This window comes from Malaya genurostris, chromosome 2 (assembly GCF_030247185.1).
Source record: "Malaya genurostris strain Urasoe2022 chromosome 2, Malgen_1.1, whole genome shotgun sequence".
NCBI lineage: Eukaryota > Metazoa > Arthropoda > Insecta > Diptera > Culicidae > Malaya > Malaya genurostris.
This window is the reverse complement of record NC_080571.1, coordinates 59,226,391-59,298,479: the sequence shown is the minus strand read 5'-3', so window position 1 is coordinate 59,298,479 and position 72,089 is coordinate 59,226,391. Positions and strand designations below refer to the sequence as shown.

Genomic DNA, 72,089 nt, shown 5'->3' with positions numbered 1-72,089 from the left:
ATATCGAACCGATGGTAAGTGTTCCCCGGGGATGTTTTCTAGCGATTTTCATTTCGGTCGAACAACTACAACAACTGCACTTGAAGCCAGATTGCCGGGACGGATTGAGTAGTCAGCCGCTGGAGACTGCCGGAGCTTAGCAAGACGATGGAAATGAAGACAAGCTATCGAATCATTTGGATGGTTGGCGCGTAAGCTGCCAGCATTAGGAAATCGTTGTCCGGTGCTATCTGCCAGCTCTGTCCGATCTCTCCCAAAAGCATCGGGTCCTGCAGATAGCTACTGGCCAAGCGAACGCGACGACACATTTCGATGGGTGGTGTGCCATGCTCTGTCGATGGCTCCCTTATGAAAACTTAATTGTCTCACTCGATGAGCTTCGGCTTACAATTCGCTGCTCCTCCTGGTGCGCTACTGTTGTTGATGGAATATGCCGTATGCAGTTGAACATGCTAACATAACAGCGTGACAAATAGTGTAACGTTTCGTGGCTACAAGCATTCCCCCTCGGGGGAGGGCCGCCGGTGGTCCATGCCGATGGCCACAGATGGAAAAGCGTTACCCATATCTATGCGTATGCACTGAACTAACTGATGGCGCGTGATGGCTGAAAGGTGGCGGCCATTCTCCGGGGCCCTACTCCTGCTCGCACTACTGAAACGACACGGTGACTTGTTCTGGTTCGGTTGCAAAACCTACCCATTCAAGTAAGGAACCGACCGACCACCGACCAGCACCGATGCAGTGAAGTAAACCTCATAGTCGTAATTATCATTTAATCGTCTTGTTGAGTTTAAATAGACAAATATATACTGCTGTTTTCGAATACGTACGGAATGGACATTGTCCACTGAGCCAACTTCGGAGGTCTGCAGGATACACTGGAACACAACGAAGGATTTATGCGGGTATACTGTATGTCGTCCATCGATTTATTGAATGTAAAAAGTGCTCCAGAAATGATTTGAAAAAGAATTCAGTCATTTCAGGCTTCATTTACATTTAGTATCTACCATTAGAGACTGTCTGTGAGTCGCTTAGGGGCTGTCCATAAAAGACGTCACGTTTTTTTTACAATTTTTGACTCACCACCCCCTCCCCCCCCTTTGTCACAAATTGTCACAGCAGCAAAGACCTTCCACCCTCCCTAAGTCACATGTCACGAATTCAAAATAAATAAAATTCATCTCAATACATACTCAAAAATCGGATACTAATTTTGACACCAATTGATTCAGATTGATTCGAGTAGTTCACAAAAGCATGCTTTAGTGTTTATGTCACACAGTCAGCATAATTTTTAGAAACAAGTGCTTGACATTTGCGTTGCCTATTTGTATGAGAACAGTGATGCTATTCAAAAAAAAAGCCTTCTCAGTCCACTTAGTGGAATTTTCATATATCTTGAAAAATCACCATAGGGGGGAGTACATGAAATTTTCGAAATCCAAAAAAAAAAATATTTCGATGCCAAAAGGCTTAGAATTGCATGAAACGACGAGATTAAGTGTCATCTCGAAAAAAATTTTTTTGAAAAAATCGACTTTTTGGGACTCCATCAAAATTTATTTTTTCAAAAAATTTTTTTTGAGATAACACTAAATCTCGACGTTTCGTGCAATTTTAAGAGTTTCGGCATCAAAAAAAATTTTCGATTTTCGAAATTTCATGTACTCCCCCCTATGGTGCTTTTTAAAGATCGAAAATTGTCAAACCATTACCACCGGGCAGCACCCCTTACGCATGTCCGATTTAACTCAAATTTTGCATGAAGGCTTCTTTTTCAAACGAGCCCAAGTTTGTTGAAATCGGTTCAGCCATCTCTGAGAAAATTGAACGCGTTAAAATACAACGCTTTTTGTCGGTTACGTCACTTATACAATTATATCTCAGGAACCAAAAGTCTCAGCCATTTGATCTTCGAACGTGATCAATGGCCCGACAGTAGCTTTCAAACGAGCCTAAGTTTGTTAAAACCGGTTCAGCCATCTCTGAAAAAATTGAACGCGTTCAAATATCTTCGAAAAGTGCACACACACTCATACACACACGAACACACACACGAACACACACACATACACACACACACACACACACACACACACACACACACACACACACACACACACACACACACACACACACACACACACACACACACACACACACACACACACACACAGAGAGACATTTTCCGATGTCGTCGACCTGAGTCGAATGGTATATAATACTATGGGTCTCCGAGGCTCCGTTCGAAAGTCGGTTTTTCTAGCAATTCTAATACCTTTCTATAGAGAAAGGCAATATTTCACACCTCATAGTGATTAGAGCGACCGAAGAATTTGTTTTACTTTCAGTTGGTTGATGCTGATGATGATGTTTATGATGATGCACTATTTTGATTGATCTCAATAAAACGCTATTTGGCATGAATTTAATTTATGGAAGTAACAGGAGCGCAGGGTTTTAGCACACAGCAGGCGCTGCGTTTGAAAGACGCGTTTGAATTTCTGTAGTAAAACCTGCATTCCTGCCGAGTAGATGTGAATAGTAAACAAAAATCAAAATAATAACAAATTTTACCATCATATCTTGGCTTGATGTTCCTGTGCTGTCATAGCAATACTTCATATTTCATCGAAGGAATCTTCTTGATAGATTAGACAAAATCTATTTAGCATCAAGATTTGTTATTATAACTTATTTCGTTATTTGTTTGTTTGTTTATTTGTTTATTTTATAGTTCATCTGACAATGTATGTCTTAATGAATAAAAAATTTTAATGTACAAGTAAAACTTAAAGTACAATTTTACGGTAGACAACACGAAAACGATCAAGTAATCTAAGATAAAAAACATTAGACGACACGTTGAATTAAAATATTCGGCAAATTCATTGAATCGTAGGCAAACGGATCTGAATGGTTCATTTTGACCATATAGTGTGTTACGAGTTTCCAATAGCAGAAAAGGTCGTTGTCGAAGAGGCCTCTCAGGAGTATACAAATTTAGTCGCTTGAGTAAAGCAGGGCAGTCTACACTACCCAAAAGCAGTTTCGCAGCAAATGATGCTTGAGCATATGCTCTTCTCAATTCCAAAGGTTCAAGATTTAGTAAACGGCAACGGTCCTCGTATGACGGTAGCTGCGTTGGACCAGACCAAGGTAAAAACCGCAATGCGTATCTCACGAATTTTCGTTGAATTGCCTCAATCCTGGTAATCCAATTAGAGTGGAACGGGCACCATACAATCGCATTAGATTCGAGCAATGACCGAACCAGCGAGCAATATAGGGATCTCAAACATAACGGATCACGGAACTCGGACGAAATCTTAAAGATGAAGCCCAGTTGTCGGTTTGCTTTACGAATGATGTTGTCATAGTGTAACTTGAAAGTAACTTCACGATCCAGAATCACGCCAAGATCTTTAATGTGCTCTGTTCGGGCGAGGGAGCGTCCTAAGATTTTGTAATCGAAAGCAACTGGAGCTTTTTTACGGTGGAAGGAAATAATCCTGCATTTTTCGACGCTTAAGTCCAAAAGGTTGTTAGAGCACCAATTTTGGAACACATTCAGCATTTTTTGTAATTCGATGCAGTCCGAAAGGCACTTGATGATTTGAAAAATTTTTGTATCGTCTGCGTAAAATAATCGACAATCCAGTGGCAAAAGCAGAGACACATCGTTTATGTAGATCGAGAACAGCAGCGGGCCGAGTATGCTACCTTGTGGAACACCAGAAAGGTTCGAAACATATTGATGAGGCATACCAATTTCATTAAGTACAATTGATCCAGGGGTTCCTTTTCCAAATGGAATACAATTGAATATACTGCGTCAGAATAAGATAAGAGAAATTCTTATGATATACTATTCTCAATGTTAGAAAATCAAATTACTGAAAAATTCGTATTCTATAAATGTTTTGCTCTTGCTTTGATGTTACAATGGCAGAATTTTATATTTTGTTGCTATTTTCTCATATCTTAAAAGCCTTGGTATTACATTTCTGTAGTGGAACAGAAGGTTACTGTTCCAACAGACTTCGCAGCCGATTCAGTGTGTACAGAACCATAGCATGGCTGGTGCTACGATTCTACTGACACTACAAATCCTTACAGGTCGGGGCTCGAACATACAACAACTGGTTTGTAACACCAGTGCCCTACACATTGAACCCCCAACCCGGGACATGCAGACTTTGCAATGATTATTGATATTTTACATTGTATTTCAAACTAAATAATGTTATTTTCTACCATTGAGATGTTTGGTTTTAATAATTGGTTTGCAAATTATTTCTACTTGGGCAGTTACTTCTGTGTATGATATTCAAGCTAAACAGGGTAAATTAATCAGCTGCATGACATCCTTTATGATTGAAAATGTTTTTCTTATCATTTTAATTGTTGATAATCACATATAATATATGTTAATGTTATTTGCTGGTTTTATTGATATTATTTCGCCAACATGGTATTGCTGAATGAATTTTAAATAAATCAACAATCTTTTTGAAATTCTTTCATTTCTTGTGTGGTTTATAATCCACATCTGCTTACTACCTATCATTAGATTTCCGAAAGTTAAAAAATTCATAATTCCAAGCGATTGGTGCACCCAAACTCATATACATTGACTAAAATTTTTTCATATTAGGCAAATTTATTAATTTTGCTAATTTACTCCCCTCTCCGTGCACTTTTGCTCACCACAACAGAAATAATTTTCTGCATCATTCATTTTCAAATTTACAAGAAGAAGCTTTTACATCAACAAATACACGTTTTCCTATAGAATGTAAACGTTTATTGGGGCGTTTTTTTCAGGAAATAGAGCAAAGCAGTAATATAATAAGGTATTTCAAAAATGCGCTCATTGGAAATATTGGACGTCACATTCCAACAACCCTCCCCCCTTCCCCCTGTCACAAAAGGTCACGTTTTGTGAAACACCCCCCTCCCCCTTGCGGCGTGACGTCTTTTATGGACAGCCCCTTATCTGATATTAAGTAGTCTAAGCAATTTCACTTCTAAGATCGATATTTCCTAACTCTATGAAAAGGTAATAAAATTGCTGGAAAACAGACATTTGATCGGAGCACCGGAAACCCTTACTGTTGGATCAGAGTCATTTCGCCGAAAACTGTTTCACCGAAAGCCGTTTCGCCGAAAGGTTCATTGCGCCGAAACCCATTTCGCCGAAAGGGTCATTCTGCCGAATGCCATTTCGCCAGATGCCATTTCGCCGAAAGTTTAATTTTACCGAATCTTACATACATACAGAAAAATTATGGATGGCACACCCGCTACCTAAAATCGTACATTAAAATGAGTTTAAATTGAAAAAAAATTCGTTTTTATGCGTATTTTCATATACATACCATAGCTGGGTCGAGAAAATTGGTGGGCCTCATTTTACTGATTTTCCAAACTTCTTTCGACCCAGAACGTATGTTTCCTCGGCATATTTCATCAACGGCTCCTAGGACGAATGCTCGAGGAATCAAGTCAAATGGCACAAAAGATAAAGCTCGCAGCCATTTTAAAAAAAAGTGCAGAATTTTTGTTCGCAGAAATAAACGGAACTAAAGCAAGTTTTGTACATTCTTCCAGATATTTTGAGATGAAAAGCGTTAAGCATACCTTTTTCATAGTCTGTCTATATCGTTAGTGGCGTTAGATCTACTTATATATCATTTGCAACTTTTGAGAGTTCATCACGCACAGCTTTATAAAGATCTTTGGATTTATTTGTCATTAAAACATACACCGCTGGGATTGTATGTATATGATCTGGTGCAACAACGGTAGTCTCCGGAAACAGTATCAAACGTTGCATCCGCAATCCAAAACTATGCTTGTCCAAGCCTTTTTATGTCCTCATTGGCCACAAATAAAAGAGCATGTCCATCCTTAATGCTAATCTTTCCGCGAAAAAACGAATCTCCGTCGATATTGTACGGTGATATTCTTCGGGAAAAGCAGTTATATCCTCGTCTGTCTGTCGTCTAACTAATCGTGCACGTTGAATAACCTTTTTTAGGGCACGGCAAAAAATGTCACACACAAACACACACACACGCGCGCGCGCGCGCACACACTTACTGGCATTTTGTGTACTCGAGGAACTGAGTCGAATGGTATATAAAACTAGGCCCTCCAGGCCTCGGTTCAAAAGTCGGTTTTCACAGTGATTGCATAACCTTTCTATATGAAAAAAGGCAAAAATGGAAAATTTTCGTAGATTTTAAATTTAAATATACTTACGTGATTGTTAATACAATACAAATAACCTTTCCACAATAGTACATCGCCACCTCGACAACATTTTAATATTTCTGGAGCATAATCAAACAAAAAATTACAAACTGATTTATTTCAAACGTAAGACTAGAATGATTTTCTTTTAAAAAAATTGTCAATGTTTGCTAACCATAAAATTTATCATTACCATGGAAAACACAAGTTTTGTTACTGTAGCTAAACAAACATGTAACTATGGCATTCCGAAGAAAATGCACCGTAATGGCACATAAAACAGACAACCAAGTAGTGAATCCAATGTGTGTAAGATATTTAACGGTTGTTTTGCAGAGTGATTAACAAACAATTTTATTATCAAGTAAAATTCTTAGCGATACACTCCCGTTACACGGATACATGCGAAAAGTTGACATATATGGCTGCCAGCGTTTGGTGTCAACAAGACGACTTATGATTTTAATACTCTGAATCATTAAACTCATGAGGGTATATGTTGATCAAACAATTGGACACAATATTTTCAGTAAATACATGCATTCGGCGAAACGGCATTCGGCGAAATGACCCATTCGGAGAAATGGCTTTCGGCGAAATGACCCGCTCCTCTTAGTGTTATATACCACTTGCCTCAGCTCGACAGGATCGGAAAATGTATGTATGTGTGCACATTGCAAAGATTATTTTTTCAGCTGAATTTTATCGAAGCTCAACAAGCTTAAACCCATTTGACTACTACTCTTGGGCTGTCAGTCAAGTTTGTATTCTCTCCGTTCAATACTCTCAGAGATGACCACACCGGTTTCAACAAACTTTGATTCTTTTTAAAGTGACTTTTAATTTGTATAATAAGTTTGAACAATAAATGACTGTTACTTTTATCTTCAGTAACATAATGGTATAAATGGCGTAACCGAAAAAATGCAACTTTTCCTCCGCTCAATTTTTTCGAGCTCGTTAATTCTTTTCTTTTTACCATTTTTTATAAATATAAAAAATAGGTTAGAATTCGCTCAAGCTTTAGAAAAATTTTCCGAGGCTGAATGTCATATATCATTCGATTCAGCTCGACGAACTGAACAAATGTCCGTGTGTGTGTGCGTATGTGTGTGTGTCTGTATGTGTGTTGTCAACTAAGAGGTCGAGATCTCAGAGATGGCTGGACCAATTTTGATCAAACTAGTCGCAAATGAAAGGTCTCCCCGTCAGCCTGAACGCTATTGAATAGTTTTGAGATCGGATGTTTACTTTTTAGGTTATACGAAATATTATATAAAAATTTTCAATTTTTTTGACAGTATCTGTCACAATTGACCTTTAAAGCAGAATATATTTTCAGGCATAGATTTCGCACGGTAATACCCATCAAACAAGCCATAGATTGTTAAAATCCGTCCATTTTTAACGGAGATATCGAATTTTTTGTGAAAGCGACTTCTTCCCCTATTTCAGCAGTAGAAGTTTTGAGCGCTGTCTGGAAAAGAAATGCTTGAAAGCAGCATAAAACACGATTTTTTATACTGTTACATACATTTGTTTCTAAGTACGCAAAAGACTGTGTACAGCATGAAATTTTGCCTCGGACCGATTTTAGCACGGTTCGTTTTTGGCAACATGATTGTTCGAATATGCCATATGTGAACCAGTTGATGGAAGAATTTTCGAGTTGAAAGCAATTCCATAAATATATTGATTTAAACTTCTTACAGCAATAAATGCGGGAAGAACATAACAGCCATTTACCATTCGAATCAGTTCGACGAGATCAGCAAATGCGTGTGTGACAAATTATTTCACTCAATTTTTTTTCGGAGAGGACTCAACCGTTTTCTACAAACTCAGATTCATATGAAAAGTCGTATGCTCCCAAACAAGGTTCCTGAATTATGTTTGGTTCCGACCTCTGGTTCCGGAACTACAGGATGATATGTTAAACGAAATTAAAACTGTGTAACTCATTTTTCTCGTAGATGGCTGAACCGATCTAAGATTCAAATGAAATCTAAGAATCATCTAAGATTCAAATGAAAAGTTTTAAGATTCTATAAAACATCTTGTTTTTCAGTCAAATCCAACTTCCGGTTTCGGAGATACAGGGTGATTAGTATAAAAATGTCTATTTCACATAAATTAATCAGGTTTATCGGGTTAGCAGATTTAGATAGTCGATAACCAAATAAACTTATTTCATTTTTTGTTGTATTCAGTTTTCGTTTCGGAAGGCACCCAAAATTTAATTCGCTCTACCTTTCCTCAAAGATATCTACATTGATTTTCAAACATTTTGAAACAAATGTAAACTATACAGCTTTTCAGGAGAATTTGTCTGACTTCGGCAACACCGAATTTCGAATTCCGGTTCCAGTATCGAATCGTTTCTCAAAGCTCAATGGTTTTCTCAAAAAAAACCAAATCGAATTTCAGGAACAAAAGTTCAAATTAAAATAAATCCAATTTTATCCATTTCTGACTTCCGATTCTGGAATTGTAGGATGATGAATTTTTAAAATTCAAGGCGATATAGAAGATGACAATCCCGAAAAGCTTTAAAGTTGGACTCAAATGCAATTTATTCGTCATATGGCCATACGAATCGGTTTGGGTTATGCTGGTTCCTGAATACCAGCTCTGAAAGTACTCTAAATTACCCTAAACTCTAAAGTGGAAATTACTTCGACATATTATGGAATGTTTAATCGATTGTTACACTTTTAGATTCAAATTCGATCCGATTCGCAGTTTCGACATTACAGAGTAATGAGTGATTAAAATCTCAAATTGCCACTTAAAACGACGGTCATTAAAATAATGTCATGAGAACTGAAACACCGAAGAATATTCATGCAAAAAACACATGCGAATGATAAAAAAGGTATCATCTCATTGCTAAGTGGATTAAGTACGTTTTTATAAAACAATTGTTTCAGACCAATTTACGTACAAGCCTTATGTGGCCGATTGAGTCATGCTTTTGTTAGATAAAATATTATTTTTTACTATTGGATCTCGTTGTCACACTTTTTCTAGGGGGAGAAGATTTCTATTTTGCGATGATTGAGGGGCACTTTGTTCGTGGCTCGTCTCGTCATTCATTGCCGCATCGGTGGTATCGTTGTTGGTTTCCGTTACCGAAATTCCGAAAATATTACGATAATCCCTTTTCGAGGAAATTGTAACTGAATTAATATTTTCCAGTTTAAGAATTTAAAGATTAACCAAAGTATCGTCAATCGCTAGTTACTACTATTTCCTACCTCTCAAGCAATTTTCGAAATCCATCTCGAAAAAATGTCTCGTCCTTTAAGGTGATCCAAGTTGGAAGCAAAATTTCGATTTCTGCAAAAGAAGTAAACCGATGACCTGCCAGATCGTGCTGCATCCGTCGGAACAACCAATAATCAAAAGGAATCATGTGAGGAGAACATGAAGGGTGTGGCAAAATGTCCCAATATTGCTTTCGAATCATTGTCTAGAAGCATCGTTTCTCGTCGAATAAATTTTGTATTGAACTCCTCGTTTTTTAGTGAACCTACAACAGCTCTCCTCCATGATTACCCTTATGAACACTATAAATCATGTATAATGAACGTCACATCACATATACGTATTTCGAATACAATTTATATTCTTCTTCAGTGTGTTAAGTTTTTTTAATTATTGAAAGAATGCTGCAATGTTGTTCCTTTTATATGAAACGGAAGTAGGTAGATTCCTACAACAGGTATAAATACCTCGAAAAAATTATCTAATTTGTTTATGTCTATGTATTATCTAAAGATTTTTATGTCATTTGTGGTGAAATCATGGTTTTCGGAAAAGGCATGCTCAGCTACTTTCGACTTGAAATGGTGTGATAATCCCTGGTGTCTTCCTGGCTTTTTAAGTTACTACCTACACACAGGGGACAGACAAACATAGAAAACACTTAACATCTCCCTACCCTAAACAAACTGGACTCTGGCAAATTTTAAATTTGAACCTTTTCGCCTTTTTCAGATTAAGAACGAAATCAAATGAAATGTCCATAGGCTGCTAGTGGATTTATTTCCGCATTCGACTTTCGGTTCTTGAATTACCGGATGACATGTGTTTAAAATTTTAATCCGTCGTGTATTCTTTGGTTCAAAACCGCTTCAATTTAAAATATATGCTAGTTGCACCCAAACAAACTCCCTTTTCCGTTTTTTTTAGAATCTAGGAAATATGTTTTGAAGAATATCACAGTGTTAAATATGAGAGTATGATTTGTGTTATTTAAAACTAGCTTAATTAACTGGCGTTGCTCGGAAATATTCCCTGTGGGTAGGACTGGAAAAAGATCCTGCCACTTAAAATACTCTTAATGTGATGAAACACAACTTAGAAGGTAACCCGATGAAACAATGCTCTGTGTAACATCTTAGGTTTCTTAACATCATTGAAGTTTCAATTTTAATCCCTTGTTTTCATTTGACGCGTTGCTATTTTTTCAATTCCTTTTTTACAACTGTACAACAAATATCACATCTTCAAAATGTGGTCTGTGAAAGTTTTAGTCAATGCACAATGAAAAGTTGACTAATTTGTGATCATAACATCCTTCACAGCATAAACATACCATTCAAATCTCAAATATTGACAGATTTCGTCAATATCAGCTGCCATCTACTGCAATTCACCTTCTTTATTCTCTTCCTTGTCCCTTTGACCTGACACTTGTCCAGTTCACTATCTGTGCTTCTTTTCGTTTGATAAGCGCATTGTTCAGTTCGGGTTTTATGTTTGAGCACATTTTCAGCTAAAACAAATATGCACATCTGCTGATATGAAACAAAATAATGAACATAAAGCTTAATCTTAACTGTTGGCACTAGTTGACCATTCATGTACATGTTACGAGCAATTTGCTTAGATTGTCTATCGCTATATCACTGGGTCGGGTGTGTTAAAAGTCCAGCAGTTAATTATGACACATCAGACGGGACCCGGTAATCAGTGTCGTTCCGCTCCTCGAACGTTGCAATAATCAGAATATCTCAGCGCCATTTCGAAAAAGCGAAGCGTTTTTCTATCGAAGATTTAAATAACAAAATTTCAATTCGTAACGAAATCAAAGGACCAACCAAAAGCATTGACCGTTCGCGGCGTGCTGCAATCGTTGGCTACCTTTACAGTTAACGTCGACTTCTACGGCTCCAGATAAGGATTCCGTCTTCGTTCGATTATTTACATTATATTCGGTCAACGCACCGGATTTTAATCTCCCGCCCTGTCTGACGGAGCGATAGATCGGAACAATATTTGTCGTCAACTAGGCAAACGGATGGTCAAAACTGGGGTGGTTGGGATGAAAATGGGCAAGCTCGGCGCGGAAAAAGCGAAGTGAAAATTTTTCATTGATACCTTGACACTACCATTGTAAATATTATCACTACGAAAAAACGTGATTATGGTTCATGAATTTATGAATGAAGAGATGGTAATCATAAAATATACTGAGTATGAGTGAATTTCGGTTCAAACGAAGTCTTGACTCTAGAGCACCACCCTATTCTAAACGACCTTATATGAATTTCCGAGAAAGTGATCCCGTTCGGCTTTTAGTTCACCTCAGTAGGCGACCGAAACGTCGCGAACCACACCAACCTACACTGGCACGTAACCCCATGTGAAATACCACCGTCAAAACATACCAGATGCTAATCCGACCGGCCAGTGGAAGAAAAATGCTTACATGACGTATGCTGTAATATTTATTAAATATTTGTTCACCGAGAAACACCAACAAACTATGCAAACGACCGACCGAGCGTGTTGCATCGGTAGAAAAAGGACGGTTGCACTTCAACGAATGACGATGATTGATACGTGAATCATATCTGCATCGGTCCTCCTCTTCGGTCAGGTTGAACTTTTGTTTGCTTTCTATGTATATCAGCTGTAAGTGGGCTATCATCTCTGGCAGTTTCCATCGGAATTACGCCCGGCCGGCGGTGAAACATGCTTCATGCTAGGTGCTGACGGAACTTCAAGCCTCATTCTTCGAATAAACCATGCATCAATGGCCAACTTCCCCACATTCCGATATTGGCTTGTTTGTCGTGGTCCAGACAGGGATGTGCGATGTTGACTGCAACCGACATACTTGCATTCGTAGCTGATAGCCTTTCGGAGAAGCTAGAGTACTGCAAAAATTATCACCGAATGACCTTAACCTGATGGACATTCATTCACATCTCGAAGCACTCGTTCGCATTCGATTACAGCCGCGCACCAATGAGCAACAATTTCGTGACCGTTGGTTGCTATCAGTCCCATAGCTTTTGCATTAAATGTGTGGTCCCGGGAGTAGTAAAAATAGATTAATAGGTTATCATCCAGACACTCGTGATCAAATTCGTACCGCTCCAGAAGGAAGCTTAGGATGCGTTGGGTTGAGTGGATTAATCCAGAGTAGTTCAATGAGACCAAAAAAACGAGTGTCCAAAGATCAATTTGACTACTAGTAACAGACCGAAATTATGCTTCGTTTATAATACATCTGATGAATTTTGTCCTTCAAATGTTTGGACAACTTTCAAACATGGATTCTGGTCAAATTGTTCTACTCGAAAATCCTTTGTAGCAATTTATTTGTTTACATCAATAGGTTGCAAAATGCGTAGACTTTGAGCTGATCTATCATCGTAATATTGAGCCCAGCTGTTGCATACAACCTGGACTGTCATTGAGAAAGATAACAAAAATGGGAGGAGTAAGAGAAAACCCTGCGCAAAGAACGATCAAGACCATTGTTGGTTAACCGAAAACTGGTCTAGAGCAAGGTTCTGCTAACCATCGTTTGGAATAACGTATACTGAAGGGGTTCGAGCAAAAGAAGAAGATTCCAGTGCGGCAGAGACTTTTAAGAATTTGATACTTCGAAGTCATATATTCTTCGTGCTGGAGAACGTTAGTATCTCCGAACCTATAGAAAGCAAAAGCAATTAAAGTGCAGTCCGAAACAAGAAGCATCGGTTGGCCTCAGAGTTCGGAAGTTATACGATGCAATGCTACAACCTTTACCGGGGCAAAAATATACAATGCAAAAAGGTCAAGTATTTAACTAGTCCGTGACATCGATTCAACTCAAAAAACCTTTTCTATTCCACCCAGTGGTGTAATGATGCCTTTCTCATATTACCTATATTTTCGAAAACATCACTAGAAGATTCTGTCAAGATTTTTTTTTTTCAAACTTGAATAAAATCAAAAACTTTCTCTGGTATAAACTACCATCACCTTTTCAAATTTGTAAACAGTTATGTCAAGTTGATATAGATTTAAATGTGGCAACCCTGCAAGTTATACAAAATTGAACTAAGCGCGCTGTGTGCTAGGCGGTGGCGTTTTCTTCTCCCTTATCAGCACGTATCGATGCGTACCGATTTTGTATCGTTTTTTAAGACAATTTGAAAGTTTTGATACTCATTGCGCTATAATTTCTGAACTGGATGAAATTGCACAATATTTTTAAAGACACTAAGAGCTTTAATTTGAATCATAATTCGTGAAAATTGGTTTAACCGTTGCTGGGAAATCGAAGTTAGTTCCGATTTTAGAGCTTTTCTTCACTATTATCGGTACTTCCGGAAGCGGAAACCGGAGACTAGTAGTCCCAAAGTAGATTTATATACCTTATGATCAAAAAAGAACCGGAATTTTCATTTTAAAATTCTCGCGCTTGTCCAATCGGTAAACTTTTATTCTCTCAACGTTGGCAACACTGCTGTGTTGTTGGGCATCTCTTATGGATCAGCCGAACACATTTTAACTGATGTTTTGGGTTTGAAACGCGTCGTTTCTCGGCTGGTGCCAAAAAAGCTGAATTTCATACAAAAACAGCGTCATGTTAATGTGGCCAAAGAGATGATTTTTGGCCAAAAACTCAACCAATATCATCAACCAAGCACCGTACTCTCCAGATATGGCCCCGTGTGACTTTTTCCTCTTCCCCAGACTCAAATTGCCATTGCGGGGAACGCGTTTTGAGACAATAGAGACCATAAAAGAGAATTCGCTGCGTGAACTAAAGGCCATACCTTCGGCGGCCTATAAAACTTGTATGGAAAATTGGATCAAACGTTAGCATGCATGTATTGCCGCAGGAGGAGAGTACTTTGAAGGCGATAATAAAGAAATTTATTAAAAATTGAAATTTTTCATTTTTGCCTTTCTCATATAGAAAGGTTATGCAATCACTGTGAAAACCGACTTTTAAACCGAGGCCCGGAAGGCCAAGTGTCATATACCATTCGACTCAGTTCGTCGAGTACGCAAAATGTCTGTGGGTGTATGTGTGTGTCTATGTGCGTATGTGTGTATGTAACGTTTTTTTGCACTAACTTTTCTCAGAGATGGCTGAACCGATTTTCACAAACTTAGATTCAAATGAAAGATCTTGTGGTCGCATACAAAATTTCTGAATATTATTTGGATCCGACTTTCGGTTCCGGAATTATGGGGTAAAATGTGCAAAAAACTGTGAAAATAAGTGCACTAGCTTTTCTCATAGATGGCGCGACCGATTTTCACAAACTTAGATTCAAATGAAAGGCCTTGAGGTCCCATAGAAAATTCGTGAATATTATTTGGATACGACTTCTCGTTCGGGAGTTATGGGGTAAAATGTGCAAAAAAATGAAAATATGTGTTCTAACTTTTCTCATAGATGGCGGGACCGATTTTCACAAACTTAGGTTCAAATGAAAGGTCCTGTGATCCCATGCGTAATTCCTGAATTTCATGCGGATCCGATTTCCGGAGCCGGAAATATAGGGTAAAGTGTGTTAAAAATTGTATACCATCACTGAAAATGGGGAAAAACCTTAAAAATTTTCTAAATCGACCTCAAATCTTTTCCAATTGATAGTTTTTATCAGTAGACGGTCAAAAAAACCGATTTCGGTCATTCTTTCAAGAATCGAAGAAAATTATTTTGAAGAATACCACAGTATTATAGATGATAGTATGATTGATATGAGAAAGGCATCATTACAAGGAACTGGCTTATAGTCAGCATTGCAAAATGTCAGGTCATAACATTCCACCGAATATTGAATCCATTACATTTCGACTATAAAATTGACGGACAAACGCTTCAAAGAGTTGATCGTGTTAATGACCTTGGTGTTTTGTTGGATTCTAAACTTACTTTTAATATGCATCGTTCTGCACTAATTACAAAAGCGACTCGACAATTAGGTTTTATCGCTAAAATCGGACGGGATTTTAAAGATCCTCACTGTTTGAAGGCGTTATATTGCTCGCTAGTTCGGCCTATACTCGAAAATGCTAGCATAGTTTGGAGTCCGTATCAGCTAGCTTGGAGTTTACGAATTGAACGCGTGCAGAAAAGATTTGTTCGACTGGCTCTAAGAAACCTTCCCTGGCAACATCCGCATGATCTTCCACCGTATCCCGATCGCTGTCATCTGATTGGTCTGGACTCACTGGATCGGCGCAGAAAAATTCAGCAAGCAATTTTTGTTGCAAAAATACTCAACGGCGATATTGATTCTCCGAAGCTCTTATCTAGTCTTGACTTCCGTGCTTCACAACGATCACTACGTTCTACTGGTTTACTTCAACCGAGATTTCACCGAACGACGTTTGGATTCTATGAACCGATAACAGCATGCATCAGAACATTTGGGACTGTTGAACACCTCTTCGATTTCGGCGAACCTACACATAAATTTGCACAGAAAGTGTTACGATCCACATTTTTATAACTTGACTACATCATATTCATTAAGACCTTTTACTGTCGGATGAATTAAAAATAAATAAATAAATTACACCACTAGGTGGATTAAAACAGGTTTTTAATAAAATTCCAGTTCTTTTTTGATCATAAGGTATCCACTAACTAACAAGATCTGCCAACTAGATGCATTTAGCAGTAAGTTTTATAAAAATGTACACCTCGTTTCAGCTTCGCTTGTGAAAAAATTCTCAAGAAATTGAAAATTTACTATTATTTTTACGTTTCGTCTTTGACTCATCAGTGCAGGACAGTTCAAATTGAACTGCTTAGTGCTAAACTCGGCAGTTCAATTTGAACCGCTAAACAGACGTAAAGTTTCTTCTACCTTTAGAACACTTTTTGTTTTGCAACGAAGTGCAATGTCTTTTCTGACGTGCCGAACAAAATCGGCCAGAAGTAGTTGAAAGCACGTTTTCGTTCGCTAGAAAACACTTTCTACGAATAATCAGGATATAAATACGACTCGAAATAATCGGCAAAGACCTACGCGACGAAATAAGGACTACGATTGGAAGCTTGGCACATGGAACTGCAAATCGCTTGGCTTCCCAGGATACGACCGAATGCTTCATGATGAGCTTCAAAACCGCGGCTTCGATGTCGTAGCACTGCAGGAACTTTGTTGAACGGGGCAGAAGGTGTGGAAAAGTGGGCATCGAGTGGCTACCTTCCACCAGAGCTGTGGCACAACCAACGCTCTAGGAACGGGATTTGTAGTGTTGGGCAAGATGCGCCAGCGCGTGATTGGGTGGCAGCCAATCAGTGATAGAATATGCGTATTGAAGATCAAGGGCCGTTTCTTCAATTACAGCATCATCAACGTGCACTGCCCACATGAGACGAGACCCGATGACGAGAAGGAAGCATTTTACGCGCGGCTGGAACGAACCTACGACAGCTGTCCACGGCGAGATGTAAAACTTGTCATCGGCGACATGAATGCTCAGGTAGGCCGGGAGGCAATGTACAGGCCCGTGATCGGGCTGGAGAGCCTGCACGCGGTAACAAACGACAACGGTCAACGATGCGTGAACTTTGCAGCCTCCCGAGGAATGGTAGTTCGAAGCACCTGCGTCTCCCGCAAAAATACTGGTTTGACGGTGAATGTCAGCAGTTGGTCGAAGAGAAGAATGCAGCAAGGGCGAGGATGCTGTAACACCGCACTAGAGCGAACGAGAAACGATACAGACAGGCACGAAACAGACAGATAAGCTAGATTGTTGCAATTTGCGCGCAATCACATTGCTCAACGCCGCCTACAAGGTACTCTCCCAAATCCTTTGCCGTCGTCTATCACCAATAGCTAAGGAATTCGTAGGGCCGTACTAAGCGGGATTTACTGGAGCCCGCGCCACTACGGATCACATATTCGCGATAAGACAAGTACTCCAGAAGTGTCGTGAAAACAACGTACCCACGCATCACCTATTCATTGACTTCAAAGCGGCATACGACACAATCGATCGAGAACAGCTATGGCAGATAGTGCACAAATACGGTTTCCCGGATAAACTGACGCGATTGGTCAAAGCAACGATGGATAGAGTGATGTGCTACGTCCGAGTATCTGGGACGCTCTCGAGTCCCTTCGAATCTCGGAGAGGGCTACGTCAAGGTGATGGACATTCTTGTATCTTGTTCAATATTGCCTTGGAAGGTGTGATTCGAAGAGCGAGGATTGACACGAGTGGCACGATCTTCCGAAAATCTGTACAACTTTTTGGATTCGCTGACGATATTGATATTGTGACACGTAACCTTGAGAAGATGACGGAAACCTACATCGGACTGAAAGCTGAAGCTAGGCGTATCTGACTGCCCATAAATGCGTCAAAAACAAAATACATGAGAGGAAGAGGCTCTAGAGAAGAAACACTACGCCTCCCACCACGAATATTGATAAACGGTGACGATATCGAAGTGGTTGACGAGTTCGTGTATTTGGACTCACTGGTGACCGCCGACAATGATACCAGCAGAGAAATACAGAGACGTATTTTGGCAGGGAATCGTGCGTACTTTGCACTCAGAAAAACCCTTCGATCGAGAAAAGTACGCCAACGCACGAAATTGACCATCTACAAAACGCTCATTAGACCGGTTGTTCTCTATGGCCACGAGACCTGGACTATGTTGGCAGAGGACCAACGCGCCCTCAGGGTTTTCGAAAGAAAGGTACTGAGGACCATCTATGGCGGAGTGCAGATGGAAGACGGAACGTGGAGACGGCGTATGAATCACGAATTGCAACAGCTGCTAGGAGAACCACCCATCCCAAGTAGCAAATGTAACTTATTGAATTTTCAAGATGTTTTACAATTGATTTAGAAATGTTATTTATGTTAGATATGTTTAGAAATATATATTAAAATTGGTTGTACAACTTATCACTGTTAAATTTCACAATACTACCGAAAAAATCACTGTAAAACAACTTTAAGTACATCTAAAACAATTGTGCAGTAAATCACCAACTTGTTAATGTTTCACTAGAAGCTCTACAAAAATTTCACATCGTCATGTGAAACGGGAGTAACTATAACAATTGGGCAACTTATCAAAAACTTTTCAAACGGCTGTCATAATTGTACCGGACACAATATACGTCGAAATTGATATAAATCTCTTGTGGAAGTAAAATTGGTAAATGATTGATACTCTCTGCAAGGTAAAAAATGCTAAGTCGAATTGATAGCCTTGCTGTAAAAAATATATTTCTGCAGAGTCCGCATTGTTTTGGCTGTCTCATGAATTTTTAGATCAGTGTGCGCAGTTTTCTTCAGTTTTAGAAAAACATTGATATAAAATTCAAAACTTGCAAAAAAGTTGTGCAAGATGTTTGAATTAAACGTAAAACTTGCAGACATGAGATTATTATCATAAAAGTTGCAGGAATACAGTGTAATATACGCAATGAAAAAAAAAATCAATCAGATAATTTGTATTCGGTTTTCATCTCGCGAAAAAAAATAAGCAGACCTGACATCACTTTTCAAAGATATTGAACGAAAAGTTAATGTCATCATAGTTACTCCCATAGTTATATATTACCGCTTGTGCAACTTGTTTTTGCAACTCCAGCACACGGACTTGCCAAAATAATACCTACAGTGCGTATCACAAAAGTCGGGTCCTCTATTTATGTTAGACTATACTGTATTGTATTATTTTAACTAGAATATTAAAACTCATAAAAAACAAAACGTAGAGAATTTCTTTCCAAGATATTAACATGTTAATGTTTCCTGATAATATATTTCATTACGTTGGGTGAACCATTTTCTATTCAACTCACTGTTACAATCGATGCCATATTGGAAAATATTCAAGACTCATTTCGAGAGTTTTCAGGTTTAATTACACATTAGTTTGATCAAAATCGTCTGAGAATTTTGAAGAATGTTTGAATACACGTATTTTAAACACCATTCCGATGATTATCATTAAAAATAATAGACTGTTATTTTCACAGAAATTGGTGTACTATCATCAAAACACGTTAATTTAAAGGCGCTTGAAAATTTCGGGCGTACGAATATATGTTTCACCATAAAAATGCAGTTCGTTGTCGATTTTTCATTTACAAAAACACAAAAGTTTAATTCTACAATATGTGCGTTATCATTTTTCGTGTGCAGATTATTTTACAAGATCCATGTTTGTGTTGAGAGCAGTTGTATTGAAAATCAAATGTGAAACTTATTTATAAGAAATTAAGTTTGCATGTTTTTGTAAACGTCATTCCATTTCTTGTTTACATTACGTAGTAGTTCTCACGAGTTTCACAATTATTTTTTCGCTGATTTTATTACTGCCTTTGAGATGGAATCGACGCATGAGTTTTTGTATCAGTTGCACAATCGTTGTGCATAAATGTTCGTAATAACGGATGAACTTAAAAGTATGTTGCACAACACAGAAAAATTGCGCTTTTTCCATAACACAACAGTTACTAGAATAGTGATGTAAACTAACTTGATAAATTGTACAATCAGTAGAAATATACAGGACAGCAACTTAACATGCTACATGGGATCGTACGGACAGCTAAAATCGGACGTCTACGGTGGGCTGGGCATGTCATAAGGATGTCGGACGACAGCCCAGTGAAAATGGTTCTTGAATCTAATCCGACTGGTACAAGAAGAAGAGGAGCGCAGCGAGCAAGGTGGATCGATCAAGTGGAGGGTGATCTCTGAAGCGTCCGTGCCTTGAGTGGCTGGCGACGAGTCGCCATGGACCGAGTTATGTGGAGATGTATTCTTGATACAGCAAAGGACATCCCAGGCCTATAGTTGTTAGGTAAGGTAAGGTATAGAATGAAAAGTCCCGGGCCTCTGAAAGAAAAGACGTGAATAGTTGGCCCAAAGCAAACATCATAACAATCGATCCACTAGTGTTTGAATAACAGTTGATCGTGTCGGATGAGTTCTAGTTTTCATGAAGCTATGGAAAAAGGCGCACCAGCGCATTCATGCATAATTGGATAGGGATTGGTCCATCATCCCCCATATTCTCCAGACCTGGCCCCCAGCGACCATTATCTATTTTAAAACCAGAAAAGGTATCTTCAGGACAAGAAATTTTCAACTAATGCTGAAGTCATTGCAGAAACGGAAGCCTATTCTGAAGGCCTTAACAATTTTTGTTTTTTTTTAGTCCAAATTATTGGATGGGTTAAGTGTATCAATCTGGAGATTATACTGAAGAAAAATAAGGTTTCGATGTAAAAAAATGAAACATACTGAACACACAATATTTGACATTAATTTGATCATTCCTTCTTTAAAACGAAGAAGTTAAACAGTTAAAGCGTCTTCAAAAATATCTCTTCATCGACTTATTTCTCAATATTTTTCTACGAAAAAATTACAAAATGTTGTTCGAATGATGCTTTTTATCATGCAAAACATTTGAATTTATTTTGTTGAACGATAATTCAGAAAAAAAACCGCAAATAGGGTGATTTTTTTCATCTTTTAAAAAACTATCCATACACAGTCTCTGTGTTTTACTAGCGAACAAAACGTGTCATTAGCCCAGAACACTCAATCACTGGAAGTATTTCGTATTTCTATCAGTCGGTTTTGCACGATACGCTTTGTGCGATGATTCGTTCAATTCATGTGTTTGGTATTTTGCGCCCCTTACTTTGGCACTGGATTTCATCTAAATGTTTGTTCATACCAAATATTTGAGAAAGCTTCAACTTTTGGTTATTTGTGGTACAGCAAATTTTATTATAAATTGCTAACCATATTTCCGATTTTTTTTTACATCATTTACTTTACCCCGGCTTTAACCATTTTGGTCGTTCACCAGGGAGGCATAAAAAATTGACCGTTTTGGCCTACAGAGTTCAGTGTTTTTCATTTTTTTTTTGTCTAATCGGTCTGTCTATAAGGACCGTGGACGAGGGCGTGGTTTTGTGGCCCGGCGACGACAGCGCACGAGGCGGCGAGTGGAAAAAATAATGCTACCATAGCAACAATTGTAAACTGAGTTTGAAAATACTTTGTAGCGTATTTTCTCTGCGGATTTTTTTTCCAAACCCACGAACTAATCGCGTGTGGTGCAAACGATTGTTCAACATCCACTGACTGTTAAATTGTGAGCCGAATTATTCATTCTGTATCTAAATACGCCCACATCATTTTCTGTCATTGCAGTCGGATTTGTGTAGAATATTTGTCATATTCATTCAAACTCAAACACTCAAACGATATTCTCAGCACATTAAATGATTTTTTAATCGACTTGACTGGAAACACTGAAAGATATCTTGCTAAAACATTCTAATTATAGACCTTAAGTAAAAATTGCTTCTGTGTAATTTCTTTTTATACTTTCATTCAAAGAAAATACCCCAATAAAAAGTTAACATATTTTTTAAATGAAGTAAGTTTATCTCGAAGTTTTCTTACTTTCGTTGAATTGCAATTATTACACCACTTGCTTTTACTTCATTTTCAGAGCAAAATAGACCCAAATAACTTACCATCCGTCAAACTTTGAAATGGGCCGCAGTTTTAGATAAATTTAACTACTCGATATAAAGTAACTGTCAAATTTTGACTAAAAGTTCTAATAATTCGCAGGATGGTCCATACTCTTAGAATGGAGGACGAAAATAAATTGCAATCGTAAAAATGCTAGCAAACTCACGAGTAGCCAGTTTGACGTATATTGAAAATACGAGTCACGAAACTAACAACAAATAATCATTTTTTTGAAACGCTGAACTGTTTTGCCTTTCTCATATAGAAAGGTTATACAATCACTTAAAAATCGACTAGCAAAAATTGGCCAAGTGTCATATGCCATTCCACTCAGTTCGTCGAGCTGAGCAATGTATCTGTGTGTGTTTCTCGAAAATGACTTAATCGATGTTGACCAACTTAGATTCAAATAAAACATCTCATGGTTCTACACGGAATTCTTGAATTTTATCCGCATCAGACCTTCGGTTCCGGAATGATAGGGCAAAGTGTGTTAAAAATTGTGTACCGTCATTTGAAGAGTCGAAACGAAAAAAGTAAAAAGTTTTCTAAATTGGTCACGAAAGTATTCCCGGTTAATAATAGTCATACACTCAAAAAAGGATCTCACTTACTTTTACACTTAGTTCGGTATCTTAGGTTCAAATGAAAGATCTTATGCTCCTACCGAAAATTAAGCATATTTTTCGGATGCAATTAAAATCATACGAACCAACTTCGATTATAAGTTTTTGGGTTCCAGTGCCCGAAATACCTACAATAATTGAACTCACTTCGTTTTCGCATCGATGTCAAACAATCTCTTTGGTTTATTTTAAGAATCGAAGAGAAATATTTTTATTAGTATACCACAGTATTATATATAAGAATATGATTGATGTGAGAAAAGGATCATTATACCACTATGTTGTATTAACAATGGTTTTTGACTATTTTATTCAGCGTGAACATTTGGTAACAGAGTAAAGCTAAGGTAGAGTTTTTTCGTCTATTCGCCACTAATCGCGCTACTTGTTATCGTGCACGGTCCCTATACTGAAGCCGTGTACAAAATTTCATCCAAATCGAAGAAAGTCGATCCTCGATCGATTTTGCCACCATTTCTGATGTTAATTTAAAAAAATGCTCTTATATGAAATTAGCTCGTTTCGGTTTCCACGTTCAGCTGAAAGGGGTAGAAACGAACTAAATTCGTTGTCGAACGAAAACCTAAGTAAACGAATGTTAGCGATAATAACATTCCAAAAATTTGGTATTGGTACTCGTAGTAAAGGGTCACATAAAAAGAAGAGCGGATGAGATGTTCACTCTTACAAAAAATGTTTCAGCGAAAAATTGAAATACCACGAAGGAACTGTAAAGTAACGGCACAGCTTTATCAGTGTGAACCCCACTGCAAGTTTTACTTGCGTCAATGTTCAAATAGGCACTTTCCAAGAAAAATAGTCCCTCTGACTTTCAGAAAACAAAACCCTTCAAGAATGCGAGAAAAATAAAGATCTTCGATTTACTACCAATTTGTGGTTACAACACACATAAACCATATACTCAAATTGAACTAGAATTACTTCCCCGCCCGGAATCCTTGTTCACCTTCCTTGTTTGATCAGTTATGCCCAACGGAGCCAGTCATGATAACAGAACTTCATACATCGAATGCGATCGAGTGCCGGGGTTCATCTGCCACCAGCACCGAAACTTTCATCCGTGTTCGTACTCTCACATCGGCTTAAAGGTATGTGAAAGTGAATGATCCTCGGTGATCGCCGGTGCCTGTTATCAGTGTGTAATACTGCTCATCGCAATGGATTTTGCCTTCTGCCCGGTCGGTGGTATCCGTCGTTGCTCTGAGTGAGAGTGTACGTATGTATGCACGAGTTTTTGAGAGGACGACCGGGTGGGCACGGTCGGTGACGAAGCTGGTGGCAGAGGTACCGACCGATTCTATATAAGTTTGCCGGACTATAAATTAAACCAGTCATTCTGCTCGAGAACCCTCCCGGGGACGTGGACCAGCGTGGATTGTTTGTGAATAGCCAAAGCGAAGTTTCCTAGGTCCTGCGTCAGCAGAGAGGACTTGCCATACCGAAGTTCCTTTAATTTGTAACCAATTGGAGATCTGAGTGAGAAAATCAAGAAGAAGAAAAAAAACGAGACTGAGAAGAGTGCGCGAAAACTGCGTTGACCTTCACGATGTGGGTCCTTAGCACCAGGAACCTACTCTGTACCTTTGTGATATCGTTAGTGCTGTGTCAAAGTGTTTTCGCAGGTACGTGATCGAACTTTGTAACCTAGCTATCAATTTACGCAACAGTAAATTCGAAGTTTAGAAGCCTCAATAGGCTCATCCGGAAGACTAGAATGTAAATTCCGACGAGCGGCCGCAAGTCGTCCCTCAGAAACAAAGACTTGGGTGATAATGATGTGTGAACCAATTTAACAATTCAGCCAATAGAGGTTTATGAGCGCATTTCTAGACAGACGCTCGGGACAGCGTTTTCAAAACAGACAAACAGACAAAACAGGCTGCGCGCCTAATGCTGGTTTGAATACCGGGCCCAGTATGCGGTCCCGTTTTGTTGGAAGATTCCACCGGAGAGCCACGTGGGTGCCTGCCTACCAGTAGCAGCGGTAATTGATCCGCTTCCAAATTTAAATCCCACTTTCGAAAGACAGCAGCAGATCCGCCGCCATTCGGATAAATGATGATTGACAGGCTTGTTTTCGTTTCCCACCGCCACGTTTGTTCTAGCGAAACTTCTGGATCCCGATTAGAGGCGTCGTTAGAAATGTGTTTTTGTTTTTCTAAAACATGCTTACCGTAGCTGGTGATAAGACGAAACGAACGAATTTTGATTAGCTTCCAAGATTAGTAGCTGATCGCTCGAACTATCCTAGTGTGCTGGTCGGGATGAGGTTCGTTCAATTCTAGGCCTACTGTGGGGGTTGTGGAAAAAACAAGCGTACTTTTCTTCAACTGATTTAAATGTGAATAACGTGTCATGATAGAATTCTAGCAGAAAAACAAAAACACTACGTGTTTTCTCTTAAAAAACTGTCAATACTGCATCAATTGTAGTTCAAATTCCAGTAACTGAAATCTATTAGTAAACACCTATGGTAAACCCTTCCACAAAAATTTTGCCCATAGATTGAAGACTACCATCAACCTAAATCGAGTTTCTACTTGCAATATTAGGAAATCAGCCATTGTTGAACAACGCAAATGCTGTTTTCTCAGCAATTACCATATGGATTTTCAAGAAAAAAGCATTAGTTTAATTAGAAAAATGTTCCAAAAAACTGACTCACTCTTTTGAATTTTCGCTCAACGACAGCGAAGAGAACTGCTTTTGAGTTTTGCCACAATGGCTGTTTTCCTAAGATTGTAAGGTGCCCCTTAAATAAATAGTATAATGCTGCTACTGATCAAATTTTACCACTCAACTAGAATTAATTATAGCTATAGACTTCAAATCTTGCTATGACATTTTTACCTTTTTTTATAAATATAAAAAATAACTATAGAATTCGCTCAAACTTTAGAAAAATTTTCCGAGGCCGATTTTGACCGATTTTGATCAAACTAGTCGCAAATAAAAGGTCTCACCGTCACCCTGAACGCTATTGAATGGTTTTGGGATCGGATGTTTACTTTTTGAGTTATACGTCAAAATTTTCACAATCTGTAACAATTGACCTTGAAAACAGAATATGTTTTTAGACTTGAATTCCGCACGGTAATACCTACCCAACAAGCCATAGATTGTAAAAACCCGTCCATTTCTAACGGAGATATCGAAATTTTTGTGTAAGCGACTTTTTCCCCTATTCCAACAGTAGAAGTTTTGAACGCTGTCTGGCAAAGAAATGCTTTGGGAGCAACATAAAACACGATTTTTTATACTGTTACATACATTTGTTTCTAAATACCCAAAAGACTGTGTACAACATGATATTTTGCCTCGGACCGATTTTAGCACGGTTCGTTTTTGGCAACATAATCGTTCGATTATGCCATATGTAAACCAGATGATGGCAGAATTTTCGAGTTGAAAGCAATTCCATAATTATATTGATTTAAACTACTAACAGCAATAAATGCTGGAAGAACATAACAACCATATACCATTCGAATCAGTTCGTCGAGATCAGCAAATGCATGTGTGACAAATAATTTCACTCAATTTTTTCGGAGATGACTCAACCTTTATCTACAAACTCACATTCATATGAAATGTCGTATGCTCCCAAACAAGATTCCTGAGTTATGTTTGGATCCGACTTCTAAGATTCAAATGAAATCTAAGAACCAAAGTCGATAACAAAATAGACCTTTTTGAGTTTTAGTGGTAATCAGTTTTCTATTCGGAAAATTCCCATAAATTTCATTTGCACTACGATTTCTCAAAGAAGTTTACACTGATTTTAAAACATATTGAAACAAATGTATACTATACAGCTACTCAAGTGAATTTATCTGTCTTCGCAAATCGTTTTCTCAAAAAAAGCCAACTCGAATTTCAATAACAAAAATTCAAATTAAAATAAACTTATGGTCCCATACAAAATTAATGATTTTTATTCATTTCTGATTTCCGATTCTGGAATGAATTTTTAAAATTCAAATCGATCATCTTCTATGACAATCCCAAAAAGCTTTTAAGTTGGACTCAAGACTATTGCAATTTATTCGTCATAACTGGAAGTACCGTAAATAATGACTAAAAACTCTCAAGTGGAATTTACTTCAACATCTCATGGAATGTTCATTCGATTGTCACACGTTTAGATTCAAATTAGGTCCGATTTGCAAGTTTCGACACTACAGGGTAATAAGTGATTAAAATCTCAAATTGCCGATTAAAACGACGGTCATTAAAATAATATCATGAGAACTAAAACACCGAAGAATATTCATGCAAAAAACACATGCGGATTGATAAAAAAAAGGTATCATCTCACTGCTAGGTGGATTAAGCACGTTTTTATTCATCAAATTGATTAAACCTTACTTACATTTTGGGCTAATTACCTGTTTTACTGGATGGGTCATTTAGTGGAAAGGTGTACTTCCCCGAATTTATTATTTAACTGAAAATATCGTAAGGAGCCAAAAAATTTCACATAATCAATAACAATAACATTTATAAGATGCAATATAAATTTAGCGTCATATTTTACACAAATTTATATTCAAGAACAGGTAAAATTGTGTGACTACATGGCTTGAAATCATATGAAATAAAAAAACAAAAGATCGATAGCAACAACGCGACTGGAACCGAGAAACATTAGATCACAAAGCACATCAGTTAATCGACTGAGCCACAGAAGCACATAGCTATGATTGATACATATAAACCCATACTCGGACCCTGTAAAATCCTGTCATTTTTTCTGTGTAAAATCTTATGCTGATCATCAGTGATTAACAATTATCCCGAAATCAGTAAATGCGTTTGCTAGAATTTCGAAATATGTGTTATCCTTTGCCGAAATTCTGCTAGACAACTGTCATTTACGTTTGGCATTGTCACTTTGCACTACGCAATTTCAATAGCAAAAATGGAATCAGCTCAAAAGAAAAGTTCCACATCGTTGTTTCTACCGAACATTCAGTATTCTTTTTGCTTACGATTTCGGTAATATTTGATGTTAGTCAAATTTGAGATTACCAAGCCCCTCTCCGCAATATTATCTTTTGCCGAAATGATTCCCGAGTACTCGGAGGTGCGAATCTCGGCAACTATTTTACCGAGATTTGGCGAAAAATAAGTGTGTATGTAGATTTACGTCACTTGTACCTTTGCTTAGTTTTTGGTCGCCAGAACAAGTACTACCAAATGCTCACAATCTACTTACATACCTATTTTTTCTGTTACGTGACTTTAAATCTTTTATTCAAATTGACATAAAAATGACAAATTCAAGATCAGTTTGCTACGATTTCAATGTACCTTTGTACATGTCTTCAATACTGCAAAACATTTTTGCACGGATGGAAAGAATGACTCGATTCAAGGCTGGTTTGAAAAAAAAAAAAACGAATGTATTTTTGTATATGATTTGTTCAAATCTAACTCGGGAATAGAAATTTGCTCAAAAACTATATCCAATAAGAGATCACTGTAATTTAATTTTGCGTTCTTCCAATATACGCTGAAAATAAAAGAAATTAAACCTGAAAAATTATATTAAAACGAAATTAATTTTTATATCTACAACGATTCAATACACATACAAAACCAGTACTTTCAAATGAAACATGCAACTTCCTGATATTTTTTGCACCGAGGTAATTCATTAAAAATGTAATTTCTTTGCATTGCATATCTCAATATTTCGAAATGCGGTAAAAAAAACCCCTACGCAATTTCAAAAGCGGATACTTCTAAGGAACAAGGCTACTACAGACAAATTTTGCTCCAACTCGCACAAATATATAGATATGAATGAAATTCTCTGAATATGTAGACTTTGTCACTAAAACACACTTCACATACTTTGTATTTTATTTCATAATTGATCTAGGCTGTATCTAGAAAAGGAAAAAAAAATTTAACCTATTTTTTTTAAATCCAATATATCTGGAAAAACGACAAATCCTACAAAAATGTGTTGTACTAACAATTTTCACAAAATCAGTCAAATACTGAAAAAAATTCTTATTGAGTCCTACACCGAAAAAATCGGCTGCAAAAATTCAAAACCGATATACAGAAAAAGATCCATTTTTGGTATTGGCTAAACCAGTTTTACTAATTATTTGCAAAAAAACTTTAGTCAAAAAATAACAAATCCTACAAATAATTCTTGAGCTAGTGATGCTCGCAAAAAGAGCCTACTTTTCGAATAAAATATTACTTCTCTAACCGTACACTAAAATAAAAAGATTCAAAAAATTTGAAGTCAAATTACAAAAAAATAGCCTTTCTATATGAGAAAGGCAAAACATTCTTTGTTTGAATGGAAGTTTGCCCAAAACTAGATTCGTTGCAAGGTGGGCATTTTTATGGTAAAAAATTGTCTAATAATTTCTGACAATATCGGGCAACAAGCAATAGGTTATGCGGTGTAATTTCTCACAAGTCGAGCTTCATTGGAGTCTTGGATGATAATGACTTTCAGTTTAGTTTACTTTTCGATAGAAAGACACCGGATAAACAATTCCGTTTAGTCAAGAAATAGAACTGGTTAGAAAAACTTTTTTTTCCTTTTAAGTGCCAACTTGCATTGCAATGAAAGGGTGGTAGGGAAGAAAATCTCTTATCTTGGTACAAAATTTTATCAAAACCAAAAATGTTAGTTTTTGTAAATTTTTAAAATCAATTTTTTTAGTGTAGTACAAGATAAGGATTATTCCAAAAATTAACTGATTTTGTAAAAATCACTCACACAACCTTTTTCTGTAGAATTTGTAGTTTCACGACAATAACTATTTGAAAAAAAATTGCTTAAAAAGGCTCTTTTAAAATGACAGTCTGGATATATTTTGGAATAACAAAGTATGCTAAGTTACTTTTAGTGAATAAGTCTACATGTTTAGAAAGCTTCATTCAAATCTAAGAGAGTGCTGTCAACTGCGAGTACAATTTGGCATTAAATCCGTTTATAAGCAAATTGATTGCTTTTAGTATGCAAAGTCATATTCTTTTGTTAAAATGACTATTCTATTTCAGAATATTTAGGCTAGAAAGGAGCCTAATTCTAAATATATTTTTTATCGTTTATTTATACCCGACTTTAACCTAGTTCGTCGGGTTTGTAGCTCAAAAGTTATTTAAACAATAACTTCTTCAGTTTTGAATTCATACTAAACAAATTACCTACGAATGTGGGTTTTGAGTTTAAGTTTGAAATAAAATAATTCGAAAAAAATCGAATAGACACGTTCTATTATTTTATTGTATCGGTCAACTTTTAAAATCTTGAAAAAGCGCTCAACTTTTTTTCAGTGTATATTTTGTGATGTGCTCGATCGATTTCTTACAACTTCTTCCTCGACACATTTTTCCTACCGAGAGCATTTTCCGAGTAACACCAATTTGACAAAAAAAATTATGCAAACATCGCAATTCACGCAAATTTACGTGAAAGATTATTTAATATTGTGTCTAAAATTCCATGACATGAAATTCATTGAAAAAACCTTTTTTAATTCACCAAGTGGTGTAATGATGCCTTTCTCATATTACTTATATTTTCAAAAATATCACTAGAAGATTCTGTGAAGAAATTTTCTTTTCAATCTTGACTAAAATAAGAAATTTTCTTTGGGTATAAACTAACATAACCTTTTCAATTTGTAAACAGTTCTGTCAAGTTAATGAGAATTTTTCTTTATTTTGAATCGTCGCACTAAATAATTAAACACACTTTACCCTATAGTTCTGGAACCGGAAGTCGGATTCAGATGAAATTAAACAGCAACCTATGAGACTATAGGAACTTTTATTTGAGCCTGTTTTTGGAAATTGATCAAATCATCTGTTAGAAAATTGAGTGAGTCTCGTTTTTTAACTTTTTGACCACTATTTCCGGTACTTCTGGAACCGGGAACTTGAAATCAGTATAGCCGAAGTCGGTTCGTTTAGTAAATAACCAATATAGCCTACAAAATGAATCAGTTTTAAGCCAAATGTAGAAGATGAACTGTGTCGAATGATATAGAACACTTAGCTCTCTGAGCCAATTTTTACAAGTCAATTTTTCAATTGATTGCATAAACTTTCCATATGAGAAAGGCAATAAGTGTACTTTTATAAAAAAGCATCATTAGGATTTATCAAGATTTAAAAATTTACATATTTTTCATCTGACACATATAGATTTACTATATCGATTTTGATTGGTTCTTTTCGGCAAGCATTAACTGAGAGAGACGAAAGATATGAAATGAAAAGACGGATAGGTATTCTAGATTGAATCAGTTATAAATTTAGAACGGAAAAGTTAGCCTAGGCAGGCTCATATAGGCATGATCAGAAGAAAGAAATGAATTCTATTTTACCTTCTACTTGAGGGGGTCGAACACTAAATTCGAGTCCCCAAGTATGGTCGTGTAACAAGTGTAGTTCTTCACCACACTATGCTACTGACACCGGCAAAATAGAATTCAAATCTTCCCGCCTAGATCCGATCACGCGATTATTATTCTTTTACTACTGACACCGCAGCTGTGTCCAATGCTTTTTTAGGCACTAAGTTAAAAGTGCCAACCCCATACCTATTGTGTTTGAACTACTCGTAGCCTTTCGTTCCGCACACAACGGAGGGCATATCGCATCAAACGACACGGCCTGACACTCAGTAGAGATCGAATTTTTTTTGTTACATTTTAACCAACTCATGTATATGTTATTTGGTTTTAATTGCCGCATAATGTCTACTATATCGATTTTGATTGGTTCTTTTCGGCAAGCATTAACTGAGAGAGACGAAAGATATGAATCTAGAATACCTATCCGTCTTTTCATTTCATATCTTTCGTCTCTCTCAGTTAATGCTTGCCGAAAAGAACCAATCAAAATCGATATAGTAGACATTATGCGGCAATTAAAACCAAATAACATATACATATAGATTTAAATGTGCAACCCTGCACGCTATACGAAATTGAACAAAGCACGCTGCGAACGGAGCAAAGCCGCACGTACCGTCGCGTACTAGTTTTGCATCGTCATTTTGAATGACGATTTGTATGTTTTGACACCCATCGCCCTATAATTTCGGAACCAAAAGCCGGATCTGAATGGAGTTGCGCAATATATTTATAGACAATGAGAGCTTTAATTTAAATCAAGATTCGTGAAAATCGGCTTAACCGTTGCTGAGAAATCGAAGTGAGTTCCGGTTTCGGAAATTTTCTTCACTACTTTCTGAAGCGGAAACTGAGGACTAGTAATCCCAAAGTTGTTTTATATATTCACTAACTGACTAGATTTACCAAATAGATGAATTTAGCAGTAAGTTTCATAGAAAATGTGCATATCGTTTCGCTATCACTTTCGAAAAAAATGCTCATGAAATTGAAAATTTTTACTAATCGCACCGAAATTCCGGAACCGGAAGTCGAATCTGGATTTACTTTTCGAGGTTTGTTTGAAAAATTTTGAAACCTTTTATTTGCTTCTTAGTTCCGAGAAAATTGAATGCGCATTTTGTAATATGTTTGCACATATTTCCTTGTAATTCCGAAACCGGAAGTCGGATCAAAATGAAATTCAAGAAATGTGTATGACGACGTAAGACTTTTCATTTGAATCTAAGTTTGTTAAAATCGGTTCAGCCATCTCTGAGAAACGTGTGTGATTATTTTCTTTCCTTATTTTGGTGCATGGCATCCTGTATTTCCGGAACCAGAAGTCGGATCCAAATGAAACTGACTAATTTTGTATGGGATCTAAAGACCTTTCATTTGAATCTAAGTTTGTGAAAATCGGTTCAGCCATCTCTGATAAAATTAAGTGACATTATTTGTCACATACACACACATACATACACACACAGACATTTTGTGATCTCGACGAACTGAGTCGAATGGTATATATTCATGTATTCATTGTAAAGTAGGTTTTCACAGCGATTGCATAGCCTTTCTATATGAGTAAGGCAAAAATAATGAATACTGATAGAGACCACCGTGACTTGAACCGAGAAACATTTGATCACAAAGTACATCTGTTAACCGACTGAGCCACAGCAGCACACATCTGCTTGGCGCACCTCCTAGCAGAATGTAAGTTACTGTCAAAGCCAGTAAAATTCATGCTAATATTACATTAAGTCATTACAAATATAATTTTCCGTCACTCAACAAATTAGGTCTTTATGAATTGCATCGTATGAGAATTTAAATCACCTGCAATATTCAATTTTTTTGGGTGTGTACATAAAACAAATGTCCAGACTGAATCGTAATTATTCAATAGCTTCTGCAAATCGAAAATATGCTACAAGTTCGAAACAAAAAGTTTTCTATTGCCACTAACACGACTGCTAAACATAAAAAAATTATAAATTTTTCAGGTGACATAATTCTACAAACAAAACAATTCATAACTAATTAAGGTGAAATGTAGCGTCATAAAATGCACGCAAAATTTTATCCGCTTCAGTTGAACGAACCGTCGTACAAAGCATACCTAGAAAAACGGACACATAGAAACAAGAACTTTTTTCAATGATTGAGCGCAGTGGGCTTACCTCTCGATATAGTGGTTTGTAAAAAAAGACTAGACGTAATGAATTTTTGAATCCTTCACACTTTGAATATATGCTAATTCAATCGTTATTGTTAGTGATTACTCTTACACTAGAGCTATAAATCATGAGTAATTATGAATGACTAACATGAGGTTATATGTATATGTATTGACCAACTTGCTAACCAAGAATATGCCTGTTGTTTTTTAATGTTTACCACATTGTTTGTGTCACGATAATACTTGGTTCGTATTTCATTCAGTAGCTTGTCAATGATGAAGTTATAGTTTTGCTATAAAAATTGCTACAATCTAAAATAATACCTGTTATACGATATCACACAGCCAGGCTTTATTGCTTTAGCAACATCAATGCATTATAAATGACAGTTACTATTTATTAGCATTATAAATGACAGTTACTTTGAAAATGAACGATTTCTTACAATACCCATTTTATTGTATTCAACTCGTTTTTATTTCAACACAAAACCCAATGCTGCATAAATTCGCGTCATAATTTTATATGTAACTTTTGCTCACGATATAATGCCACCGTGCCCACCGTGCATTTCTCACACCACCTCAATACGAAACAGCAGCGCGCAAGCAATAAAAAAAATGCGGAAAAGTTTAAGCAAACTTTTTCAAATTTCGGTTGTTTTAGCTAAAATTTTATAATTTTGAGTTGCATTTTTAGATTCTTTGTGAAATTCTGCTACAAACACTACTTTTCAGTTCTAATATCATCCCCGTGGAACGGAACAGTTACCGTTTATACATTTCAAAAACCAATTACGGCTCGGCAAAGCAAAATTTCAAAATTCTAAGAATACTTAGTTATGATAAATTTCATTTCGAAAACTTAAGTGTTTTTGGTTTTTCGAAAATCGGTCGGATTTTGTTTTTTGTTTCAATTATAGAGGCTTTAACATCTTAGGTCATTCGCCTCTTCGGACCAGAAAATTTTTCTGACCCTATGTGCGGGGTTGGGAATCGAACCCAGGCGGGCTGCGTGAAAGGCATCGACTATCCCATCACGCTATACCCGTCCCCGGTCTAGTTTTTGAAAAATTGATCAAAAAAGCGATTTTCGCATTCCGCTACATTTCACCTTAAGCAACCAGCAGCTTTGGAGAGTGCACCTTCTGCGTGGTTAAAAACCTCAAACGCTCAGGTCATGCTCTCATTTGGACTTCAGCCGTCAGGTGGAGCAGTTGGCAATGAAAGCAGACCTTTTACATGCTCCAAGCGAAATTTGCGCTCGGCTACCAAGTGCCGCTCGCTGTATGGGTTTATATGTATCAATTATTCATTGAGCAGATATGTGCTTCTGTGGCTCAGTCGACTAACGGATGTGCATCATGATCTAAAGTTTCTCGGTTCAAATCGCGCTGCCGACGATCAATCTTTTGTTTTTTACTTCTTTCGAGTTCAAGCCATGTAATTTTCAAATCACATAATTTTATATGTTTCTGAATATAAATTCGTGTGAAATACACAAGATTGAACTGTGTTACACATCACTGTGTTATACCTGAACGACTATGGATCATTTTCTTACTTATCGTAGAATCGAATATTTAATGTTTTCGCATTCAACGCTATGCACATTATTATTTTCAGCAACCAAATGTTCTTCCTCGTGATTTTGTTAAGAGAGTATAATCACTGCATTGTTAGTTTTATTTAACTTTTCCATTTATTCAAATCTGTTTATAATAAATTCAACAAAGCTACTTTCAATCAATGTGAATGGCAATGTCATATAGTATTCTATAGTATTCTAGTATTCGACAAGCGCAGTTTTCATTTTTTAATGGAGCATTTTCGGCTAAGGCAAATAATTTGCATTTGGAATCTCATGGGGTCCAAAATATGTATGAATTGACTTTTCATGTGTAGTTCGAACACTTTAGAAGAAGTTATGTTAACGTTCAAGAACGTTCGGGAAGTCCAATAATTTTTGAAAACCAGAAATTGAAGGCTTTGCAGCGCAAGAATCATTATCAGTATCACTAAGCGTGGCTCAAATAGCCATTTCCATAGGCCCAAATATAATGGAATACAATCAAAAGGTGGGAAATTTGGTGCCGTTTGAGTTAAAGCTAAGGGATGTCAAAGGGCGGTGATGCATTTTTGGATTTTTTCCTGTTACTGTGTGAATTAAAGTCGTTCTTGGTTTGATGTGCCATGAGATCCCTACACGCAAAATACATGCGCTAAAAACGGTGAAACGGCCAAAGCAACGTATTCTACGAACTACTTCGGATTTGTAAAATCTTTCAAGAAACACTGTATCGAACCTAATTCGTTTCAAGCAGACATTGAAGAAAATGTGGTCTGATTTTGGGCCAAAAAACTACAAGGATAAGCCCCATGGGGTTGTTCGAGCCATTGATGTGGAACAAGGCAACCAAAATTTCTAATGATCTACAATAAAAAAAGTTCAATCAATCCGAACCAACACCAACACATCATTTGAAGACAAACACGACAAAAGGTTTTAAGTGCAAATGAAAGTTTCTCTTTGTTTACTTTCTCTTTCGAGTATTACGGTCCAATCAGCAATCTTTTCATTTAACACTTCACATAGGATTATAACAAAAACCATCAACTTTCGATATGCACTGTAGAATTTGTTGGAAATTACTGGAATTTGCCGTAATAATTGAAAGAGAAAGTAAACCAAGAGAAACCTTTTCTAATGTTCATCGGGATTTGTCTTGATTTGCATTTGTTTTATAACCGACGAAATTGCACCATTATCCCAAATGTATGTAATTATATCTTTGTACATACTTGCGATTTCGATAATTAAGCTTCTCTTCACCAAGCTTGTGTTCAAGTTTTTTATGCAAGCAGTTTTTTTTAGCGTTAAGTTTCTCTACCATTCTGCGATTTCGGTTGAAGTGATAAACTATTTCTCATTATCAATCGAGTTCATCTTATATAAATTAGAAATTAATCTTAAGCACTCAAAATTTATCCAGGGGTAGTTGTCAATTTCTCATGGGGAAACGACATAACATGCAATTCCGAGCTTGCATGACACAAGATCAGAGCATACCAATTAAGGACTGAGGCCAGTGTGTTTTAGGACTTTTTAAAGGTCTATTTTCACGCTTCAAATCTGATTTTCTAAGAAAAGGTGACGAATATAAAAAAAACCCAACTGACAATCACTTAGAAAATTAGTTTAGATTAATCTGTGAAAATTTCAGAATGATTGTTTGACTTTAGCGGTCGGGAAAGTCTTTTTTCTGAAGGAAGAATTGCATAGCTGAAACCGGGAACTTTCAACTTGTTGATTGAATATCTCGCCTTCAAAAGCATGGATCAAAAATCTATCCTGACAATATCTAGATAATTTAGTTTGGATGCGATTAGTGCATGTTGTCGCGATAAAAATTAAGTGAATGTTATTTTTGTAATGGTAAGTCCATTTCTATGGCGGCACCATTTTTTTCTGCTCTTGTGTCCTGGTAACGTAACGAAACATGAGAGAGAAATAAAATCGGCTCAGCAAGGCTACCAAACAAGCGGTAGCTCTATTGGATTTTATGTGATGTAGTCAAACTTGTAACCTAAAATATCAAAACTTTCTTGGCCACCCGGCCACATCGAGAGTCAATTCGCACATTTACGAGAGAGCATGGAGAGAATGGTTTCACGCTAACAACTGGCCTCAGCCCTTAAAGCTTCAAATCGTTTTATGAAACGTTTTTGTCTTGCACTCTAGCAACAACCTACCTCTAGCATTCTACGAGTAGAACTGAAACGCTAGCTTTAATTTCGCTTCTTTCTATAGATTCGCGTGCTTCCAACAGCTTCGCTTTTGCATCGATTGACCAATCAGAGCGATGCTCTCTCTTTAATACATCGCTTACTCCTTCAAAACCGTCGTCTATGGCAGGGAAATTCGGTATGCCAAAGATTTTTAGCAGCCAAATAGGACACTGTTTGCTACTAATCAAAATTTCAATCAAATATAATTGAAAATACGTGGCTTGATACATTCAAATCGAAACGTAGAAATATTGCCTATCAAATGATGAAATAATATTAATAATTGATACAAAATAGACTGAGCTGTACGTGTTTAAAACCTGACCACATTTCTACGTGTAGTTTTTCTTGAGTTTCTGATTTGCACCTTTATATAGAAAATAAAGATGTGTTCCACATCAAAAGAGACCGTAATTTTTCGTTAAAGCTACGCTCGGCCCCACGAATCGAATTAGGTCAAACAAATTAATTCTATTATAGTGGCAATTATGACTTATCTCACGCTGTATAGTGCAGAGTTCGCGTCGTCCGATTATTACTTGTTACAATCGACACAGAACACTCTTACCAGAATATGCTTCGCTTTTCGATTCCTTCTTGTGCTCAAAAGACAAGAAATGTTTTGGCTTCAAAACTCATGATTTTCCAGAATGGCGTCAGAATGTCGCAATTTTTTATAGGCAATACTTTGAATAACTCGACTTATTTTGAATCTTTTTTTCTCGTGACCTGCTCTTGCATCATACAAAATGTGGTCATTCACTTTCTTTGATCTTGCAAGCAGCATCGACATTTTTTCAAGTTCATGTTCGCTGAACTAATCTGTTTACTCTCGAAACGACCCGTACTGCGGCTGATAACACAGAGTTCAAGCCTCGCAGAATCATCAAGAAACTGTTCACTACAGCTGATAACAAATGGATGATTCAGCGCTTACTAGTTTCAGACGTTATGTAATTCTAGTTCATTCGAACGGAGATAATGATTCGATTCTTTTCTTTCGTTTTCTTGCAGCATCCTGCAAACAAGGCTGCCCGAACCGTGAGTACAGTGTGCCATTGACCGATGATTTCCATGCAACTAAATTCAAAAACTTTGAACCTTTTCCACAGCCAACAAATCGTCCAAGTACAAGCTCCAACCGGGCAATGTCTACAGCTACGATTTGGACAGTTTTGTGCAGATACAGTTAACCGCGGAGGAAGTCGATGCCCAACAGACCACACTGAAGATTGACGGTAAGGTAGAGATCTACGCTGCCGATAACTGCCAGTACACGTTAAAAGTGCTGTCACTGACGACCTACGCACCGGACGGTCGGAAATCGCAGTTCAGTTCCGATATTACCAAACCCGTTCTGTTCACACTGTCCAACGATGAACTGCTGCCGGAGTTGTGTGCCGAGCAAAGCGATTCGGACTTTTCGTTGAACGTTAAGCGCGGTATTATTTCTCTGCTGCAATCCGCCGAACACAAATCGTTCGAAACCGATGTTTTCGGTGTGTGCCAAACTACGTTTTCGAATTTCGTTACCGGCGGTGCCACCGTCATCAACAAGGTTCGTGATCTCGCAGGATGTAGCTACCGGGAGACTCTGAGTAATACGATAGTGACCGGCGTCATTAACAGCAAGGCGGTAAGTAGTTTTTTTATGGTTTGGCGTTTCCTTCGTGTATTAATCGACCAATTCATTCTAGGGTATTAAGGCAACACCCTTGCTGAACGCCAACTATAACAGCCAACAGTCGTTCAAGAACGGTATTCTGGAATCGGTGAAGCTAAGCGAGGAGTACAAATATGTACCATTCGCCAAGCTTAACTCGGGAGCCGTGGCCAAAGTCACCACCAAGTTTACATACACGGGTACGAAGGCTGGAAGTGCACCTGCTCTAACTGCCGAGATTCCGCGCTCGGTGATCTTTGAGAATCCACAACACGACGCTCAGGGCAACCTGGAAACCATCAAGCAGGAACTGAAGACCGTTGTAGACTCGTACGACAGCAACCACAACGTCGGCAAACCTACGGCCAGCCATTTCACTGAGCTGATTCATTTGTTGCGATTCTCCAAGAAGGATGATTTGCTGTCACTTTACCAGCAGGTGAAAGCCGGAACCGCGCACCGCAATAAGTCCTTGGCTCGCAAAGTCTATTTTGATGCACTGTTCCGCGTTGGAACGGGAGCGGCCGTTGAAGCGTTGGCCAATCTGTACAAAAACAAAGAAATAACGGATGGTCAGGAGCAGAAACTGATGTTTGTTTCGTTGAACCTTGTCACGTCGATGAGTAAACCAGCTTTGAAAGCAGCCAAACTGTTGCTCGATGGTAATCCCCCTCGTGAGGCCTACCTGAGCGTTGGAACGCTGGTAAACAAGTACTGCCAGAAATATGGCTGTGAATCTGCCGATGTCAAGGAAATCTCCGACAAATTCGCTGTGAAACTGGGCAAGTGTCAACCGAAGAACCGTGCCGAGGAGGACATCATTGTGGCCGTGTTGAAGGGAGTGAAAAATACCAACAGCTTGGCATCGCCGCTGCTCGAAAAAGTCATCCAGTGTACCTCCGAGAAGTCATCTTCCCGTGTTCGGGTTGCCGCATTCCAAGCATACCCGGCCGCTTCCTGTGCCAAGAAAGTTGTCAATTCTGCCCTTGACTTCCTGAAAAATGCCAACGAAGATTCCGAAATTCGCATTCAAGCATATCTGTCTCTGGTGGAATGCCCGTCTGCTGCCGTGGCTAACGAGATCAAGGCTCTGCTGGATGGTGAGAAGGTTTACCAGGTGGGATCCTTTATTACCACCCATCTGGCAAGTCTCCGATCTTCGGTTGACATCACGCGAGATGCAGCCCGTCAACACTTTGCCAACATCCGTACTACTAATAAGTTCCCGTTCGACTTCCGCCGGTACTCGTTCAACCGCGAGTTCTCGTACGCCGTGGAATCCCTGGGGTTAAGTGCCAGTGCCGACACCAGTGTGATCTTTTCACAGAAAAGTTTCCTACCCAAATCGGTGACGTTCAACGTCAGCTCGGAAGTTTTCGGAAATAACTTCAATGTTTTCGAGATCGACGGACGACAGGACAATCTGGACCGCGTTGTGGAGCACTACTTTGGCCCGAAAGGATTCTTCCGGGGAATGGACCTACAGACGGCTTACAACACACTGGTAGAGCAGTACGGAAAACTTTCACAGAAGGCACAGAGTCGATTCCGTCGTGGACTGAAAGAGGACGTTAGAGCTTTTGCCAAGACCGTCAACCTGCACAACGATGCTCTGCAAGATTTCAATCTCGATCTTTCGGTCAAATTCTTCGGTTCGGAATTGTTCTTCCTCAGTTCTGGTGAGAACGTACCCCATACACCTGAGGAGTTCCTGGATCAGCTGTTGGAATGTTTCGATAAGTTCCTGGAGGGTGCGAAAAAATACGATCGAGTATTCGAGCAGCATGCTTTGTTCTTGGACAGTGACTTAGTGTACCCAACTGCGGCCGGTCTTCCGCTGACTTTATCCTACGAAGGAGCCGGAGTGGCACGCTTGGAAACAAGTCTGGAAGTTGACCTGAAGGCAATCGCTAAGGACTACAAAAATACCAAATTCAATGTCAAGTTGGTACCCAGCGCTAGCTACGAACTGACGGGAACGTTGAGTGTCGATGCCTACACGGTCAGTACGGGTCTGCAGCTGTCGGGATCAGCGCACACAGCCACTGGCAGTGCTGTCAGTTTCAGTCTGCTTGATGACGCAAAGGCTTACGATCTAACCATCGATTCACTGTTCAAGAAACAGGAGCTGTTCAACTTCAACAGTAAGCTGGTATTTGTGACCCGTGAACGTGGAAACCAACTGATCTCGGTTCCACTGAAATTAAATCAACAGGTCAAGGAGTTCAAGGAATGCTTTGACAATTTGTACCACATCATCGGTGTGACCGTTTGTGCTTCAGCCGGGCAAAAACAAATACCCGGCAAAGCTCTGGTTCCATTGGATGGAGAGTACCAAGCTGAACTCTATCTGGAAGTCGATCCTAAGTATCATTTCTCGGGCAAATACGATGACTCGGATAAGCAACATCAGAGTTTACTGCTGACATTTGATACACCTGGATCGGATAATAAGCGATCGGCTAGTCTCAAGCTCGAAAGCTTCTTCAAGAATGACGCCTACGTGAAGGCCACACTGGTATCGCCCCTGCGAAACTTAGACGTGACCATTGGTATGAATAATAACGAAAAGGAAGCTGCCTTATACGCCTTGGGTCACAACGGACCGGACGAGTACCTGGCCAAGGTCGGATTCGAAAAGGCTGGTTCCTCTCAACGGCAAGAATACATTCCCATCTTCACCATCAGAACGCCTAGCGGGGATGCTCAGGTGGCAAAACTTGTCCAAACGACGGGTAAAATTGTAGTTGAAAAGGGTGACGGAGGTGCAACGAAGTACAGCCTGGAAAACATCGAATGGACAAGTCCCTATGCTCCGAAAACGACGATCAATGGAGTGGTGAATCAAAACGGCCCCAGCTTCGATACCGATTTGGCGGTCCTGGTAGGAACCAGCAAAAATAACGTCAAGGGACACTTGGACTTCAGCCCGAAACACGTGAACTTCAACCTGGAGAAGAAAACAGAAGGCGATGCTAACAAAGACTTCAAAGTGAATGTGGAAGTTGCGTACTCGGACAAGTCGGTAATTTGCGGTATTTTGGAAGCGGAAAAGCACATTTGTTAATTTGTTCTTTTATTCCAACAGTTCAAGAATGTATTCATTTTCGTATCCGGTAAGGACTTCAACAATCCATCGAACCGATACGAACTGAATCAGAATGCCGAATTTGAGCTGGAGGACAAGAAACTGGTATCGCTATCACTGTCGAACAAACTTCAGCTGCCGAAGCAGTCGATCCGTTTGGATTTGGCAACCAACAAGAACCAATTCAAGCTGGACGGTGAATACGGTTACGATAAGTACAAGGTTGCCGCTAACGTGGATGCAAAATACAACGAAAAAACCGCCGGCGATTACGACGTCACGGTCGGTGCTTCGTTGAACAAACATTTCTTCAAGTTCGTGTCGAAGCGTTCGATCGATGCCGCCAAGAGCAAGTTCCAGAACCGTTTGACAGCCAGCACCGGTACCAAGGTTGAGCTGAACGGAGTTGCATCGAACAAGTTCAACGAACAGGAGGGAGAACTGAATGTGGAAGGTCTGTTCGTAGCCGTCGAGAAAGCTGATCCCTACAAGTAAGTATGCTGGAACCTTTCCTAAATTCGGTATGAATATTTTATCTATTTTCTGTCGTCCAGGCTCACTTTGTCTGTTCAGCTAGCCCCCGCCAGCTTGCTTTCGAATGCTAAGGTTCTGGTAGGCAAGAACGAATTCGCTACGTACGACCTGAAGGTGGACCGGTCCGAAAACTCGAACGGCAAATTCAATGTAAGTTGTTTCCTTTTTTTTACCCGAATGCATACAGAAACTAACAGCCGAATGTCTTCCCGCAGTTCGTTGTCAAGGATTTCCTCGACGGAAACGGCGAGTTCAAAGCCAAGGACGGCCAGGGTGATGGCAGTGCTCTGATCAACTTTGTGAAGCAAGATCGCAAACTGAAGCTGGACTCGAAGTTCAAGATCAACGCTCCCATCTACGATATCGCCACCGACTTTTACTATGACTTCGAAAAGGACAACAGCAAGAAGGTACATTTCGACACCAAGAACAAGGTCACCAAGAGCAGCTTCGATAGCAAAAACCAGCTGGAAGTTTTCACTGAAAAGTACGAATTCAACGTCCAAGGCCAGCAAACGGGACAGCCCACCGATGGAACGATGAGTGGAAAGTTTTCGCTAACGCTACCGACGGGTCGTCAGCTGTCCGGAGATATCAAGCGTGAATTGGATGGAAAAGACGACAAGAAGACCACGGGTAGCATTGTTTCGAACCTGGTGGATAAATTGCCCAACGGAAAACAGCAATCGCTTGCACTAACTGGTAACTTGAAGGACGGAAACTTCAAGGCTCGTTTCTTCGACACGGTACACAACCTTAAGTACACCAACTTGGAAGGAAAGGACATCGATTTGGAGCTGACGGCAAAACATCAACCGGTTGGACACTTCAAGAATGCAGTCATGCACGTGAAGGTGAAAGGGTCACTGATACCGCAAGCCGGTGAGCTAGCTTTCGATCTGGACGAATACTGCGAGGTTCACGCGGTTTATCGACTGGCTGGCAAATACGGATCGGACTTTGATGGTTCAATGAGTGGAAACTACCACGTTGGTAAACCAGGAAAGCCACATTCCCATGAAGTTAAGGGCAAACTTAACATTCCGCAAGCTCCAATAAAAACACTTGCACTAGAATCCAAGGGATCCTACCTGGAACCCGATAGCGAAACCGGTCTGTATGAACTGGAATACGCTGGTTCGTTTGGCTACAGTGACAAGGTCGTAGCAGTATCGACCAATGCCAAGGGCAACATCAACCACGGAACAGCCAACGTGAAAGTCAACCTACCTAACACGGATCCGCTGTCAGCTGACATGCAATACAACTACGAAGGTAAAGATGATGGACCAATCTCGACCAAGGGAACACTGCAAGTGAAATACGGCAGTGGAAAATCACTCGCCTTCAGCGGAGAAGCTAAGGCTGACGGTGTTGATGATGTTTCGGTGCACGCTACCCTGAAGTCCGATATCGAGCACGCCAAGAACGTTGAGCTAACCTTCAAGCATGTCAAATCGGCCGACAACGCCTTCAACACGAAACTGAATCTGGTAGCCGATGACAAAGCATACAGCGTAGACAATGCCGTAGTACTGTCCGATACCAGCCCGTTGGTGGACTTCAACCTTGGATATCCGGGCAAAAATGTCAAGCTGTATGGATCTTACAAACAACTCAGTGACCGTGCGTTTAAGGCAGAAACTAAGGTACTCAACTTCGGTGACTTCAATTTGGACGCAAATGTCGAGGTCAACAGTCAGAGTTACGAAACGTTCTACACTAAGCTTTATATCGATGCTCCAAAGCTAAACGCCAATAAAGTGAGCATTGAAGTGAACTCGAAACCGGGAAGCAACGGAAAGGGTGTAGAATTCAAGGGTTCAGAAAACGGCAAGAATGTTCTCAGTGGGTCCTTCGATTACACCGTTAAACAGCAAGGTAAAAGCACCATCGTCGAAGGTCAAGGAAACATCAAGCTCTACGACAGACAACAACAAATCGCTACCCTTAAAATGACGCGGGAAAAACTACAAGATTCCGGAGACGCCTACACCGTGGCGTTCGCTTACGACAAAATTAGCGCTGCTACGGAATACCGTTTGATACCCACCGATTTCTATCTGAAACACCAGTATTGCGACAACAACAAGTGCGGCAATTTGGAGGTCAAATCCAAATTAGAACGCACCGGGAACAAGTATAACCACGAAGCTCTGGCCGTACTTGATCTCACCCAATTCGGTTACGCTTACGAGTTCGATGTGGCGTCAAAGACCAGCGGCAATGGTTTCGCTCTGGACCACACAACGGATGTACAGCTGAAGGAGAAAAAACAACCCAAGTACCAGTACCAGCTGTATCTGCATCCGAACAGTGCCGGATCAAGTCTGACTCTCCCAACCCGCTCCATAGTCATTGAAGGAGTTTTCAAATATCCACAAGATAAATTCGGTCAGTACGACAGTTCCGTTTCGATTTACCTAGACAAGAAGAATGCCCCGAACAACAAGGCCACCTTCGGTTTCACTGGTGAAACGAAACTGGTTGGATCTGCGGGAGTTAGCGGTTCTGGTTCCTTGAAATTCTCGCACCCAACCATCAAAGATCTCGTTGTGAGCGTATCCGGAGTTTTGGATGGTGAAAAACAAACCGTTGACAGCAAGCTGGAACTTGACTTGTTCAAGAACGCCAACGATAAGATAGTTGCCGTGGCTAAGTACGTCAACAGTGACCAAAGCTACAAGGGTTTCAACGTCAGCTCCGAAGTAAGCGTGGCAAGCAAGGGTCTTGGATTTGACTGCGGTTTCAGTGGACACTCCGCCCTTTCTTTCGCTACCAAACAGCTCAGCTCCGCCGTTTCCATCAATCTACCTTTCGAAGACTTCCGATTCGGAACGTATTTGTTCGCTAGCCCAGAAGAGGTCGACTTCCTGCTGAACAAATTCAAAGATGAGTTAATACGTGCGCATGGTTCCTACGATTCTAAGAAGAACAAAGCCGAGATCACCGCAACCCTCAAACTGGTACCGAACCGTCCGATCGTGCTACAGTCGAACATCAATGGATTCTCATCGGCCAAGTTCTCCCTGAACCAGGACAAATTCTTCAACGTCGATGGTGCGTTTGCAGTCGACAAAGCTGCCACCTTTAAGGTTGTTGGTCTGGAAAAGGAGCTACTCAATGCCAAGATTGCTCTCGACGCTACCCACTTCCTGTCAACCGAATACCAAGTCAACGAAGCCAATGCCAAGAGCTTCCTGCAGACGTTCAACAAGCAACTTCAGAGTGACCTAGAATCCACCAAGGCTGAGTTTGAAAAGAAGTACACCCAAGTGTACGCGGATCTGAGCAAAGTGTTCGATAATACGATAGCGGCCCTGCCGGACGTGGGAAAATTCCAGGCCGACTACAGCGAGCAGTTGAAGAAAGTACAAGATGATCTGTTGCAGGATCCAACAATCAAACAATTCTTTGATTTCATCACCAAAATTTACGCAGCCGTCAACGAAGTTGTCGGTCAACTAACCAAAATATTTGCCGAGAACTTCAAGAAAATTTCTGCCATCGTTACCGATGTCATTTCTCAGCTGACCGAGACGTACAACACAAAAATACAACCAATTCTGAAGGATCTCATGGGCAAGGCGGAAGCCGTTGTATTCAATGTGTATGAAGAAACCGTAAAACTGGTGGTAGCTGTATTCGAACGCACCGTCAAGGCATTGAAGGCTTTCGAGGAAGATTTCAACAAAATTGCCAAGAACTTCTCGGAAATGTTCAAGAGCTTCGCTCAGACGTTCAACAAAGCCATCGCCACGTTGGATAAGGAATTCAAGGAGCTGTACAAGGCAATCAAGGAATACTTCGATTCGTTTGATGAATTCAAGGCACTGAAGGAAACGTTCAAGGAATACTTCGATGGTTTGGATCGATACGCCTACCAACTGCTGAAGGAGTTGCTTACGTTAGCTGAAGATCTGTATCCAGTTCCCGAGATCAAGACGTTCACTTCTTCCGTCAACAATTACGTCACTGCGAAGCTGGAGAACAAACCGGTCAACGATGTAGAAGAGCTGAAGCAAATCTTTATCAATTTGATGAAAGCCATTAATTTGCTGGTCGATAAATTCACTACCTCCGTAACCACTACGTTAGACGAGCCCGGATTGGCCGGTGGTCTGCCGTCATTCGTCACGTTCAAATTTATCCCATACATCAGCAGTGTACGGTTCAGCCCGCTGAACTATCTACGAAACGAAAAGTTCCTCTCGGTACGTGATTTCCTGTATCAATTCCGTCCGTACGCCTGGAATCCGCTTGCCGTTCTGCCACCCTTCACCATGCACGGAGAAATTGCCGACGGTAGCCATTTCTTCACCTTCGATGGACGTCACTTCACATTCGCGGGAAGCTGTCAGTACATCCTGGCTTCCGATTTCGTGGACGGAAACTTCAGCCTCGTAGCCAACGTCGAAAATGGAAAGCTAAAATCGGTCGCTCTGATCGATAAGGATGTGCTCGAGCTCAACGATAAGGGAGTGGTGACACTAAACGGCAAAGCCGCGGATCTTCCGCTGCACAAGAATGACATCCACGCATGGAGACGTTACTACACCGTCAATCTGTTGACCACCTATGGAGCTAACGTCATGTGTACCACTGATCTGAAAGTGTGCCACTTTACCGTATCCGGATATTATCTAGGCAAAGTACAGGGTCTACTCGGAAATGGTAACAACGAACCGTACGATGATTTCACGCTTCCGAACGGAAAGGTTTCCGAGAGTTCAACGGAATTCGCTAACAGCTATAAGACCGGAAAGGCGTGTGCTGCGGTGGCCGCTGACGATCACGTCTCGCATGAACACAGCAGCCCGGTATGCGCAAAACTGTTCAGTAGTGACAGTTCGTTGCGGTACTGCTACTTCTTCAAAGATCAGACCAACTTCCGGGAAGCTTGCGAACATGCCGTTCATGGTGCCCAAAACGCAGAGGAGGCTGCTTGTAATATTGCCTTCGCCTACGCATCCGCATGCCGGCTGGAGCTAATCCCCGTAGATGTGCCCGCACAGTGTCAAAAGTGTTCCGTTAGCGGGAAGAGCATCGACGTCGGCGACCAATTCAGCGTTAAGTCACCCCAGAAGCAGGCCGACGTTGTTCTGGTAGTGGATACCTCGATCGGTTCTTTGCTGGGCGAGTTGGTCCAGGCAACTATCAACGATTTGCGCAAGGAACTGAAATCCAGCGGAATTGCAGATGTGCACGTGGTAGTACTGGGATATAACCGCAACCAGAAGTATGTAAGCTTGTTCACTAGCGGAGGCAGTTTGGACTTCACAGGAAAACTGGGACAGGTGGACGTCAGTGGACCGGAGAACTGCAAACCCTTGGTAACCGGTCACGAAAAGATCGACGGTTTCCTGAAGACGCTTCACGAACTAGCCGAAACGGCTGCTGAAGATGTTGGCGCTACCTCGGATGCTCGTGCATTCCTCGAGGCTCTGCAGTATCCGTTCCGAGCGACTGCCAGTAAATCGATTGTTCTCGTTCACTCCGATGACTCCGAGAAGGTACCCGATCCGGTAAGAGTTCTTTGGTTCAAATTTTGAAACGTGGCAGTAATTTTTAATTTCGGTTCTAGGCCCGTGCTATTAAGTCACTTCTAGCTACACTGGATCTGAAGTCGAAGGGCGTTGGGCTACATGTGATCACACCGGTTAAGAGTTTGGGCATTAGTAACAGCAAGGATCAGAAGAAGGTGAAAGAAATTGTTGGTGAGTAGATTTATTGTGGTTCAAAAGAAAGATTCGCGCTCATGGAATTCACTTTCCACCGGCACAGGTTTCAACGCGAAACAAGGTTTCACTCTGGCCGACAGCAAGAAACGCACAAACATTGGATCAACGGAACTGAAGAACAACCTGAAGTACGAGACGGATTTGCTGATCGATATGGTACAGAAGAACGACGGATACGTGTTTGTGCTGCAGAACTTCAGTGGACTGAAGCAACCCAAGGATAAGAAATCATTCGTAGCAGTAGTGGCTTCTGCTCTCGGTGATTCCATTTCCCGGACAGAAGTACACAGCGATTGCGTGTGCAAACAGCGACATGGTCTGCATGCGGAGGAATCGTGTGAAGCTAAGGAAACCAAATTCCTACCACCAGGAGTAAGTTCGTCTATCGCTGAACAAGTGAATATGATTTATTCACGACTTTCTTTTTCTCGAAATTTGCAGAAAAAAGCGGGCGGAGCTAAAGGATAAGGAGCGCACTACCAACACCTGCTAGGGGAGAGATGACTTCCAGCCATATTTATTATACCAAAAAGCATCTTCGACTAGGAAAAATGTTTCATCACAGTTCCATTGACAGTCAAGTCCTAGTGTTTTATTTCTCGTATTGTAGTACTTCACTAAAGCACGAAACGAAATAAATGCAATACAGTTTTATAATTAAAAATTACGAGTTAATTTCATCTAGCCTTGGACCGAATCGCCAGTAATCTAAAACCACATTAATTCAATTCACATCCCGGCATTTCATTGTCGCATCCTGATGAATCAATAATTAATCCGGACAGTGGTAATTTATTAAACATACATTTAATAACAACTATTTATTCAGCATTTCCTGCAGTGACGGCCCGTAACGGTAAGAGCAACGGGAGCAGTAGCAGAACCCAACCGGGAAAATACTGCCCCGCAAGCGTTCATAGTGACGGAAAATACTGCACGTTTTGTGTATTCATTGAGACCGGTAACACCTTATGCGAGTAATTTTCATTCGGCTGGCAAGAACCGTGCTGCCGGATCAAGTTTTTCAAACCATGCTTATCACCCAACTGCAAAGAGCATGGCGCCCTCAGGCGAATGAATCTCGTACATACAAGTAGGCGAGAGAAATGTCAAATTCATGCGCACGAAAATAGCAGCATTTTTGGACCCATAGCATTGTTCAATGTAATGTTACGTGCGGTGGCGTAGCTGAGCTAAAGACTGATTTGTCTCTAAACTGACAGAGTCTGTCAACTGTAAGCTTGCCAAACTTGGTCTTTAACAGCATTGGCAGTTGAATAAATATTTTTAACTTAGAAAAAATCATGGAAATTTATGTCTTCTGAGTCTGATATTTGGCAGCGTCTAGAATAACTGGTCCATAGTTCCGTTCCAAATTTCAGTTCCATAATTCAGGTCCAGAGTTTATTATCAGTACTTAGCTCCACAATTTAGTTTCAGGTACAGAATACAGGTCCGTTGCAGGTCGAGAATTTAGTTCCAGGTTTAATATTCAGGTGCAGAATCCAAATCCAGAATCCATCTTCAAGTCAAAAAAGCCAGTCTCGAGTCCCGGCACAGAATTTAGATTCACAATTCTGTTTCGGAATCGCGGCCCTGAGTTCAGTTTCAAATCGCGAGGAATGGATAGCTTTTCAGTTAACAATACCTCGGGCACATCGCGTCGGCACCGGGTTTCCGAAATCGAAAATTGGGATCCCATGTAAACCATAGCGAGTTTGATTAGGTATTAGCATACAAGTTCGGCAAATTAGAGAAATTTTAAATATTTAGGAAGCAGTTTTTCATTACTTAGAGGTTTTGGTACCGCATAGGTACCGGTTTTGTGCAAAGTACACAAAACTATTTCCATTTTCACGTTTCGTCTTCGGCTCAACAATGCGTCAGCAGTTCATGTTGAACTGCTAACGCCACCTAACGGTTCAACATAAACCACAGTGCAGACTTTAAGTTAATGTTATTTGCAAAACACTTATTGCACCGAAGTGTCATTTCTTGATTAACGTACTGTGTCGAAGCTGTCGGACGCAAACAGAAACACCGTTTTGATAGCAATCTCGTTTACTAGAGCTTCAACTGAAATTAATTCCAATTAACGTAATGAACTCATAAATCTTTATCAACTTACAATTACGGTTTCCTACTCGCAGTAGTATTTTCTGCGCGTCCTAGCGGATTAATTAACTGCAAACTATATAAAAATTTTCAATAATTCAAATAACTTTCTTTTCACGTAATCTTACAGGTAAGTAAACGGGTAAGTATAATTTTGATTCACTTCAACTTTATAATTTTAGCGACCGATCACTTGAACGTCCGAATAGAAAAGAACTTATCTTCGCAAAAACGTGGTTTTGCCAGTGACGTTTTCCCATCTGTTGTCGATTGGCATTTGTCATGTGATGACAGATCGGTGCGTTGCTAAATGCCACTTTGTGTCACCTTCACTTGAGCAGTGTGCCCATCTCGACGGTTTTCTGCGTTGACAGTCTCCCCCGGGTGTAGTCCGGAAGTCTCCGGATCTCCACTGATTTCTCCTACGTCGAGCAATGCCAGCCGCGACAAAGGTCGCATGCAAGCCTTTCCGCCTACGTTTACCATCGCACGCCGGCTCCTTCCATCCGGGTGCTGTATAATACGGATGATCCGCCCACCATTACCAAGTCACCAGATTTCAATGTCGGTGTCTCGTCGAACCATTTAGACTGCCGGCGAATAATCGGTAAGTATTCTACCAACCAGCGATTCCAGAACACATGCAACTGACGCTGAATTAGTTCCCAAGTATCCCCCAGGATTTTTCGTCGGACTAGTTCACTGGACTGATTCCGTACAGTGTCGTCATCGTTTTCTCGTTTAATTCCGCTCGAACTTAACAGCAAGAAATGGTTCGGCGTCAGTGCTTCAGATTCATCAGATTCAAGCGGTAGATAGGTCAGAGGCCTTGAATTTACTATGCTTTCAGCCTCCACGACCAGCGTCTGTAGCCCCTCATCATCAAGTTTCCCCTCGGAATACGCTTCAGCCATAGCGGTGCGCCCGGTGGTATGAAGTTCCACTTCGTGTTGGTACTCGTGAACGTTGCGGACAGTCCCTGGCTTATCTGGTGCTGTAAGACTCGATCAGCTCCTTGGAAATTAGTCTCATTGTCACTGAAGAACTCGGCCGGTGGTCCTCGCCTACCGACAAAACGACGAACGCAAGATATGCAGGATTCTGTTGATAATGTGAATGCTATTTCCAGGTGTACAGCTCGAGTCGTTAAACAGGTGAACAATGCAACCCATCTTTTAACATTGGATCTACCTTGTTTAACCAACAATGGTCCAAAATAATCCACACTTGTATAGGTGAAAGCTCGTTCGTGGTGGGCCAGGCGAACAGTTGGTAACGGTGCCATTGGAGGAATACTCGGTCGAGCTCTACGAACTTTGCAGAACTGACAGCCGCGGAATGACGTACTGTTGACGAATTTCGTTGACGACTGTTTCGACGTTACCGTGACGATAGAAGCGATGAAATTTATTTACCAGAAGTTCGGTGACATGATGCTTTCTTGGAAGGATCACGGGATAACGGATGTCGTACGAAACTTCTTTTGCTGCTCCGATTCTGCCTCGTTCTCTCAGCACACCATTTTCGTCAAGTACTGGCATCATACGGTAGATGGAACTGTTCTTTCCGATGACTTCTTGTCCGGTTTCGTTCGGCGCTCCGTTTGATAAAGCTGCTATCTCGTCCGGGTAGATTTCGCGTTGCACTAACTTGAGAATAGTCTGCTCAACTGCTTTCAGTTCTGACTGTTGAAGGTGTCCCGTGCACCGCTGCTGCTTCTTAGCTATATTCCGTAGAAATCGTAATACGTGTGCTGTCACACGTTGCAATCTCTCCCAGGAGGAAAAACGATCAAATTTAATTGTAGGTTCGAACGAACAATGATGCAGAACAGATGCGCGCAGTTCTTCTGTTGTAGCCGGTATCGATTTTTCCGAGCAAGGCCATTCAGCGTCCGGAAGACATAGGAATTGCGGTCCATGAAACCACTTACTACTTCTGTTGAAATACGGCCCGCTTCCCCATTTCGTTGCCTCGTCTGCAGGGTTCGATTTGGATGGTACCCAACGCCAATCACTTTTGGCTGTATCTTCCAGTATCTCGCTCACTCTGAAGGACACGAACTGTCGATAGTTACGGGGGTCAGCGTAGATCCAGGCCAGTGCGGTTCTGGAATCGGTCCAGAAAATTATTTTAGAGACAGGAACATCGATATTCTCCTTAACGAATTTGGACAGGCGCATGCCCAGAACACAGGCCTGCAACTCAAGCTTTGGAATCGACCATGGTTTCAAAGGAGCGACTTTCGATTTAGCTGCGATGAGACTACACTGTGGTTCTCCGTTATCTTTGAGAGTGCGTAGATAGACTGCACTCGAATATGCTCCTTCGCTTGCGTCAACAAACACATGCATTTACGTACACTGGTAAGTCTTTCCTACTGCACGAGGGATGTAACATCTAGAAATTCTAATCACCGCAATGAAATCAATCATTTTTAGCCACCTCAGCCACTTTGCGTAGATTAATTCACCGACTTGCTCGTCCCATTCAGTACCTTCGCGCCACAGGTCCTGAATCAAAATCTTTCCGTGGATGATGAACGGCGAAAGCAATCCAAGAGGATCGAACAGTGTCATGACGCATCGCAACACCTGTCTCTTCGTCGGTCGTGTTGCTGTACGAATCAGCGTTTGCACTTCGTCACTCATTTGGGTAGAAAATCCCAGTTCATCCGTTACTGGACTCCAAAACATACCCAACACTCTTTCGGTCGTTACGCCATCCGCCAGGTTCAGCAGTTTCTCTGTTTCGGTTGATACCTCACCAAGCTCTTCGAGAACTTTATTACTGTTTGATCGCCAATTGTGCAGGTTGAAACCTCCGTTGCCATGAACGTAGCGTACTTCACTCGATATTTTCGCCGCCATCTCCTCCGATCCGAAACTTGCCAGATAATCGTCGACATAATGATCACCAATGATCGCCTTCGATGCTTCAGGATACTGTTCCGCATGTTGCTGTGCGTTTCGATTCTTGACGAACTGCGCCGAGGCCGGCGAGCAGGTGCTACCGATTGTTGCAACGTCCATTAAATAAATCGTTGGCTTCTCAGATGGACTGTTACGCCACAAGAAACGTCTCGGATTCGGATTTGATGGAACATTTCTTGGATATCCGAACTCACTGCCACTCTATACCGTCGAAAGCGAATTAATACTGCAGGGAGCGACGACAGTAGATCAGGGCCTTCGAGAAGGGCGCTGTTGAGCGAGACTCCATCGACTCTAGCGGCTGCGTCCCAAATGACACGAACTTTCCCTGGTTTCTTCGGGTTTGTTACTGCTCCTATCGGGAGATACCAAACTTTTCTTGGATCCGCTGATTCCATTTCTACTGCTGTAGCCTTGTGTGCATATTGCTTTGTTTCATATTCGCGTATTTGTCGGTGAAGACTCTCTTTCAACACCGGATCGCGATCCATTCTTCGCTCGAGGCACTCGAGTTGACGCACTGCCATCATATAGCTGTCTGGGAATTCTACGTGGTCTTGTTTCCACAGCAAACCTGTTTCGAAACGATTCGTAACTCGTCGCGTGGTAACTTCTAATAACATCAATGCTCGATGGTCCTCTTTCGCCAACGGAACCTCAGTCGGTCTCACCCCAGCTGCTTCAACTTCGAAAAACTGCTTAACAGTGTCGTGAAGCTCATCATCGCAATCGCACTTTCGCACATTAAAATTGTAGGACTCTTTTATGACACTTCCTCGCGGACCGTAAACACACCAGCCTAATCTGGTTTTCGCTGCAATCGGTCCTGTGCCATCTCCTTCTCTCACTTTCAGCGGTACAGATAATCGTAGGTTGTCGATGCCTATAAGAATTCGTGGTCTAGCGTTCTGGTAGCTGCTGACAGGAATCCCCTTCAGGTACGCATATTTTATTGCCGCTTCTTCGATCTGGAAACTCTGACATGGAAGACCAAGATTTTCAACGGTTCTAGCATTCGCCAGCTTTTGTCGTTTGTCTTGTCCTACACCAGCGATCTCGAGAGAGACTCGTTCCCTTCTCCACACGGGAAGTATTTCCCGTCCAACGAAGACACAGAGGTTGCGGATCGCCACGCAAATTCAGTAGTTCAGCCAATTCATTCTCCACCAGCGTCAAATCAGATCCCTCGTCCAGAAAGGCGAACGTATTAATTGAAACGTTTTTACAGTGTACGGTTACCGGAATGATTCGAAACAACGTTGACGAAGTCGAAAGACGATGAGTATGATTCTCTGCTACTATAGTACTCGATGTCGGTGCCCTTGGAGGGCCGTTGCGCGAATGAAGCAGTGGATGATGACGAAACTGACAACCATAAATATCGCAAATTTTTCGTCCACGACAAGCTCTACGTCCATGACTAAACAGACAGTTCTGACAAAGACCCAATGCTCGAACTCTCCTCCAACGATCATCTACACTCAATGATTTGAAAGAGCTACATTCGCGTACTCGATGGCCAGCCTTGCAACAGTGCGCACAATCGAATTGTTTAATTGCGCCTGTCGCAGAACTACTCGCACTACCGTCTTTAGAACCGCCATCCATTGCATGAGTATTCACGAAACCTTTACTCTTCAGGCGATCGCGTACATTGGTTCTTCTCGGTTCATGCTCGTAGGTTACTACGCTCGATGCATCTTGCACAACCGATGTCATATAATCCCCGAAAGTTTTTAAATCGACAAGCTGAAAATTTCGCTTGTATCCTGTCCACATCATCCTTTGATCCACAGGAAGCTTCGCAACGAGTTCTTGCAAAAGCGAGAGATTCGATAAATGAGCGCGTTCATTCGCAGCTTCGATGTGGTCACATAAAGCCTGTACTGCCATTCCGAAATCGATAAGACCTTCCAATCGGTCCGATCTTGGAGCCGGAATATCTCGAACTTTGTGTAGAAGAGCGTTAATCAACAATTCTGGACGGCCAAACCGCATACGAAGAGTCTCAATAACTTGAGGTACTGCCGCTGGTAGCACCAGCCGACTGTTCGCACTGCTCAATGCGGTTCCTGAGTTCCAACAAAGCACTAGAACTTTTCATACCTTTCAATGCACGGGAAGTAGACGGTTTCAGCACTGTTAAGGGGATTGATACCATTGGTGGTGCTGATCTGGGTGTACCTGGTAACGGTACTGCACGACGTTCCGCCGACTTACTCGATGAAAACGATACCATTTCATTGTGCAACGCAACACCGCTGCGATGGCTGCCGGTTTCGTGATTGATTGTCGAAGTTGTCGGACGCAAACAGAAACACCGTTTTGATAGCAATCTCGTTTACTAGAGCTTCAACTGAAATTAATTCCAATTAACGTAATGAACTCATAAATCTTTATCAACTTACAATTACGGTTTCCTACTCGCAGTAGTATTTTCTGCGCGTCCTAGCGGATTAATTAACTGCAAACTATATAAAAATTTTCAACAATTCAAAAAACTTTCTTTTCAGGCAATCTTACAGGTAAGTATAATTTTAATTCACTTCAACTTTATAATTTTAGCGACCGATCACTTGAACGTCCGAATAGAAAAGAACTTATCTTCGCAAAAACGTGGTTTTGCCAGTGACGTTTTCCCATCTGTTGTCGATTGACATTTGTCATGTGATGACAGATCGGTGCGTTGCTAAATGCCACTTTGTGTCACCTTCACTTGAGCAGTGTGCCCATCTCGACGGTTTTCTGCGTTGACATACTGAAAGAAGCGAACGACTATCTGTTGACAAATTATCTGTAAATTCGATTCACTGATCGTTGGATTGTCACTGGAGTTCGCCCATTACAGTTCTTCGGAACTAAGATTGTTGTAGAGGATCCAATCCAAATACGACACCAATGGCACAGTCTAGTGCAGTTAACGAAAAATAAAAATAAAAATAAAAAATAAATAAAAATAAAAATATAAGAAAATCATTAGAAAAAGCAGTGTAAGTAAGTTTACGTTTTCTATTATTCTGAACTTTACAGTTATTGTCCGAATTGTTCAAAGGTACCTCGGCTAGCAGTGTATTGAAACAAATATTCTAAAACTAATAGTACGGTTGAGTGAATTTTCAGAAGGTTATTGAAGGTAACATATGCAGTAAAGTAACCATTGACCTAAAATCAAGGATGGCTTTTATTGCGTCAAAGAACGCTTTCTAGCAACTCTTCACACGATTCAATAAGTACCATCAAAGAGCGACGGATATCATCGCAGCAACAAAAAACCGGCATGGTTCATTTATCATAGAATGGACACCAATGCGAGAGCGAATTGCTCTCGATTTTGTGTAAGGGCCGTGAAATACTGAGAGTATGAAGTGGAGCGAAGAAATGTAGAAAATTCTCTCACGATTCATGCATTGAGAGACAGCGAGTAGTTTTATTCAGGCCTATATGCGTACAAGCATTACGTGGCCGATTGAGCCTCAAAAATACCTCTTCACCGACTTATTTCTCAATATTTTTCCAATCGACTTTAAGATTCAATGTTGCCAAATGCGCGCGTCGCGTTTTTGATCCATTATTCAAAAACAAGACCGATTTTCGAAAAACCAAAAACACTCCAGTTTTCGCGATTAAATTTATCACAACCAAGCATTCTTAGAATTTTGGAATTTTGCTTTGCCGAGCCGTATTTGGTTTATGAAATTCATAAACCGTTACTGTTCCACTCCACGGGGATGATTTTGGAATTGAAAAATAGCATTGGAAGCAAAATTGCACAAAGAATCTCAAAATTATCAAACTTTAGCCGATTGAATTTTCAATTGAATTTTATGAACTTTTCATAAATTTCTATGTTAACTGTGCGTCGTTGTTTCGTATTATGGTGTTGTGAGAAATGCACGGTGGGTTCGGTGGTGTTATATCGCGGGCAAAAAAAATACATATGAAATAATGACGCGGATTTTTGCAACATTAGGTTTGGTGTTAAAATAACGAGTTGAATGCAATAAAATGAGTATTATACGAAATCTTTCATTTTCTAACTTAACTGACGTTCTTAATGCTAGTAATGTCAAATTCTGTTTTGCACAATGCATTGATGTTGCTTTGTTGTGTAATAAAATAGATATTACTTCAGATTGTAACAAAACTGAAAGTTTAACCTATACAGGCTACTGAATGAAATGAATTCAAGCCAAGTATTATCGTTCATGTAGAACATTGAAACATATAAAATTCATATAACCAGGTGCCAGAATCACAATTGAAAAATATATACACTGGAGTCTCTTTGTACGCGGTTTTTGCCTTTCTCATATAGAAAGGCTATACAATCACTGCCAAAACCGACTTTTGAACCGAGGCCCGAAGGGCCGGATGTCATATACCATTCGACTCAACTCGACGAACTGAGCAAATGTCTATGTGTGTGTGTGTGTGTGTGTGTGTGTGTGTGTGTGTGACAAATATTGTCACTCACTTTCTCGAAGATGGCTGAACCGATTTTCACAAACTCAGACTCAAATGAAAGGTCTCATAGCCCCAAACAAAGTTCCTGAATTTCGTTTGGATCCGAATTTTTTTCATAGCTAGTTAATTTTTCTAGTTTGCCGACAATGAGAGTCTGATATTTTGATAATCCCATGAAAGATCTGCTGAATTTTATTCAAGCCCGACTACCGGTACATTTCAAAAATTCAAATGTTCATAGATAATCGTAAATAAATTTGTAGGTCATATTAGTGTATGGTTGAATGAACCGAATGTCACTATGCCGAAATCCAGGATTGCGGAATTACCAACAATAGTTATCAAATGTAATAGGGTAATTTTATTTTTACGCGGATTTCCTAAGTTTACGCGAATTTTTACGCGGATTTCCAAAGTTACGCGGTTTTTTTCGGCATCAAAAAAAATTTTCGATCTTGAAAGTCTCAAAAATTTTCTATATCTCAAAGTCGATTTTCACAAAAAAAAATTTTAGAGATTACACCAGATCTGGACGTTTCATGCTTTTCTAAGATATTCGGCATCAAAAATTTTTTTTTCTTAGTTTGAAGGTTTTCTGTACGGATTTTCGGTTTTTTTTGGCGCGGTTTATTTACGCGGTACGTATCCCCCGCGTAAAAAGAGACCTCAGTGTACGTTTATAGTAAATGTATTTATTTGGTACATTTTCGTTGTCTAGTGAATGTCCAGTAATTTCTTATTGCAACAGTTTTTCAATTTATAATGAAATTCGACTGCGCTGTTTCATACGATGAATTACTATTTGGTACTGGTAAAGATACAGAATACTTGAAAGCTCTCTAGATTTCAATCGCTCTCTAGATGGATAACCTATACTTGCTATATACATATACCTCATGTTAGTCAATTAAGAATGCTCATGATTAATTGTTCTAGTGTAATACTAATCAATAACACTAAAGATTGAATTGCGCGATATTCAAATTGTGAAATATTTACAAATCTATCAGGAATCAAACACAGAATCTTTTTTACGAGCTATCAAAACGTGTGGTGAGCCCACTGCGCTCAATCACTGAAAATATTGCTGGTTTCTATGTGTCGGTTTTGCTTGAGATCAGAGCTAATAAAAGTCATTTTCATTGACTCAAAATAGACGAAATTGACGAGAAATTAATATCACTCTCAGCTTCGCTTGCAAACTATAAGATCGAAATCCATGCCCAGTCAATGACATTAGCGGAACAGTAGTTTCAAAATTGTGTTCTCTTTTTCATTTGCCCTTTCAGTCATTTGCGGTTTTCAATGAAAATCCCATAGTATGCAGTGTCGGTATTCAACCGAAGCTTTGAGAATCTAAAATGACAGAAAAAGGTTTCACAATGACTTTTACCTGTTGATGCTCAAATATGTAGTAGTTTTAGTTTTCAAAGAGGTTCTGGGATGTGATTGGGACATTTCACCTTAAATTTTCAAAATCCATAAGCCTTTGTCGTGAATACGACTTACTTTACAATGGGGTGCCTTTTCAAAATTTACCCTCTGAGAGAGTGATAAGTTTTTGATCGTGAATATCTCTTGTTGTATTTAACGAATCAACATAATTTTTGCTACATGCCATCGGAAATATGCTCACAATTTTATGATAAAACATTCAGTTGTGTGACATAATCTCAAATAATTCAAAATTAAACTTTTCTGAAATATTTGGTATAAACGAGTATCAAAGAGGATAATTCATAACGCGCGTTTGCCTTTCTTTGTGAAAGGATTTATATAATCTAACTACCAATAGAATAGAAATTTTTCAACTTAAGCGTGTAAAGAAAAAGCATTGAAGTATTTCAATAGTACACTATTGAAAAACCTGTCTCATTTGCCCATGTCAACACCAGCCAATCAGAACGCGTTCCGAGGAAGAGAACAAAATATCTGCTACTGTACAACAAATCGTTCGAGAAAATGTTCCGAACAGTGTTTAATATCGTAGTGAGTTCCAGAATTTGGTATTTCTGAAAGGCAGGAATGAATCCATCCGGATATTTACTTTCAATGAAACGCAAGTCCGAAATTAAATAATCGACATTAAAATTCTGTATGCGGCTTTTTTTATAGCCGTTAGGACCGCCCATTAGTGAAAAAGCTTCAAACGAAATCAGGTGAAAACAAGCCTCTCAACAAAAATTGGATCAGTTTGGATTCTGTCACCACTGCGAGCAGATGTATTTTGTGTCGTTTGCAAAGCTAGGTTCGCCTCCGACAAGAGCGATTACGTCACAGCTGCCAGTCATTAGCATTGAAAAAAAACAACGGTGGAGAGCATTACACAAAATCAGCCGTTCTAATGACTCTAAAAGTTTTCTAAAGAACTATTAGGATTTCTCGCTCACAAATTGAAGGGAAATATCCTCAGTTTAGTGCAAATCTAGAACTGTTTGATTTGATTCTTGCACTTTTCGCTGTGTGAAATTCACAGTAATCTAGATCAAGTGAAGCTTTCTTTGTTTTTGCGAAAAACGTGGAAAAGGGGAATGCTTGCATAATTCATACAATTGATCAACTAATTGATATTCGAAAGTGTTCGTCAGCTCTTTTCGTATTCACGACATCCAGTTATGTATCTGACATTATCCACCCGTCTTTTTTTTTGGAGGATTTGTCATTTTTCGACTACAGCCATTTGAAAACAATGGTGAAAACAGTTTGGCCATTTTCAAAAGACAGTCTAGGTCAGTTTTGGAAAACACAAATTATGCAAAGTGGTTTTTCGTGCCAAAGTCTTCGTGTACAACAAGTTTTATTAAAATCTGAGAGAGTGCTGCCAACTCTGCAAACGATTTTGCGCGAAATTTGTCATATGCCTTAACAATTCAAATCGGAAGCACTTTTCTTCAAATGAAATAATGCTTTTCGTAGTACATTTTGTGGTGCAAAAATCGACATTTTTAACACTACGAAAAAAATATGATGTTTGTGCAATGACTTGGTGTATATTGAATACATTTGGTAGATGTAATACCAACCAAACAAACAAAAATTAAGGCACATTTGTATCTAAACGCTCACTTCATCCCGGTATACCTGGAATATTCCGAATCATTCTACATTCTTCCAGGAATATGGAATGGTATCTCTTTTGTAAAATATCTATGTATTTTCGAGGGTTAAAGGTTTGTTTCTTTTTGTTTTGTGCTTTACACCATTTGGCTGTAATCGAATTAAGTAAGATTGACTTAGCTCAGAACTCCGAATTGAATCACGAATCTTGAATCATAAAAATCTGCTTTATTTTTAGTTAACTCTATCTTTTATATCTAACCTCTCTTCTCATGTTCTAACTTATTCTCTGGTTCACATATTAGGTGTACAACTTTGCTTACGCCGTTTTTTCCAAAATTTAAAGCGAAAAAATGCTTACAGATGTTACAATTATTCAAAGTATTGTCCGTCGCTAGCGACAACTTTCTCCCATCTTTCCGGAAACTTTCGGATCCCGGCTCGAAAAAAGGATTCCTATTTTGACGCTATCCATGAAGCAATCCATTTTTCCAACTCTTCGAAGGATTGAAAATGTTGATCTGTCAGGCCGTGTGCCATCGAACGAAATAGATGGAAGTCAGAAGGGGCGACATCTGGGGAATACGGCGCGTGGAGCAAGACTTCCCATTTCAGCGTTTCCAGGTACTTTTTGACCACTTTTGCGACGTGAGGCCGAACATTGTCGTGTTGGTGAATGACTTTGTCATGTCGCTTTTGTTATTGTGGACGCTTTTCTTTTAGCGCGCGACTAAGAAGCATCAGTTGCGTTCGGTAGCGATCTCCTGTGATGGTTTCACCCGGTTTTAAGAGCTTGTAGTAAATTGTTATTCATCTTTGAAGGTTTTTTCTCTTCCACCATCATGTTTGTCTTCGACATCGAAATCACCATTTTTAAATCGTTGAAACCACTCCCGACACGTTTTTTCACTCAGAGCAGCATCACCGTAAGTTTCTGAAAACATTCGATGCGCTTCAGTTGCATTTTTTTCCGAATTGTAACAGAAAAGTAAAACTTCCAGCAAATGGCGAGAATTGGGCACATAAACAGACATTTTCGTGCGTGAATAATACGAAAACAAGAACAACTGTCACTGAAACGGCGATGACAATTCGTTAGGCACTGTACACACTCAATTTAACACTCAAACGCTCGGGTAGGGATTTTCAACGAATTTTTTTTTTTTCAAAAAATCATAACTCTGGATACCGTTGATCAATTTCGATGCGTCCAGTGTAAAAAAAAAAACAGATTCTCTTCTAGTCCATACTGACTCATATGGAACCGCAGCGGTCCAAAAACACCGGAGTTATTCCAGATCGCGTTGGGGTATGTCTGTTCTGCCGTTAGAAGTATGTTATGAAGATGACAAAAAGTAGTTGATCAAACAGATCTAAGTGCTAAGCTCTAATCAAAATCTCAACTAAACTGGAGTTCCCAAATTAGTTTTGAAAGTCTTTTAACAACTTGAAAAGTCCTGAGATGGAATGCCATGTCAAATTACAAGCACAATTCTATGGGACCACAATCCGGATTTACCGGAATTGGACATTGCATTTTATGAGCTCTAATAAGTCCTTAACATTTTATACAATTTCCGTATTAATCCCATACTTATATAACATTTTATGTATCAAAAACTTCTAACGGCAGAACAGACATATCCCAACGCGATCTGGAATAACTCCGATGTTTATGGACCGCTGCGGTTCCATATGAGTCAGCATGGACTAGAAGAAAATTTGGTTTTTTGACACTGGACGCATGAAAATTGGTCAACGGTATCAAGAGTAATGATTTTTGGAAAAAATAAATTCGATGAAAATCCCTACCCGAGCGTTTGAGCGACGACACGACCTGCCACTCGTCTATCAAAACTGTATCGTAAATTTAATTACCCCTCAGTAACTGGAAATGTCAAATCGAAAACGCTAGTGAATTATTTTAAACTGGCAGCACAAGTTGATATATTTATTGATTTTGAATAACAGTCACCATAACCTTGGTTACTGCATATCGAAGGCAAGATGAATGTAAACAAAATAAATTTCAGATCGGTTATTATATTACGGAATATTTTAATGGATATATCTGACTCTAGCGGAATGTAAAAATAGAGGAGTATGAGTTATGTCTTTTATAAAGCCAAGTTCAAAATTCAGGTCTTGACTTGAAACCGTTGTGTGAGAAGGAAGACATGGAAATGACCGACAACGAGCTGAGCGAGGCTAGTGCTCTGCGGTACCTGCATAACGTACGGTAAAATGATTTCTTTGTGGAATTCCACTAGTAATCTTCGAATAGTGGCCAACAAGGTGAAATACTGTTTCCACTGCTGCGCAATCAACCAACAATTTTGACACCGGCATATTACACCGAATCCTATTGCCCAGAAAAGCTAGCAGTTGAAGTGTACGGATGAATCGCTGGAAGCAGATCATTGTCCTCGTTCGTTGGTTTCATCCATAGTTTCGATTAAATTCCGAAAATCGAGTTCATTTAAATGCATTTCTGCTTAATTTGGACAAAGTTTAACACTAATAGAACTATTCCACCGCTTTCAAAACATGTTTATTTGTTTTGGGGTTCCTAGGTAACTAGTCCATAGCAACTTAAACAGTGTTGCTCGAGAAGATTATTTTTATCATTCACAAGGGGTCGCTAGATTTGTGGTAACTGGCGGTGAATCGTTAGCGAACAGTTTTAATACTGATTTTTCTTCGGAGTGTCTGGTCGTGTCGTCGGTTTGAGTGTTAAAGTCATTATCATCTATGTATTTTAACCAGCCTCAGCCGGTACAGCCACCTATCGGAAATCGGCGGAAGCAAAGTTGTACACAGAAAGAAAAGATGAAACTTACACGACATGTAAACCAATAGTACTATGAAATAGACGTCAATTAAAACGAAAATCTGATTTAAAACCACGATTGATGTAAAATTACATTAAAATTCATTTAATTCATTTTCATTAAACAAGACTGTATGTTTACAAACCGCTTCGTTTTGTAATGTATTTTTCCATTAAATGGCCTGCTCCAAATATGTGCATGAAAATAAATGTAAAATCACAAAATATTTTTATCTGTGTACACCTGATATTTGGCGGGGGAAGTAATAGTACATAAGGATTAGCCAATCGCGTTGCTTCGCGAGGCCATGTTTGATGACGGAGGGAGAGCGCGAGAGAATAGTGTGAGAATCAGAAGCGAGTAATTTTAAGTTTGTTTAATCTTTTCCAAAGAGCGAGTGAGTGTCTTGTCGTGAGTGTACGGGTGTACTTGACCTAAATCAATGAGTTACTGTCTTGCAGTACATGTTTTGTTATGCTTAGGGCAGCATTTCTTGGTTGACACCCGAAACCGTTATATATGTCCGTATTTATTTTGTGTGTCAAGAAGGTTGTTTACAAGTGGTAAGTAATACATGCTCACAAGGGTGTTTGGAAAAGTGTCGCTTTTTAAGTTGTCTGTTTAATTTCGATGAGCGGGTATAGTTCTGCATGGTAGTTTAAGTGTTTCGATAAGGGTGGTCTTTGACGCGTGGGAACGTTATCTTAGATTGCGCGACGTATGGTAGTCATGTTACAGTGCTGTTTTCCCAGCTTACCCACAACACAATTCCTATACATGTTCCCTTTATTAATCCATTCCCGTGATGAGAAACCATAAAAAGGGACAAACCTTCAAATAACTTGAGAAAATTTGTTCTAATTCATGAGGTCGAATTCATGTCAAAACCAATGTAAGAGATTCAAGTGAAAGATAAAATGAGCTTCATGGCAGCCCTGATGTCTTCACCAGATGGGATCAACGCGGTCGGCGAGTTACAATACACACACCAGGAAAAAAAAGACAGCAAGCTGGGATCAGAGCGCATTTGAAACCGGCCCCAATCCGAATGCATCCTGAGTAACCTTCGATGCGCTTTCCATTGTTTAATACACAGTTCATCAGCAAACAATTACACGTTGTGAATAAATAATAATCCGATTGGGAAATGCGCAAGCATGACATTAATTCGATTGAACCTGGATTAATACATTTGCCTAATGGGCTTGTAATGGAATACTGGTGTTTGCGGCAACATGAACGAATTGGAATCGTTTTCTTCGCTCCACTGGACCGCCTCGTCGGCAGGCCGCGTATCTACAAACTGCGACAGCAACCGAAGGTGCACTCGTAAACTATACAACGGTAGTGTAAATATTTTATTACATGCAAATAATGCCGTGTTCCTTCATCCGTTCGTCCGGCCAGCAACGGTACAAGTTTCCGTTTCGATATCCGGAGTTACACAAGTACGGCAGATGCTACCGTTAGGAAACAGCTGCTTCGGTCAGACTAACCAACAGGAAGTTGGCATCATCTTCGCTTAATTAAAAGAATATTACGACCGAACAAGTGTTACAACGAAGTACACAAAACCGGAAATGATCTGCTGCACCGAAGCTCGTTTCAAGCTCAAACGTGGCCTTGTTTTGACTGTGTTTTGAAAATGTACAGGTGCTTACGATTGGATTTTCTTTTATGCAAAAATTACTAGTAAATTGCACTGCAACCCCTTTTCAGGTAGGTGTGACAGCTGTGCGACACAATGGACAGCAGCTGGTTTGTCGCCATGATTGGCTGTAACTGTAATTACAAGCTTTTAATTTAAATCCCTCTGTTGAATCACGGATCGAGGCATTCATCGTTAACAACAACTCACTTTTTTTTCGCCCGATTAGTACCACGCAGAACCATCGCAGATTAACCACGAAAAACTAAATCCGAGTGCATAATTTTCCAGCTCAACAGTTCCCCGTTCGAAAAGTTCCGACAGGACGCCGTAGCTTTCCGGAGTGACAGTTTTTTTTTTTAAATCAACATGACAGACGAAATAAAAATCAAGAACTCGACCATTGTCACCATTCTGGACTGTTGGTCAGCCACAAAACTATTCGAGCGAGTAAGCGTGCTGCTCCGTCACCCCCTTCCCGGAGGGTCGCTTCTTCCTGTCCACTTAGTTCCAGCATGGGCACCGATGAAAGTCCGAAGCACCGCACCGAGATGGGCCAAAGCGTGAAAATGCTCATAAAAACTGTATTGCTGCACATTGATGCACTCAGTAAATTGTTTTCTCGTTGAACTGTGTCCGGTCAGTTTGCTTATTTTGTTCGATTTTTTTTTTTGCATTTTGTTCCGCAGTTTTTGAATTTGTTTTCATTCACTTGTTTTAATATTTTACCCAATCTTTTGTTCTATTCAAATGTTGTGTCGGCTCCAGTTCGTTTATTTCGTTGACTCTTTGTCCTTTGGCTAACCGGTTTCAGATTCCGGCGAGGAGATCGTTTTCATAAATACAGAGTTTTATGAGTTCGTCCCACCCTGAACTGAGCTGTTGATGGCAGCCGCGTCGGGAAAGTGTGGCGTCTGCATTTGCTCGATGAACTGGAAAGGCCCGGAAAATTTGATTGCGAACGGATATGACGTATTCCGAATGTCATGTCCGGGGCTGATGGTACGGTTCCTGAAACAAAAATAGGTTGCTTAAAACTGTGCAACAGCGCTGTTCAAATTTGTGGCAGAGAATTGTTTGTCTCTTTACAAAATGTTTCATTTTTGTTCGTTGCCGTTTTACATCCCTCCATCAGGTAGCGATCAGCAGCCAACCTTCTGCATAACAAGTTTCATTTATCGCCGGTCCCAGTCAGTTGACCCAATTTAGGGCCAGTTTCATACAATACCTCATCCGAGACTGGTGGTCCCTTGCCTGCTGCTGCTGCTCGGAATGAGTTACTCGCTGAACCGTAGACGAACGTAGGACGAAGCCGATTTAATAAATTAAATTTTGTTATTAAATTTTTTGTCCAACAAATTTGCATAGAAATTGGGCGAGCTATAGCAGTTTTATGGTGCATGAAGGGACAAACACGTGTGCATACAAATCTAGCAAAAAACGGTATATGAAAATGATTCGGTTAGCTTTATTAATCAGGTTACTTGACCACTCGTTCTGAAAATATTAAACCAATCCTCTGAAAGAATAAAATCCATATCGTATGAAATACATTTCACAGTTAGTAAAAATTAGCAAAACATACAAAGTTCCAGTTCACGGTTACCAAAATTGTTTGAAAAAAGTGAAACATCTTATAATCATCTTCCTCTGAGCACCACACTTTTAAATCCTAAACAATATTTCTCAAAATTTATTCAATTAAACAGGTGGATCAAAAAGTCCCAAGGCTGATTCATAGATGGCGCGTAAAAAAGTATTCATACTATTTTCCATTATCATTCAAAACCTGTCGTTTGAATTCGGACATACAGCTACTTATTGTAGTAATAAGCAAGGATGGCTTTTATCGTATCAAAGAATGCTCACTCGCAACTCTTCCACGATTACATCAGTGCCAACAAAGAGAATCGGAAATCATCGCAACAACCAAAAAACCGGCATGGTACATTTAACATAGAATAGACACTAGTGCGAGAGCGAATTTCTCTCGGTGAACCGTCTGAGAATCAACGGCTAGCACGCTGCTGTGGGGATTCTCTCTGAAGCAACAAACGGTCGCTTATTCTCGTTTCGCGATCCGATTCTGTATGGGAAGTGGATAATTGCGATAGAATCATTCTACTATTGCCGCTTATTCTAACTATGAGCTTATAACCTTTGTATAATTTGTGTCTATGAAAATGTATGTGAATGCTCCACACAAGGGTTTTTAAATATTGCAACCTAGTATGAGAATCATCAAGTCGAATCATCGATTCGATTTTCTGCGATAATTGTCAACTTGCGATTCTCTCTTGATAAATTCCACACAGCGGCGATCATTATCAGACTGAAATTGAGGGGGACGGGTATAGCGTGATGGGTAAGTCGATGCCTTTCATGCAGCCCGCCTGGGTTCGATTCCCAACCCCGCACATAGGGCCAGAAAGTTTTTCTGGCCCGAAGAGGCGAATGACATTAATGTTAAAGCCTCTATAATTGAAACAAAAAAAAAAAAAAAAAAAGACTGAAATTTTCTTTAAGGGCCATGAAATACTCAGAGTATGAAGTGGAGCGAAGAAATGTAGAAAAATTCTCTCCAGGTTCATGCATTGAGAGACTCGAATTCTTGTAGCATCTTCTACCGGATTGAAAATGTTGTATACAATATAGATAAAAATCGAGCAGCTTCTGTCAAATTTTCAGCAATCACCAACACTGGTAATAAGTATAAAATGTCAAGGGCCTCATAAGGGTAATCTTTGCGATAAAGATATTGATAAACGTGTTTATAGTGTGGAGAGTCCTCATGATGATCTTTCAGTATGCGCTGCATTTAAATTGCGTAGAGACAAAATGAAGCTATCTTTAAAAGCACGGTCTAAGCGCACATATGCTGAAATGCTTAAAATAATTATTGATGTCCTCCTACTCGACACAGAAAACGGTTTTTCAAATCTAGAGCCAGAGGAATCTGATTTTGATGAAAATAGTGAAGTCTCTCCTCAAGGTTCTGTTAAGAGGAGGAAGTCCTCCTCCGAATTGCCAAAAAGACACCTAAAATTACACCTTCAAAAGAAGATCACTAAATCTAAAAGACCAAATTTAAAAGCAAAAATTGTGTCTCCTGGTTTGTAAAATTCACAAACCAATCCGGTAACTAGCACAAGAAAAGACAATAATCCAGTGGGCTCCGCTCCAAGAGGATTACTGAAGTTTACAGAAATTGTAGAATGGATTTTCGCAGCATTCAATATTTCCGAACCTCTAGAGACCATCATAACGGCATTCCTTCCAATAGCTTTTTGAAGCAGTTATCAGCTCAATGGCCAGTTCTTTCAGGTTTTGTTTCATTTGATGGATAATTTATCATCCGCCGCAAATGATTCAATCACTGTCTTGCAGTGGAATTATTGAAGCATCATGCCAAAACTTGATTCAAGTTTTGTTGCATAGTCAAAAATTGCCTTAGGCTGCATGCATTCGACACATACAATGAGTCTCGAAGTTCTGGCAAGAGTTCTTCCAATGAAAGAACGTTTTTGGGAGCTTTCATCGCAACTTCTGATAAGATGTGAGGTACTGAATCTCCTGGTTATTAATAACTTCGAAAGGCTATTTGAGCTTCAATCTCAAACAAGATTCATGACAGTGTATTTTAACCATATGTCACCGGAAATCAACCCTTCGAGATATATACCTATCCGTGACACCCTCTTAAATGTCCCTGACTCAACTCTATTTTTCGACACATCCATGCAGTGTGAAGTGCGTGGAATCCCGGAACTCCTACGCTCGATGGAAATCCCAAAAATATTTACAAGTAAGTTCGGGCATATTGACTCTGAGAAAAAGTTTTACACGGACGGATCACGAATTGAAGAGACTACTGGGTTTGGTATATTCAACAATAATGTTTCGGCTTCATTTAGGCTTCAAGAACCTGCATCTGTTTATATAGCAGAGTTAGCAGCAGTTCATTATAGTTTGAGTGTTATCGTCACATTATCTCCAAACCATTATTTTCTTTTCACAGATAGTCTGAGTGCAATTGAAGCCATTCGCTCAAACGCTTCTGCAAAAATGAACCGTTTTCCTTGGACAAAATAAAACTGTGTCTGAACGACATATTGGATAATAATTATCAAATCACAATAGTTTGGGTCCCGGCTCATTGCTCCATTCCAGGCAATGAAAGAGCCGATATTTTAGCCAAATGCGGTGCTATTGAGGGTGAAATTTATGAGAGACCGATTGCTTTCAACAAATTCTATAGCGCGTTTCGCCAAAGAACACTTGCCAGCTGGCAAGCTTCTTGGGATAAAGATGATCTGGGTCGGTGGATGCACTCAATTATTCCTAAAATATCGACTAAGGCATGGTTCAGGAGACTGGATGTGAGTAGAGACTTTGCCCTACAACTTTGCAAAAGACATAAATAAGGAAAAGTTCACGATAAGGCCGCCAAATAATTAAGAGCATGAAACTGCAGTTTTGAACCAAATTGGACCAAAAAACGACAACCATGGTGAAATGGCAAGAACTGTTCTTCGAATTGCTGCTGCATCCACCATATTCACCGGATATGGCCCCCCACTGGTTATTAACTGTTTGCATACCTCAAAAATTCCAATTCCAACAAGGAAGTCATCGCTGAAACAATCACTTATTTTTAGATAAATCGTTCTACAAGAAAGGTGTTTAAATATTTGAGAAGCGCTGAATTGTGTTGCTCTTGACGGAGACAATGTTGATGAATATAGTTGAGTTTTGCCAAAAAAAATGCGATTTTCTTAGTTAGTCCCGGCACTTATGGATGCATGTGTCATAATGTCATGAAACGGTTATGATGATACTGAGTCGATGTTGAACAGTCAAACATTTTCTGACTACCTAGAGTTCATTAGTTTTCAACTGTCAATTACAGGTCAAGTAAACAAATAATAATAATAATATTAATCAAACAGTGTTTTCTTTTTGTTGTTGCCTTTTTCATATAGAAAAGATATGCAATCACTGCGGAAACACACTTCCAGAACGAGGCACTGAGGGTCGAGTTCCATATACCATTCGAACCTGTCCGTCGAGATCACAAAATGTCTGCGTGAGTGTATGTGTGCGTGTATGCGCAAAAAATATCGATAATTTTTCTCTGAGGAGACTGAACCGGTTTTTAAAAGCTTAGATTTATATGAGAAGTTTCACTTTTCTATCAAACGTACTTAAGCCACCTTGCAGTGAGTGATACTTTTTTTATCGATTCACATGTTTTCTGCATCAATATTCGATTCGTCGTCAATTCCTTTTTCTTTTTTTTATTCTATGTATTTTTTAATAGAAAAAAATTTCAAGAATATTCTATGAAGTTTTCAAGCCTATCGAAACAAAACTTAACTCAAGTTATGGGCCTTTATCTTTGCTTATCTTATCTTATTTGTTTTCCTAATCTCATACTGCGAAGAAGTTAGAGCTCGGTACACAGACCAAGATTTCTGCTTCGGTTGACTTAAAAACTGGGCAAAATATTTTTGAAATGTTTCATAATAACAAATTATAAAAGAAAAAATATGATTTTTTGAAAATGTCTGACCCTACGGGCTTCCTTGAGTAATACATTGTTTCCATTGATTTTAAAGACAAAAAACTTCAAACGCGTTTTCCTCGAAAGCAGGTTTTGAAAGTCCGTGTCCATCGTTACTCCAAAACATCTGCACCAATATTTTTCCAAATTTTGCACACATTTTCTACATATAAAAAACCAAACCCCAACGTTTCCCTTTCCCTTGTTTGTTACTTTGGGTAGGTTTTATAGCTACAAAATGGTGCATTTTTTTGTGAAAAAATCGTAGTTTTCACTTCGAATAACCACCAAATATAAAAAAAAAAATAAAAAATCAAACAGAAACGTTGGGGTCTAGAAAAACTTCTACTCTAACTTAACTATTCAGATTTGATTTGTTCACTTCTGATTAGTCTGCGCTGAGACACAGTGGACACCGCAAATCATGATTTTCAAGAAGCGTGCTCAAAAATACCTCTTCACCGAATTTTGTTTTTCAATATTTTTCCACGAAAAAATTACAAAATGTTGTTCAAATGATGCTTTTTATCATGCAAAACATTTGAATTTATTTTGTTGAATGATAATTCTGAAAAAAAAATCGCAAAAATGATGTTTTTTTTTCATCCCCTTAACCGATGCCCGGAGGGGCGAATGTCATATACCATTCGACCCAGCTCGACGAACTGAGCATATGTATGTGTGTGGGTGGGTGTGTATGTATGTGTATGTGTGTGTATGGATGTATGTATGTAACAAAAATGTGCATTCAATTGTCTCGGAGATGGTTGGACCGATTTTCACAAACTTAGATTCCAATGAAAGGTCTCCTGGTCCCATAGGTTGCTATTGAATTTTACCCGGATCGGACCTCCGGTTCAGGGGTAACAGGATGGAATGTGCTAAAAAAATGAATCAAACGTGCACTCGATTTTCTCAGAGACCGCTCAACTAATTGCTTTCAACTTCGATTTAAATCAAAGGCCTTGTAGTCCCATAGATTGCTATTAAATTTCATCTGGATCCGACTTCCGGTTCGGGAGTTACGGGGAAAAATATACAAAATGAACTAAAACCGTGCAATCGATTTTCTCAAAGCCAGCTTATCCAATTTTCACAAGCGCATGTTGAAATGAATGGTCTTATAACCCTATATAATCCTACCGAATTTCATCCAGATACGACTTCCGGTTCCGGAATTACAAAGTAATACGCATAAAAATTTCATTCTCAGTGACGTGTTTTCCCTTTCTCATATAGAAAAGCTATGCAATCACTATGAAAACCGACTTTTTAACCGAGGCCCGGAGGGTCAAATGTCATATACCATTCGACTCAGCTCGATGAACTGAGCAAATGTATGTGTGTGTGCTCGTCCATGTGTATGTATGTATGTAACAAAAATGTGCACTCAATTTTCTCGG

General features: G+C 39.7%; 2 protein-coding genes across 2 annotated transcripts; one reads left to right on the top strand and one right to left on the bottom strand.

The window, feature by feature from the left end:
• The first annotated feature begins 24,046 nt into the window (after nucleotides 1-24,046).
• Nucleotides 24,047-48,739, top strand: LOC131432775 (apolipophorins). The gene is made up of 10 exons (XM_058599279.1): nucleotides 24,047-24,322; nucleotides 38,064-38,090; nucleotides 38,162-38,685; nucleotides 38,747-41,737; nucleotides 41,801-42,291; nucleotides 42,355-42,484; nucleotides 42,550-47,859; nucleotides 47,919-48,051; nucleotides 48,119-48,447; nucleotides 48,517-48,739. The coding sequence occupies exons 1-10, from the start codon at nucleotides 24,247-24,249 to the stop codon at nucleotides 48,541-48,543; spliced, it is 10,038 nt and encodes a 3,345-aa protein (XP_058455262.1). The 5' UTR covers nucleotides 24,047-24,246; the 3' UTR covers nucleotides 48,544-48,739.
• A 2,758-nt stretch (nucleotides 48,740-51,497) lies between these two features.
• Nucleotides 51,498-52,544, bottom strand: LOC131428636 (uncharacterized). Its single transcript, XM_058592682.1, has one exon. The coding sequence runs from the start codon at nucleotides 52,542-52,544 to the stop codon at nucleotides 51,498-51,500; it is 1,047 nt and encodes a 348-aa protein (XP_058448665.1).
• Between the last annotated feature and the right edge of the window lie 19,545 nt (nucleotides 52,545-72,089).

Excerpts from the sequence above, each read along its gene's own strand:
- LOC131432775 (XM_058599279.1), top strand. The coding sequence starts at position 24,247 with ATGTGGGTCCTTAGCACCAGGAACCTACTCTGTACCTTTGTGATATCG. Across the intron at positions 41,738-41,800 it reads TTGCGTACTCGGACAAGTCG|TTCAAGAATGTATTCATTTT; the intron begins GTAATTTGCGGT and ends TTATTCCAACAG. Across the intron at positions 42,292-42,354 it reads GAGAAAGCTGATCCCTACAA|GCTCACTTTGTCTGTTCAGC; the intron begins GTAAGTATGCTG and ends TCTGTCGTCCAG.
- LOC131428636 (XM_058592682.1), bottom strand. The coding sequence starts at position 52,544 with ATGCATGTGTTTGTTGACGCAAGCGAAGGAGCATATTCGAGTGCAGTC.